At 37.1% G+C, this 72,089-nt stretch overlaps 1 protein-coding gene across 2 annotated transcripts; it reads right to left on the bottom strand.

Annotated features, from left to right (window-relative positions):
• Positions 1–31,154: 31,154 nt before the first annotated feature.
• On the bottom strand, positions 31,155–55,274 carry VSTM2A (V-set and transmembrane domain containing 2A). 2 transcript variants are annotated; one of them, XM_065669316.1, is made up of 5 exons: positions 55,196–55,274; positions 52,819–52,985; positions 51,922–51,972; positions 48,247–48,583; positions 31,155–31,243 (listed from the first exon to the last, which is right to left on the bottom strand). In XM_065669316.1, exons 1-5 carry the CDS (start codon positions 55,272–55,274, stop codon positions 31,155–31,157), a joined length of 723 nt encoding a protein of 240 aa, XP_065525388.1. The 2 variants fall into 2 exon arrangements, with proteins under 2 accessions (XP_065525388.1, XP_065525389.1); XM_065669317.1 differs by lacking the exon at positions 31,155–31,243 and adding an exon at positions 31,289–31,365.
• Positions 55,275–72,089: the final 16,815 nt, after the last annotated feature.

Below are 72,089 nucleotides of genomic sequence, written 5' to 3'. Positions count from 1 at the left end.
ATTTATTCCCCTTCTCCGCCTTTTTCTTTCTTCTTCTGTCTTAAAAAAACCTTCTTGCAATCCCACTTTAGAGGGAAGAAGCATGAAGGTTTTTCTTTCTTTTTTCCCTGGAGTGCACAAAAGCCAGTAGTTTGCAGCCAGTTGGACTGCATTTTATTACACAGTTATCCTGAGAGCCTTAAGTGCCCACTGGGGACCTAAGAGCACTTAATGAAAGAATCATGTTGGTATGTGCTGTGGCAGCAAAAAGGAATAAAAGATGCTTTGGATGCTGTGAAGTTAAATTGATCTTCACAGTTACAAGTGATAGCAACTGGTAAGGTCAGTGAAAATTTTACCTTATTTAGAGGTGATGTGCTGAAGGCATATATAAGTATGGAATTTAGCACTATGTCTTTGGCCCAAGGCAATTAATCATCCTCCCTCACTATGCAAACTATTGACACAAGCCTAAATCTGATCTGGAGTAATGGAGACTCCAGCACACACATTGTTACAGAGACAAGTCTTTTCACCTTTCTATACATTTACTTCTCAGTCAGTATCCTCTTAAAGTTGCATATTCTTCTGAGAATAACTTCTTTTAAAGTTACATCCAAAGCATACTAAAATTTCCCAGGTAAGCATATGTGAATATCAGTCAAAATCCATATTCATTTTAAATAAGAATGAAGAGCTTTATGGACTTCATCAAAACTCACCAGTGAAACATAGAAAGTGCAAGTATTTCATAAATATTTTTACAAGGAAATCAGTACCATAGCTTGTAATTTATATTGTAGAAAACCCCAAGTAACACTCTTAGGGAACTAATGTTTGACCCCTATTTTGGTTATAACTGGCATCTTGAATACTTGTAATTTTTCATAGACTACCTTACAGGATGGGAACCAAAGCATGGAGATAAATGCTAAAATAGTTTTGTTGCTTATTTAATAGCTAAAAGGTTTGTGAGCAAAGAAATACAATTAAGAAAGCCTGTGCCATAAAAAAATGTGTGTGAAAGAAATTTTATTAACTTCATGCAAAAAAATACATTTGAAAGATAAGAAGCATTCTTAATTTTCAGTTGATTCTTCATTATTAGCCATACTTGATAAAATATTTTACAGCTAAACTTTATGCATATATTGAAGTCCTCATTCAGAAAACAACTCAGGCTTTGCTGATTTGATGTTGTTGGTACCCTGTAGTAAATTCTGTGTCCCCAAACCTGAAAGATATTTAAATTCTTAATGCCTGTTCATCTCATTGAGGGCCATTCTGTTCCTACAGTATGTTTTCAGTATTCTTACAGAAAGCAATACAAGTAAAGTAAAATTGCACTTCCTTACATCTTTATTTATAAGAAGTATATGCAAATCTTTATGTCCAGTTTAGTAAGTCCGGAGATGGTTTGTGCAGCCCACAGCTGCTCATTAGCAGTTGGATTGCTTCATTTGTTAACGTATTTAGGGTAAAACTAAAAGTATAGGTAAACAGGCACATTTGGTATTTTTGCTCTTCATCATTCTGCATAAACATGCATTCTACTCTAAACAAGTGCATTTGCATTTTATGCATTTGAAGAGCCTATCTGCCTGTATGTCGAAATGTCATGTACTGCATAATTTTAACATTGTGTAATCTGCTTGAAAAACTAAATGACTACATTAATATTTTAAGCTTTGCATTATGATTTTCAAATCTTTATTTAAAAGTAGTCTACTGAACCTTCATTTTATTGTAGTAGAGCATATGATACATAAACTGCAGAAAGAATGCTTACAAAACCCTCTCATTTTTTAACAGGCACAACTTTCTTCTTCTGCCCTTTACACAGCTCTGTAAATTCTGTAAAGCAGTGGTTTCAACTAGGAAATTGAGTAAAACAAAGTTAATTTTTAATCTGATATAAAATGAACAGTTTATTTTCTAACATGGATATGCATTCTAGTGGAAAGTACCCCTAATAAGCATCATGTTTTAATCATATATAAGTTTCTTAGTATTTATATTGATGGAGTTTCTTACTGGTTACATTGATTACATTGAATCTAACTAGGTTTGGGGTTTTTTTGAATTTGTTGTCATGATCATTTAAAAAGTTCCATATTTTATGTTTCAATATGTAAGTAAATCATTAACATATTTATGTTTCAGAAGTTTAAGTTTCAGAACTTAACACAAAGCTTCAAAAATGTAAAAAAATTAATTTTTTAATGTTAATGATGGTTTTAATAATGGGCTAGTCTGAACACTTAAGAATAATTGCAATAGTCTGCAGCATTGTTTAAGATTCTGAAGAGAATTAAAGGGTTGAATATATATATATGTTACACTGCAAATACCAAATATTGGTACTTAGTTCTGTGTTTTATTCACACACGTAACATCCCTCTTATCTACAAAGAAACATTTTCTTTCTTTTTTTTTTTCTTTATTCAGTATTGTGACTACAGTTCTGTTTAGTACTTTTTGACTAAGTAGATGAACTATATAGTAGAAAACCAAAATGGCCCTATTTACACATTTCCATTATTCTATTAGACAGAAAGGATTTACAAGTCAAAGAGCGTAGTAAAGGATTTTGATAATGTTTTAGATTATATAATTTGATAAAGAAATAAAAATCCTTTGTTTATATGAAATAGTACAAGTGTCAGCATTTACTTTGACTTTTCAGAAAGGGTTAGCTCAGAACTGATACAGAAATCAAGAAAACATTTTATCTCTTCGGATAGGTCTTATGACATGTTAGCTGAAGGAAATGGCGATTCACTTCATCACAAGAGTGATTAAATGTATGTATAATGTTTTCCAGACAGATGTTTTACAGACACAGTAAATTAAAACTGAGCTTCTGGTTTGTGTATGACAAATTATGTGAAGATAATTGGAATAATTCAATTTTGATGCACCTGTGTTTAGGAAGTGGCCTAAATTAATGAAGCGATCTAAGGTAAGATCATTTTGTACTATTTAAGTAGTGGAAAAAAGAAAGCCTGATATAAATTAAGCAATGTATTGTTTAAAGAATATTGTTAAATCACGTACTAGGACTATTGTTTAAGAAGAATCCTTAATAAATGATGTTTAGAGGGATAAGATAGAAAAAATAATCAAGACCACTAGCAGGAAGACTGTACTTAAGCTTTAACTATCTTTTTTTTTCAGTTGCTTCCCAAACCTGCACTTAATTCATGTGCTGAGTCTTCTTTCTATGTCTCGTTTGGCTCTCTGTAGTACATCCTCTGAAATATCTCAGCCTTGTCTGTCTCAAGGTTCACGTAGTCCTTTTTTCTGATTAACTTCTGTTCTCACTGATGAAAGACAAATCCTTGGCAGTCATTGGTACAAATGATCAGTAAAGAGAATTTCTGTCACATGGCAAGTGTCTATGATTCTATGATTTTGATGTATTCTCTTGGTATCTATGTGCTCAAAAGTGAAAATACAGATCCTCCCCTTTCTTTGAGGGAAAATTGTTTCAAAATATATTAGTATACATCAGAATATTTTGCTTAATTATATTGCATTATAATATTTGCATTAAACTGTATGTTTGCCAGAGATACTTCTGGTGACTGTTAAAGGAACTGGGTCTTTATCTCTTTTATCCTATTCTCCTTTATAGTTCCTCACTTCTTTTGCCCCAGGTAAATGGCTAGACTATAACACATACCAATTGTTCATTTCAAAATATTCTGCAGAAATCCCCTTCCAGAAACCTCTTTTACATAGGGTTTGGATGAAACCATTTTTTATCTGAGGGAACATTTCATGAATGCAGTGTAGTTACCATATTCAGAAATTCCTGTGAGGATTAAAAAAGAAAATAGATTCTCAATTCTGGTTATAGCCCCTTGGCTCCACTGAGATTCTGTAAATGACTTTATCCAACCATAAATAACCAGAGGAACATTTTCCTGCAGGCACATCTGTGCCACTGATGAGCCGTTAGTTTTTCCCTTCAGGCTTTTGTGCTGGTAGGATGCGTGTTAAGAGTAATGCAACTGACCTTCATCACTCCAGATGAATCCTGTACTGGCATTGTTCTCATTAAGGACCCAGTGTCATTAACGTGGCCATGTACCAGATTGTCAGATGAGGAATATCTGCTCTCTAAAGCTCATCATCATTTGCACTGAGTAGAAACTGTGTAGTTCAACTGTAGCTTAATTCTGAATCCTTATATATGTAAGAGTTTCTGGCCCAGCCTGTAAAGTGTAGTTAATTTAATACTTATTTGTTCAGGACACTCCCAGTAAGAAAATTTGCTGCTTCAATATTACTCCATGAATACTTCAACGTTACCAGTCACATTTATTAGCAGAGACTGCTGCTTAACGGGGAGGATCAGTTCTTTTAACGAAGAAATCTTCAGATGAAAATGGCAATTAGGTCTTTGTTTGCCTTGTAGGATATTGATTCTACCCACTTGCTTTTCTAAAAGCTTTCTGTCTTTCCATCACTGTGATGCAGAGCAGTGTGCTGAACCACTGTGCCGAACCACTGTGCCAAGTGGCTCATAGACGATTTCACTGTTACTCCTTATTCCTCTACAGTACTGAAACAGAACTTTCCCAGACAAATGAAACCATGTATCAGCATGATTGATTTGAAGCTTTGAATAGTAATTCTTTTGAAATGTTTTTTGGTTGTTTTGGGGGGTTTTTTTGTTTGTTGTGTTTGTTTTTTTTTTTTATTTTGTTAACCAAGAAGTCCTCCTGATGGAATTCTAGGCTAATCTGAAGTATTCTGCTGTTAAATTTTACAGAGCAGTCTTAATGCAGTTCTGATCAACCTGATCTATTGAAGATATCCATGCTCATTGCAGAGAGATGGACTAGTTGACCTTTGAAGGTCCCTTCCAACCTAGACTATTCTCTGTCCATCCTTCCTGAACCTTGTCAGCTGTACATCTTGCTGTGGTATTCCCATTTCTAAAAATCAGCCATTTCTGGAGTTTATGTTGGGTAATTTAAGTGAGATCAGAAGCTGGGCACTTAAGCCATCTTCCCTTGGCTCAAAGAGATCTTTTCAGGAACAAAGCATGCAGTGAATAGTTTGGTTTTGTAAGCTGGATTCCATAGTATTGCCTTGTCTATGAGTCATCTGCCCATTGGCTATTGGAGGAGTGTTGCCAAGACTTCTTCTGCCTGAACTGAGGTTTTTTCATCCAGGTTGTTGCTGTAGACTCTTTGTTAGATTATAACCAGGTTAGGTTATAATCTTAACTACCTACTCAGCAATAGTGTAGTAATATATATATATATATTTTTTTTTTCCCCCAAAGAAGGAAGATCCTGAAGTTCAAAATGTTATCTTTAGGAGTAAATGACTTAAGAACTCAAGCTCTGAATCTATATGATTTTTTACAGTTTTCTTGGGGAAAAGGGCTAGTCAGCCTCATAACATTCTGCAAATCCATTACTGTTTGAAGAAGAACAAAATATAAAAAAATGGATGAGTTAACGTAGCTGTGAGAATCTGTTCTGCACTGGGGTGAGGGAAGTGTGTGAGAATGAAAGTGAGATGGTGTAGCATTCTTTCTGCTTCTCAATAGGAAAGGTCTGACAATAAATGTCTTAATAAAATAACTGTTTTAATAAGGCAAAGCAAAAAGAGGACTATAGATAGCAGGTGCTGGGACAGTGGGTAAATCTTACATCCCTCTAAATGCTGCGAACCCCGCTTTCATGCAACATTTAATGGACTCCACAAGGGGGTTTTGCATGGCATGCTGTGCAGATCTTGCCTGTGCTATCCTTTTTTTTTTTTGGTAATTCAAGCAGTTATATAGATCGCTACATAATTATATGGACCACTAACTCATCAATGTAAAATGGTTTGTCAGTCAGGATCACTGCAGAGATACTTTGATAAGAGCTAGTACTGTCAAGAGCAAACTAAGAGCACTGAAAAAAAGTGTGTAATTCAATAGAAGCTGGTGCAATTGCTGCTTCTGAAACACAAGCATTCATGTCAAACGTCTGCAGTACATAGGAAAAGAGTGTTTTACAGATTACTGAAGATTTTATGCATGAGGACAAAAGGAGTTATGAATTCTCTATGTTCTAATAACTAAGAGGTTGTTAAAGTAGGGTGTGATTTTAGTTCTTTTAGAGACATCAATAAAACTCCCACTGATTTATGTAAGTAAAATTTTTGCAGAAAATAAAATAAATAATACCTCCAACAAAACATATTTCCTAAGTTTTAATTTCATTCTTAAGCTTAAATGCTCCTAGTATTTCTCAATAAAATCAGATTACAGATGGATTCTTTGCTAATTCCTGTTCCATTAGCAAATATACAAAAGAAAGCAGGCAGACACTTAATTTCACACTGTGGTTGTGGTTTTAATATTTATTGCATAAGCAACAGCAAATTATTTCACATTAGCTGGGAACAGCTCTTGCTCATAGTATGTGATAAGGCTTAAGGTTTCATGACTGCAGTGTATGCTGCACACTGGGGAACTTGCACAATGACTTTCCGTTTCTTGGGATTGTGTGGCCATGTATAAACTGGACAGTGGGAACAATATAACACACATTCAGATGACAGGAACTACTTAAAAGGGAAGAGGTACATTGACAATACGCAGTTGTTTGCTGACCCAGACTATCATCTAACTGGTATTAGTATTTTCTAACTGAAGATTGTTTCAAACAGTGCTGCTGAAACCACACATGAGGTTTTTTTATCTTTTTTTTTTTTTTTTAATTAGGGTACTTGGGTTGAGGTAGCATAAAAACCTTAATTTCTGAGCCAAAACCCCCACTCCCCCCCCCCTTTTTTTTCCTGTAACTTAATAGATACCCATGTTTGTGTTTTATGATGTTTTGCTCCACAACTGATTCTGCTGACTTTGGAGAAGCCGTCGTGAGAATTGTGCTCCTTCTCAATATCATCAACAGTATATTGATACTATAGGCTGTACTTGCTTCTTGACTGATGTCTGTGAGTTCACTATCATAATTTACACATGGACTCATCTGTGCTGTTTCCTTCTTGTACACATGGAGATATATATTGTACACAAGCCCACCTGTGATAATTGACATTATGGGAATCTTCCATCCATAGAGGTGTATCATAGTTTTTCTATGCTGTGCAGTATGAAGATTTTTTTTAATTTTTTTTTTTTGGGGGGGGGAGGGGGAAATGCATGGCATTACATCTTCCATCTTCCCCCCACAGCTCTAAAAACTGAACTGATTTTACCATGTTATCATACAATGATCTTGAAAGCCTGCAAACTCTTTTTTACTGCCAGATCATATATGTTAGTCAGAACATGGAATTATTAGATAGGCTAGTTGTGGGAAAATAATAAAGCAGTCAAAGAAGCTTTAGAGGACATTTTAGATCTTTCCACCTTATGTAAATATGTTGAACTCTTGAGACAAATGCAATATATTAATTAAAATTTGGGTTGATGTAATAGGTGAAGCAGTTACTACTTATATGCATTTAAACAGCAGCTTCTGGAATTGCAGAACTAGCATAAACATGTGGGGTCTTTCCAACTTGCATATAGTAATGACTATTGATTGTTACAGAACTGAATGGGAAAGCAACCTATGATGAAGTTTTAGAACGGTAACGAGGGGTGTAGACTGGTAACGAGTGGTGTCCCTCAAGGATCAGTGTTGGGATCGGTCTTGTTTAACATCTTCATTGCTCACATGGACAGTGGGATTGAGTGCGCCCTCAGCAAGTTTGCCGATGACACCAAGCTGTGTGGTCCGGTTGATACACTGGAGGGAAGGGATGCCATCCAGAGGGACCTTGACACGCTTGTGAGGTGGGCTGATGCCAACCTTATGAAGTTCAACCACGACAAGTGCAAGGTCCTCCACCTGGGTCGGAGCAATCCCAGGCACAGCTACAGACTGGGCAAAGAAGAGATTCAGAGCGGCCCTGCAGAGAAGGACTTGGGGGTGCTGGTCAACAAGAAAATGAACGTGAGCTGGCTTCAGTGTGAGCTCGCAGCCCAGAAAGCCAACCGTATCCTGGGCTGCATCAAAAGCAGCGTGACCAACAGGTCGAAAGACGTGATCCTGCCCCTCTGCTCTTGTGAGGCCTCACCTGGAGTATTGTGTGCAGTTCTGGTGTCCTCAACATAAAAAGGACATGGAACTGCTGGAACAAGTCCAGAGGAAGGCCACAAGGATGATCAGGGGACTGGAGCACCTCCTGTATGAAGACAGGCTGAGGAAGTTGGGGCTGTTCAGCCTAGAGAAGAGAAGGCTGCTCGTGGGTACCTGAAGGGGGCCTATAGGGATGCTGGGGAGGGACTCTTCGTCAGGGACTGTAGTGACAGGACAAGGGGTAACGGGTTAAAACTTAAACAGGGGAAGTTTAAATTGGATATAAGGAGGAAATTCTTTCCTGTTAGGGTGGTGAGACACTGGAATCGGTTGCCCAGGGAGGTTGTGAGTGCTCCATCCCTGGCGGTGTTCAAGGCCAGGTTGGATGAAGCCTTGTGTGGGATGGTTTAGTGTGAGGTGTCCCTGTCCATGGCAGGGGGGTTGGAACTAGATGATCTTGAGGTCCTTTCCAACCCTAACTATTCTATGATTCTATGATTCTATGAAGGGTCCTGATTTGCACTGCAATTTACCCCATACTTGTGCAGAAGCAGTTCACTAGTTACCATATGAAAGCAGGCTCTGTTAAACATTACAGGGCCTTTTTCATTGGGTTAGTGCTTGTAATTCATACTCTGGCAGCTATTACTAAACATTTATGTTGTTATTCTTAAAGGGAACCATGTAAGAGTAGAAAGAAAACCTATTAAAATTAATTATTATTAGTTTTAGTACTATTTACATTACTAAATTAATTATTAGTAACTAATATTAATTATTATTACTATTTTAATTATTAATATTGCAGCTGATAGTGGAACATCAACATGGAGTTTTCTTCCTAGAAAAACAGGCAAAATTGTCAACCACAAAAGAAATTAGTCCTTCTGTTCTACAGAACTAAGTGGACCAGTTACGTATGTTGATGGACACAAGGGAAGAATAGGACCAAAGAAGTAAATACTCACTTAGCTACTTACCAGTGACAGAATGCTGATAATGTCCAAGAAAGCTTTTAGTGGACTGTGGGTAAGATGGTGCTGCCTGCAAAACTTGTGAGATACCAGTAGCTGCATTCAGATGGGGAATAAATTGGGAATCTCTTCTATAAAATATTACAAATTCTTCCAAAAGAAGAGAGTTGCTAGAATAAGAATCAGTTTGGGCAACCTAACTGTTGAGGAGGAGATCCCTTTCTTGAGAATTTGTACTCCAATGCAAAAGGTTAATTGTAGAAGTGAGAAGTGGATATTTAAAAGTACAGGGAGCATCCTACAAATAGATTATCAGTAAAGTGCCAGTCCTTCTTGTCTCTAGAATTAAGAATGTTGCCACATTTAATAGAATGTGGCAGAACTTTATTCATAGTCAAATCTTCTGCAGCACAAGAAGAGGAAATGTTATGTGTGGGTGAAACTGATTTATTAGCAGAAGAGCAATTTTAATATATGGATATATAAATTACATGGAAAAAATATATAAATTACATTAAAAATATGAAAAGACTTTGTGATTCTAGGTCTAAATTTTTTCTTTGTTTATAGTTATTTAAGTGTCTTTAAATGTCTAAGATCATGAAGAACTTGGGGAAGAGGAAAATGCGATCTGTGGAATTGTTCTATATCCTGTTTTGCTTAAAGGTGAATACACACCAGGTATTCACTGCAACATAATGGAAATATTATAGTCAGATACTACTTTTGAGTTACTAGAGTGACTGCTCTTGATTTTGCTTATGATATCAACAGTAGAAGAATGGACTTATGATACGGAGTTGGAACCATACTCAAAAGACCAGCTAGCATCTTGTAAACCCCTGCACAGCTGAAACATATATGGGACAGTTCTGATGTGAACCTTGTGATTTTTTCATTATTTATAATTTATAAATTGTGCCCAGTTATACATGTCTTTCATACTTTTTTTTAAATCCATCTGTGGATTATCCTTTTAAGTGAAGATTCATAAAAAGCAGTTCACATTTTAACTGATGCAGAATGAAACTATCACTTAGCAGTTCTCTCAATGTGGTGAGAGTTCGTTTTCTATTATGAATAGATAACTTTGCTAATATAACTGGGAGATGATTTATATTATATATTTCTTAATTCTTAATGTCTTGGACCTTTTAGGCTTCTTCAGTTTCTTCTTTCCAGTCAGATCCTCAAAACTGAGATGATGTGCAAGGAGACACAATGCTTGTAAAAATAAAATTTGATACATGTACCTTGGAAATAAGATGCATGATGTTTTAGACTGTAGATCACAGCTTTCCAAAACACTAGGGCAGCTTAGCAGAGCAATGATGATATGATCACTAGCTATTTGATCCTTTTTTTTTTTTTTAAGAAGATATGATTTAGTTAAAAAAAAAATACTAATCTAAGGGAAATTTTCTAAATTAAAATTAGACTAAATTATCACAGAAATGCCATTCAGTCTTCATAAATAAACAGCTTCTGTGTTATCTAAAACTGTTTTAAAATACTAAAATTCACCACACCTTAGCTGTCCAACAAAACTTTGATTTTATGAACTTCATAGTTTTCACTGTTCTGCTCAAATGGATAGCGTAGGTATATTAAAATTATAAAATAGTTATATGGTTTTTCAGCTTGGATGCAAATTGATACTTTTTTTCCACTTTGAAAGTTTTAATATTTTCTAGAACTTGATTTCTATGTTTAAATTCCATGCTAATAGCAAACAACCAAATTACTGCCTTCGATAATATTTTTTTACCATCTGCTACCTGTAAGAAGTGACAATCATCCCCAGAGACTCATGTAAGAGGGTCAATACATTCAAATAATTTAAAATTCTTTAGTGCATCTTACTCTCAGCCAGGTTCTCAAATGGTAGCTCAATTGCATCTCCCAAGCCCTTCTCCAAAATGATACTGACAGATGCTATAGCTTATGGAAGGTGCCGTTCTTACGGAAGTGTGATCTGGTTGAGCATTTCTCTAGACAATGCTCACTATATCAAATTGTAGCACTCAGTTGAGCATTTTGCTTCTTCTATTACAATAGAATGAATACTCTTAAGTTAAATGTGTCTATAGATCCTGAACTGATTATTACTAGTTAAAGCCATAAATTTAAAGTTCAGCTATCAGCTAAGCAATTCTCTTGCCTGTCCTGTTTATGCTTCTGTTCAGGAAATACCACACTGATTTTTATAGCCCACTTGGACTTCATTTCCACAGAAAGTAGAAGGCAGTAAAAGAAGAATTAGTGGCATCCTACTACTATAATATCTCTAGTCAGTTGCTTCAAATAAATAATTATTGCATTTTACCTATGGTTCATGGTACTTCCTTTTTCATAAAACAGCACAGAAGAGCTCTTTAGTTTCAGGAGGAGGCAGGAAGCTTTTGTGAATACACAGTCGATTTTTTGTCTTAAGTACCTATTTGTTGGGTAAAAATCCTGAAATGCTAGCTAATTATCAAAAGGCAGAAAGAGGAGCATACCAGCTAATTGCTGCAGTAAGACTTGTTGAACTTCAAGAACCCCAGGGAAAAAATGAGTATCGTTCTTGCTGTGCTTGATTGTAATCGTTCAGATTTCGCTGAAAAATACCAATTTAACTAGTCGAGTTAAACTTAAAATATGCAAATGCAAAAGGGTAGAACTATTTTGTCTTTGAGCATTATGTAAATGAGAGAAAAAGTCAGATGTGAAAAGGATGATTGGAAAGAATGTGCTCTAGATCTAGCAGCAGAACATGCAAGATGCAGAGCATTACTAAGGGTTAGAACATGTAGCATAAGATGAATAATAGAACTTTAGTAACATAAAAAGTCAAATTGCTGTATTTGCATCATGACAGAAAAGATATATATTTCGACATTAAAAAGAAGAATCTTGTATGATGTGGAAGATTGTAAATGCCTGCAATTCAGCAGAACTTCCTCATGGTCACTGATTCGTTATGTGTTGTCATAGGTAAAAAGAATTCCACTCATTTATGTCACATGTCAAAAATTACTGAAAGTTATAACAAATTGACTTGGCTTTGGATGAGTACTGTTTAACTCTTTTTAATTAAAATGGACACTTGACAGAGTAAACTTTGCCTATTTGTGCAAGTCAGAGTTCTTCAGTATAGTTATTATATGATACGTAACTTCCATAAACATTAGAACTACATTGGTCTAAGAATGTTAGCAAAGGTGAAACAGCCTGGTCTTATCACTAATTAATCTTCTTACTTAATAAATAACACTGGTGATGGAATTAGATCATAACAAAGCACTCACAACATGGAAGCAGCAAGAGAATGATGATCCTTCTCTCTCATCCTTATACCGTCTATGAAAGACTAATTAAATTTCAGTCTATAGTTTATGGAATTGCAAGAGTGGTGGGAATATACATAAGACAGAAAAAAAAAAAAAAAAGATCTGAAGAGAATAACAATTCTATCCTGAATTCAAAGCTATTTCTCTTGAGAAAGGTCTTCTGAATATAATCTGGCTTCTCAATGAGAATTTTCTGCATATTATTTTTATCTGTTTCATTTTCTATAATGTGATATCCAGTAACAAAAAAGAGGAAAAGGTAGCACTAGAAAATAAAACAAATATTCTAATAGCATTTAAAATTTTGCTAGGCATGCTGGTAGTCGGTAAAGGTCAGTGAATAACCTATTTGGAGAGTGAGACATAATGGCATGCTTCTTGAAAACGTTTTTCTTAAAGGGAATGTAAAAGCTCTGGAAAATTCTGCTGAGATAGGCTGTCAAAGATTAATTTTACTGTATTTAACTGCTGTCTTGGTAGATGGAAGAAAATTCTTAAGTCACTCGAATCAAATTAGCTGTGTGCTTACTTGATTCTCCTCTCTCACCAACCTCTTTTGCTATTCCTCTTTTTTCTAAAAGCATATGTTAACAATTATAAATTAGATGAAATGTTGGAATTTATGGCCCATGGAGTTCAAAGATGAGGTGTAACAGACAGATGGACAGTGTCACCTGACGCTGTAGGTACAGGCGGGTTCTTTCGAGGATCCTTGGCAGAATATTACTGGAGGTCAGGAGCAGGGGATACCAGTCACACACAGAGAAATGTTGCTGGGTTAAGAGTACAAGTCTATTCTACTTGGGAAAGGACTGGAGGGGAAACCATATTTCTACTACACGAGGTTGTGTAAAGCAGATATCTGCAGAAACTCTCTTCTTTCGGGTATTGAATAGCAGAGTAAATGCAAAATGCAGGAGTTGAATTATTGGATTTTGATAGAATTCTCAAAGTCAATGCTGCTATTTTACTTTCAGAGATGAAAGCGAATGGCATGGCATTTCAAATGTCATCAAGTTTGTAAGTTAATGAAAATCAAGCACAGGGTTAGGAAATGCCAAAACAACAACAAACCCCACCCACCCCTGCTCCCCTTTATTTGCACATGGAAAAGTAATGGTGATTAATTGACCAGCCCAATAGAAGATGATGTAGTGGGTCTTCCACTTCAGGGTTCAGTACATGCTATAAATTGGTAGGGACTTGTGTAAAGTCAAAAGGGTAAATGACTGATGAGGTGAAGTTTTATACTACTAGTAAAGCTAGGAAAATACACACTTTATACCACTGGTGGTTATAAATTTCTTGTCAATTTTTTCTTTTTTTTTTTTTTTTTTCTATGGATAAGAGTCCAGGAGGCAGGAGATAATAATTTGCTGAGGTCTCTAAAAGATTAAGAAAGGTCTTCCTTTAATTTTTGCCCTGACATTGAAAGGTTCCACAGAAACTTAAGCATATTTTCAAGAGTTTCAGGAGTTGAATCAATGCCAGCTTACAGCAATAAAATAGGTCATAAAAGTCACCTCCTTTAGATTCTTAAGACTTTTGTCAAAGCACCTTTTTATTGCCACTGGCAGTGACAGGAAGAGCTCAGTAGTATTGGAATAATCATGACACAAGTTCCTTGCAGAACAGATACCTCTCTAAATTCTATTCCATCTTCTCATTTTTGTGGGAAGCAGTCCCTCAACCTTCCCCAAAAGCGCTCCCAAAAATCTGGCTACAGCTCATCAGCTCATGTCTGTGAGCCACCTGTATGTACATCTGTGTAGAAAATATTGGTCATAAGGGTCATCATTACCAATTGTTCTTCTGTTTTCCATTTCCAAGGACTTCATTTTGAACTGTCTACTCTTTCTGTTTACATTGCATGCAAATATTTTGCTTGGTAATATTGAAGTGAACAGTGAATACAGCTGCCACATGATTAGAGTTGTTCCACATGGTGGCTGGAATCTTTTCAATTTAGTAATCTTAACTGGTTATTTGAGTGAGGGTTTTTCATCAGGCTACCTAATTAGAGTTACCAATTAACATTAGTAATGCCCTCCAGGGTCCTTTTAGTCCTGTTTTGTCTCTGACCTTGGCCATGTCAAGGTTTAAGCCCAGCTGGTAACTCGGAACCATGCAGCTGCTCGCTCAATCTCCCCCACTTTTGAGGTACCTTCTGGGCTTAAACCAAGACAGGCCACTATCAGTGTATTTGCATTTTAAACTACTGTGCCTGAAGCTGGGCAGGTTACAGAGGAGATGATTGCTAGATTCTGGGCAGTTTTAAGCAGTATTACACTGTACTGAGTTGCATTACCTCATACTGTTATGTACCATGGATAGATTTGCCATTGTCTGTAGACATTTAGGCAGCTGGTGGGTTGATAGCTGTTTGGGTTCTCAGGATACATATGGATGAAATGGACCTTACTTTCTTTAGAATGAAGAGAAGGAAGTGATGAAATGGCTGTGAAAACCCTGCCAGAAAACTATCTTCAGCAAGCCTTTTGATGCTTTTGCAGCCTTTCTAGTTTTGAAGCTGTAGTTTTGAATGTCTTTTTTGGTGTCCTAGCACTTTTTTGACCATATGTTTAAGGAATATGCAGTTAAGAGGAAAAATTCCTATTGTTACCCTAAGTATTTTACCTTTTATGGTGATTTGATATCTTCCTGTATTTTGTCTCACAGTCTTTTGTGTATGGAGCAATGGAGGGGGGGACCAAAATCAAACGGTATGCTAAAGCTTGAAACATCCTCATTGTAATTATAGAAGGAGTCGCATTCTGCATCTAAAAAAAATGCTATCACAGAAAAACAGGTCAACATGTTGCTTGTTGCAGGAAGTTGAGAGGCAAGGAAAAAATGTCTGTGCATGTAAGAGAAAGAAAGGGAGATAGATTAAGAAGCTGACAGAGTCAGCAGAGAAAGAAGCCAAGAAAAACAGATGCCAGATCTAAATACCAGTTCTGTAAGGACTGGATAATTCTTTCAGCAACCATACATTGACTGCTTACAATAATTGACAGGGTACAATGCTGTTGTCTGCTTGGGGAAGAGTTTTTGCATAGTCAGATTGAAATTATTCAGAGAGGTCAAAAATGGCTGTGAAATCAGCTCTCTATTTATTATTCATACAGATACTATAATGATCCAGATGTCTGCCCTTCAGCAAATCACTGAGCAGCTCTTTGGGCTATAAACATAGCTTTCAAAACACATTTGACAATTTAGATTACACATTGCTGTCTGATACTCTGTAATGTATGTATGTGTCCAAATATATTTTTAAATGTATTTGCAATAGTATTATCATCATCTTTTTGACAACTTATGCTGCAATGATAAAAAATACAAAAGATTGTAAAAATATGAGTTAGGATAATCACTGTTGTGTCACTAAATCCTATAGAGTTTACAATTGATTGAAAAAGCTATCACTGGTATGACGTGGTGCTGGTTGATGCCCATAGCTGTCAAAGTAATCTCTAACATTTGACTTCTTTATTAACTTTTATAAAAGCCTAGCATGTAGGATGAGGGACCTGAAGAGGCACCAAGTTCTCTGCTCCAATACAGACTGAATTGTAAAATAAACTTTCTGATAATTGTTTAATCTGCTTCTAAAAGACTGTAATGAAAGAGACTATAAATATAGATATATAAAAATAAATCATCAGTATTATGAATAGGAAACAGTATTAATAAATAAAGACAAATAAAGAAATTATATATGGCTAATGATAAACTGCAAGATAGTCAAATTGGATACTAAAATCAAATTTACCACCCTGGAAAGCAACCAGAGACAGTTTATAATCTTATTCAATCAAAAGCTTTGTGTTACTTCATCTCAGCAAGGTACAGCAAAAATATTGTATAGAGGATAACTTCCATGTGAGAAATTAACTTGAGAGATTGGCAGATTTCCAGAGTTATACAAAACAAGTCTTAAAATGAAGGAATTAGTATTGCTTCCTTGTGCATAAAAATGGAAGATTATGACTGCGTCTACATGAGCTGTTTAGCTGGATTTCTGTTGCTCAGCAAACTCTCAGTTCACCTTGTATGCACATGAAAAATTTTCTAGAATCCATTCCAGACTAAAACCTAGTCAGAATAGCCAGCTTGATCTATAGGACTAGCAAGAAATTAAGTGTTGACCAAGGATGTATCCTATAAACAAGTCATGTGCAGCAGAATGGTTGCTGTTGGGAGACAATACTGGAGATAAAACTATTTAAAAACAGATAAAACTCACTTTATTTTTCAGACTTTATCTGTAGAATTTTTCAGGGGTCAGCAAATCTTTAAAATACTTCTCTGCTTCTTGCTGTCTTTGTAGAGACTGGCAAGTTTCTCCTCTCAGTTATCCATCTACAACTGATTCTAAATAATGCAGGGGACAGGATTAAAAGGGGGAAAAGAGAATGTGAAGAAAAACTGTTCACAAATGAAAGCTGGAATCTGACTGGAAAAGTATTGCAAGTTTTTAGTTTACCCGTAGGAAAAAAAAAAAAAAAGTGGATGATATCAGCAAAACTGTAAAACCCAATGCATATAGGACTGAATCTCTGAGAAGGTGAGAGTGGCAGGAATAGGAAGGGTAGAAAGTTTTGTCAGAAGAGACAGGCAGAAGAAAATATGATTGATATAGAGTTTTTGGATAATACATCAAAAATGCTATTGATAAATAAATAAATCTTCCTTATGAAACTGGTAGGAATAGAACGAAAGGTTGCAGTTCATTAAAAAAGTCTTAAGTAATTATTTAACCTATATGAAGTAATAGAGTCACATAGCTTTGTAGACTCATTCACAGTTTCACTTAGGAGACATCAGTAGGTGATGGCAGTTAGAAAACTTAATACAGTTTTAAAACCTGCTGTGGCTCAAGTCAAAGGCCTAGCTGTGTACTTTATTAACTGCATAACATCCAGAAGCGAATGGCTTGGAGAAAGAAAAAGCAGAACAAGGTTATAATATGATACTTCTGCCTAATGCTGATTTCAACCTCCAGCTATTTTCACTTTAGAAATCTGACTCTGTGGTTCTATTTCTCTTCCGTAAACTTTTTCAGTCTCCCAATCAACCTATATGAACTTCTAAGGTCTGTGCCAGTTTATAAAGGCAAGGCCTTTTATACCTCTGTCTTGAAATGTGTTTGTACTGGTTTAATTGGTCACTTCCTGTTTCCTACTACAAAAGAGAGTTAACAATTTTCATCCATCTTTATGCCATTTGTAATTTTATTTTCTTCTATCATACCTCTTGTCAGTTTTCTCTTTTCCACAAGGAAAAGTGACAAGTGCCTTTATATAGTTCAGTATACAGAAATCATATGTAGATGCACTTTCTAATGAGGTAAAAATATATTTAGAAAGTGAAAAATTTTTCTAGTATGTGGGAGAAGTACAATTAATTCCATGGTGTGATTACCGGTTTTGCATTCACTAAAATAACTGGAGAAAGATGTGACATGTTCATAGAGATTTAGCCAGATCAATATACTTACATTGATTTTATTGGTAGTATGTAGTTTTATGTGATAATTTTTGTTCATTTTATCATGCAGAATTGAGCAAGTGATGAAGAGTGCTTTCTTTTTATCTCTCTCTTCCTTTCTGCATTATATAGTTTAACTAGTGCCACAGAATTGAGTGAAGTACAGAGGTAGTTGATTGTTGAGTTAATCAACTTTCTCATCAGATAAACTGGAATATTTTGGATTTAATTTTTCTTCCCTTCCAAACCATTGGTAATAGGGTTGTTGTTATCAGATTTTTTTCTTATCTTCTGCTTTTTCTCCCTTTACTGCAGAACTACCAATCTTTTTTTTTCTTCACCCTTGTCTGTATGAGGCTGTTTCAGAGATTTCTCCCATGTTATTTAACACAGTCATTATCACTGCTCAGAATGACTCTGAAGAATAGTTGAACCTCATGTTATAGCAGTATGGGGGGGCAATTCACAATGCCTGTCATTTGCCACTACAAAATCAATTTCAAAACAGATTCTAAGAGTAGGATTTGACACTGGAAAAACTCCTACCAGCTAAAAAAGTCTCTTATCATCTTTGAAGTCTTTTGCCGAACCAAGGAAAAAAATGTGGCCTAAGTATATAGTGATTCAAAGACCTAAGAATTTCTTTCCAAGACTAAATTCTAAATCTAGCCAGTTCCCTATTTCTTCTAAATGCCCTTTCTTGGCTATTGATATTCTGGGAGGCTAGTAGCTATTACATTTGGTCACTATGTTATTCAAAGACTCATATCTTTTTGTCATATCTTTTCACATAAGGAATAATGAAGGCATTGGTTTATAAAATACTCCAACCTATAGCTAGCTTTAGAGCTCCCTGCTCTCCAGATCTTAGTCCTTGAGAGGTTTCTAGGCAGCTTTAGTATTTCTACTCTCTCATTTTTAAAAGGCAGTGTTCTAAGGAAAAAATAGACCTTAAGGATAAATAGTCCTTAATTTCTCTCTCTATCCTGACACTATCTCTACGTCCTCTCACACCAGCTCCCCATGCTAAACAGCCTTACTCATTTCCATTCGGGGACAAGCATTTCCGGTCAAGAGACACATTAAAACTTCGTCTTCCCTTTTTCATTTCTTTCTTCCCACAACAGACATAAAGAACTGTAATGAAATATAAATGCATGAATAAATAAACTTGCAGAAAAATCATGCTGAAGGAAAGCAGTGCAAAGAAGGAAATCAAAAAGAACCATCATCCTTATCAGCAGTCAGTGATCCCTCTTCCTTTTTCTCCCCAGCATTGTCTGACTTTTCTTAAATATGTTTTGCCAGAGGCACCATACGTGTGGCTAACGGGTTCTGCTTTGGACAGCGGTGGATCTGTTGTAGAGCCATCTGGAATTGGCTGTGTCCAGCACATGGTAATCCCTGCCCTCTTTACACAGATGCCACTGCTGTGGTCCCCAAACTGCTAAAACCTTGTCCTTTACACCCGGTCTAAAAGCAAGGGAAGCAATGTCTCCTTATGTAATAAGAAGATGCTCTTTATGGAAGAGAGTTTAGGAAAAAAACATGCCCTAGGAGTGTAGCGTCCTATGTTGCCCTTACTATTAGCAGCAGTAGTAATCCCAGTTCTCCCACTTCACTTTTCCTCCCTCTCTCACAGTTTATGTGTATTTTCAAAACTAAATGGCACTTGTTTGTTCTTAGTTTTAGTGAGTGTGATGTTGGCAATGTTTTAAATAATCTGATCTTTAACAACACAGACGGTTTTAGTAAATTCTATTTAGGACTTTTCAAGCTGGACAACCAAAAGTAGATTATGATTTAAAGCTTTACTTTGTTTTCTTCTTGATGTCAGTCCTCTGTAATCTTGGCAAACAAATTCTATTACTGCATTGACTTTACATGCAATTTCAACAGAAGGTAGGTTCTTTGTACCAGTGCAGCACAGGAGAGCACCTGAGTTTGGATTGGGCAAGCTTCACTCATTCAGTTACTTTTTTAAAAAGTGAGTATGTCTTACAGCTTGTGAATACTTAGAATTCCATCCTGGTACTTTGGTGATAAAAGTAAACAGGATGTGGCTGATACAGGAAGCAGCTATTTTTAGGTAAAAAAATCCTGAAGTGGGATTTAATTTTAAGTCTTCTCTGCATTTTTATTTCTGAAGCTGCTTGCAAGGCTTGAATGATACATGATTAATAACTGAGCATATCATATTTATACATTCCTTTACAATAGATGGATGCAAAGAAATTAGAAAATGGAGGGGGTTGGGGAGGAAAAGGATTAGCAGCCTGGGATACAAAGGCAAAAATAGGCTTCCATGGTAGATCCTGCAAGAAAGACATGAGCTGGTAGTGATGATAACTTTTCTGCCAATCTACCTGTGTTTAATCTTTATGTATTAATTTATACATTCCTCCATTTTCACACTTCGCCCATTTTCTCTTGTGCAAGTGAACCAGTGGCAGAATTGTTGTAACTGCTTTACAGATTAAGGCTAGACTTATTTCTGCTAATATATGTACTGCCTAGTTAAGGCTAGAAATCAGTTTTAAAGTTCATACAAGCTATGCTTCACCTACACAGGATATGTGCAGTTAGCGGTATGGCCTGATGTTTTTGGCTGAGTTGACAGATGTTGGCATGCGACAATTATTTGCTTGTACTTCCAAACAGAGCAAAATAATATTATCAATCTTATAAATTTTAAAATCAAAAGTCTCAGTTACACTGCCTTAAAGTGCTAGTGTTAATGCTCTACCTGTGATACACTGAAGTAACCACCCCATCCACCTTTCTGCCAACTAAGAATATCTGGCAGTAACTTTTTTTTTTTTTTTTAAGTTCATAAACATCAAAATCTTCCTTTTGGTACTTCAAAAATACAACAGAGAAGGTTAAGAAGAAAAATCTTGCTTTCTACAGTTCTTTTCAAAAGATACCTCTTGGGGTATAGGAATTTTAGTGTCAAAAACTTGAAAATCTTGAAACAAGACTTTATTGTTGGGGAAGTTAAAAGGGCATACTACAGTTTTACAGTCTTAGCCTTGGTTATGGTCTTATACATGTTCCCAGTCAGAAAAATCTCTGAAACCTCTGCATTGTTCATTTCTGCAGCATGTAGTGGAGTTCACCTAATTCGGCATTTAGTGTTCAGTAGCCAAATTTATATGCTTCTCAGAGATAAGGAAATCTCATGGAATAATGTGTTTGTGGAATAATATGCCTAAAGGTTATTTTATTACCCACCACCAGTAAATGTTTGTTACCTTCGGTGTTGAAACATGAAGATTTGTATTCATAGTATTACAGAATCATTTCATCTGGAAAAGACCTTTAAGATCATCAAGTCCAAATGTAAACCTAACACTGCCAAGCCCACTATTAAACCATGTCTGTAAGCACCACAGCTACATATCTTTCAAATATTTCAGGGATAGTGACTCATCCAATTCCCTGGGCAGCCTGTTCCAATGTTTGATAACCCTTTCAGTGGAGAAATTTTCCCTAGCATCCAATTTAAACCTCCCCTGGCACAGCTTGGGGCCGTTTCCTCTTGTCCTATCACTTGTTACTTAGGAGAAGAGACCAACACCCACCTCACTGCAACCTCTTGTCAGGCAGTTGTAGAGAGCTCCCCCGGAGCAAGGTCTCCCTGAGCCTGCTTTTCTCCAGACTAAACCATCCCAGTTCCCTCAGCTGTTCCTCATCAGACATGCTCCAGACTCTTCACCAAGTTCGTTGCCCTTCTCTGGACCCTCACAGGCACTTCAGTGTCTTTCTTGTATTGAAGGACCTAAAACTTAACACGGTATTCATGGTATGGCCTCACTAGTGCTGTGTAGAGGGGGGGGGAAGATCACTTCCCTAGTTCTTCTGGCCACAACACCCCCCCCCAACCCAAGCCTTAAAAAAAAGCTCTTCTACCGGCTCTGTAGATTTTATTATTATTTTTACAAGCATCCAGTTTCACTTGGAATTTTGCTGCCTTAAGTCCAGATCCATTTTGAACTAGAGCTCTATCTCACTGCCACATTCTGATATTGGTGCTATCAGTGATAACGAGTCCACACTCACATGCAGCATTCCTCAGCAGCAAACAGCAGAAACCTGTGTCATGCCATTTTATTTTCAAAGTTTCTTATTTCTTTTGTTTCATATATGTCAAAATGTACTTTCTGCTTGTTTACCCATTAACCACTACAACGGTGTTTTATCAGTCCTCTCACACTGAGCCCTAGTCTTTCTCTGGAATCACTATAGTTAGTACAGAAACAAACCATTCCAGTGTTAGGTTCAGATTTTTTAAGACCTTGACTATGTAATGAATCTTCAAAATATATATCCATGTGAACTTAAGTGTCACTGGAAGAGCCCTCTATAGTGGATGGAACCTGGACAGAGCACATGAGTTGCTGGCGTGTTTATCCTGCCTCCCAGTGTTGTGTTCTTCCACCCGCATAGCTTCACCTACACTACATGCTTTGTATGCTGGTTCATCAACAGATCTTGCGCCAACTTCTTGGATGACATTCCTTTCAAATGCCCCTGATGGCTGGGGTTTGTTTTGGGTTTTTTCTGGATGACCAGAGATAGCTGTGTCTGTTTTAAAACATTTCTGCCACTTTACCTTGTTTGTTACCATGCTACAGCTAGGAAGTCAGAGCCCTCAAAGCTGACCTTGTGAAACAGATTGTGCAAGTGCTTCTCATTCACTTCAGTAATGTTGCATGGCTTAGTAGCTTAAATTGATGAAACAGAATAAAGAACCAATACAGAAGTCCACAATAAAATGAGGGCAGATATTTCAAGCAGAGCCTCCATTGCGGCATATGTGATGGCAAATCTCTCTGAACGTTGTTTCAAATATGACTTGTATAAAACAAACTTATCTTGCAGAATGACACAAGTCTTTCTTTTCCTAAGGAAATGTTTAGCCTAATTTAATTTGTCCAGTGAAAATATTTGAGGGGCCACATACTTCAATGCAACTGCCTGTGGTTTTTTATGTGCTACATATTTCTGAGGGCTACCAAAAGCCTAGTCAGATGGAAGAATGAAAAGTGGCTAAAAAAAAAAAAAAAAAATCACTGCATGTATATATTTCCAGGATAGAATTGATGCTACTGCTGGCAACTATGATCAGTAGGAGAAGTGTGAAGAAAACAGAAGTCATCCATCTGCTTCATCCATCTGCTGAGAAAAAAAGACTGTGTTACCATTAGCAAGTCTGTCTCTGTAAGTGTGTGTTCTGTGTACATCTTCATGACAAATATCTTAGATATATATATTGACTTTACAGTTAACCATACTAAATAGCATTTAATTTACCAAATTACAAGCAGCTCTAAGGTTATTATTTTTTTGAAACAAATTAATAACAGAGCATAAATTCACAGATATCTCCTTAAAGTTCAAGATGATAAACTAGTGAATCTTTAAAAAAATGTCCAATCAAAGAGACTGGTTTAGTATTAGATATACATGATAATTTATGTTTCATATTGTTTTGAGTGAGGATTTTGGCACAATGTGCCGCTTTGTCTTCTCATTATCTGCTTATAATCTATTTAAATCTTAACATACCTTTCAAAAATGAAGACAATAAAGCTGGGCTGTAAACTTCAGAGAGACAGTGTTCTCCAAGTCCATCTGTGGAGGTTATTGCTGAGGAGAGCAGTTTTCTTGAACTTCCACATTAGAAGTCTCAATCACAAACAGTAAGGGAGACTCCTGAGGAATTTTGTTCAATATTGTTTATTTTTCAACATTCTGTATTTTATTTATCCCATGGGTTAGGAGACTTAGAAAGTAAAAACTTTTCTAATTACACAAATCCGAACTAGAAGCAGGAGCGGACTAAATCTAGCAGCTTCTTCTGTGATGTGTGATGAGATCTCCAGTACATACCAGACATTCAGAATTTCTAGAATCCAGACAATGCTAGATACCCTGCCTGTGTGCACAGTGCCACAGTGCAAATTCAATAGGTCCTGTGCTTTGCACAGGATTGTCAGCAGTGCTGCATACATAATTTTTGCTGCTGCATGTGTGTAATAAGCAATTTCAGAATTTATTCCTTTGCTAGGTCCAAGAAGTATACTGGAAAGGTGGAAGACAAAGATCACATCACCATCACCAGAATCACTACAACAGCTTCCTCCTGGCCACCTACTTCCCAACATTTTGCATACCTGATTAGAATGTACTATAGGCCAGGCCATTTCTGTTTGTTTTTTTTTTTTTTTTCCAATTAATGCAAGTAGATTGTGACAAGTACAAAGCTTTATAATGCTATTGGGTCACTTTCTAAGCCTCTTCTGTTACTGTGAATGCTGAGAACTTATTTTTTTTTTTTAACCAACCAACCAAAAAACCCTAAAGAAAACCAACAATCTCAATATTTATTAAACTATGTAAATATCTCATTTTTTTTAAGGAACCGCAGCTAAGTGATGTAATGAAATTTTTCTATGAAAAAAAAACTAGTAACCCCCCCCCCTTTTTTTTTTTAGTTATAGAAAGTCAGTGTTGTGTAGTATATGTTCACCTCCTGAGTGCCTTCATCACTGATAAGTGAGTATAGGGCAGCAATAATGAAGAGAGACAGCTGGCAGTCTCTTGTATTTGCCAGTGCGCAACTGCAAAAGACATAAACATTCCCTGTACAAAGCCCTAATTACAAGACCTTCTTTCAGATTAGTCAAAAGAGTCATAGTTTTGGAAGGAAAAAACCTTCTATTTTGCTAGAGAAACTGAATTTAGTTTCATTGAGTACTTCACCTTCTTGCAGAGTTGAGCTACCCACATTATTTTTAACAGCAGTGATTGGGTTCAGTAGTTCCTGTAAAGACCATAAAATCATAGAATGGTTTGAATTGGAAGAAACCTTAATGATTATCTGATTCCAACTCCCCTATCACAGGCAGGGACAACTTCCATTAGACCAGGCTGCTCCAAGCTCCATCCAAACTGGCTTTGTTTTTGATCCTCCTTTCAGCCAACAGTTTGTCAGCATCACTTTTTGTGTTTGAAAAGTAGCCCCCTAGTTCTTTCTTATTCAACCCAACTTCATTTCTCTTCTCAAAAAAAGAGAATTATGCTGTCACTTCTTCTGTCATAGTTGCCTGTTGTAGGGAAAACAGAAAGAATCACACCTTCCATTTTCTGTCTTTTGATGTGGTCTTTTTTGTCAGTGCTCAACCCCACTGAGGTGATGCCACATAAGGATAAAATGAATAAATCTTGTGCCCAATTCACCAAAGAAAAAAACATTGAGATGGTTTAGTAAGTACGTTGACATTTATTTTCAATGAAGTGCGAATTCTTTCTTTTCTGTTACGGTGAATAAGCAAAATTTTTGAAACCTGAACCAGTGTTGGTTAACATCCAAAAAACTATAGTACAGAAAATTTGTCACCTATTTTTTTTAAGAAGTATAGTTGCCATGATTTGAAAGGTCTGTTAAGTCAGTTAATATTGAAAACAATCAGCATCAATTAACATACTCTTCTTACAAAAGAAAACATTATCTCCTTCTTTCTCAATTTGATGTACAAGGACTTAATGTATATCTGTATCTTTGCTCAACAATCTAAACCCCACATAGTTTAAAAGGGCATAGTTATACAAGTGTTTTCCATAAGAAATAGTTGAGACTTTAGATTTAGATGAAATTTTTTTTTAAGCATCTAGTTGTCAAACCCAGTCTTCTCTTGTTTTTCAGATTCATAGTATATAAAAAGAGGAAAGAAATTAATAGTCTATTATGTACATTTTGGCTTCCTTATAAGCTGCATAGTCTCATATACACATAAGATCTCTTCCTGTGCTGTAATGTTATGATAAAGGAGCATTTTGCTAAGTTTAAATTTCATTTGCTCCTATTTGAAGGCTTTCTGTACTGTCAGCACAATATATTTGGAATTCAAATCTAGAATATTTATAGCAGTATGGATAAGAGTGGATTACAATAAAACTTTAAAAGAAAATTCCACAAAAAAAGACCTTTTTTTTTTTTAAATTAAAATGCTTGTCATATTTTGGAACTTTTGAGAGATTGCTAGTTTTTTGTATTCTTCCAGACTTGTTTATAACTCTAATAGTTGCCATTCCTAGTAACATTTATAACTGTATGGGAAAATGTTCTTTGTTGCAAGTATTTATCATTTCAAAACTCAAACCAATCTGTCACTGGTAGTTAAATGAAAAATTAATGTATTTGTGAACCTTACAGAAGAATCCTGTCCTTATCTGTAGCATAACAACTGAGAACACTCTTAGAGCTGCGAAGTCAAGATGAAACACAAAACACTTTCTCTGCTGCTCCTTCCCATAAACTTGTGAGCACAGATATTTTTTTAGCTGGTAGGGCACTGTAAAAATTTAGATTGTTGTTAAGTGAAGATTATATCTTTTCCCCTAGCTTCTTCCATAACAAAGATGACATTATCTTGTCCTCTGTCACCTTGTTAAAAGTGAGTAGTAAGAAATACAGGATTATTTTTTCAGATTGAATCACTGACAAAAGAAAAATAGCACAAAAAGGAGAAAATGAAGTAACACTGCAATAACACTTGAGTCAAGAAAGCATCATTCTGTTTCTTTGCAAGTAACTCTACTAATAATTGTGATTCATTATTACAGATAAATCTAACTTTTCTTTGCTGTTGTCTTCCTGAATTGTCTAGATGAAAAACACTAGGAAAACTATGTATAATCTTTCAACTATGTGAATGCATGTGTAAACTTTATGACTGTGAAATCAAATACATCAATACTTAGGAAGCTCAGAACAAAAGACTGAAGTTATTTATGGTGACTTGTATTAAGCAATTTGCTATGTGCTTAGCATTGTTTATCTAAGCTAATCATGGAAGATTAACCTTTAAAAATTTATATTGCAAAGTATGTTGATCCTATTCTTCGTTCTTAATGCTTTTAGCTTTGTAAACAGTATTTGACATTTACCAATAATAATGTCACGGACAAATGTTCCCCCCATCCTGCAATAATAAAGGTTTGAATTGTTTTCTCTTTCTTTTTTTCAGGAAGGAGTTGAAGATTGGCAGTTGTGCAGTCTTTTATTTCTTTAATGGTGAATTAAATTATGACATGACTACAGATCATTAGAAGTTAATTTGTTAATACTGAAAAATATTAGGCAAGCATTCAGATTTTTGCATTGGTCACTGTTTTCTCATTTTATTTGAATAAAGGAAAAATACTTTAAAGAATGAATATGAGAAAAAGTGGTTCTAGGGCATGTTCTGATCCTAAATCACAGGGGTACTGAATTATGTGCATTGGTATGAATCTCCAAGCAGTCTTAATGCTTTTGCTGTGATGCCATATATGTTTATACCTGCTTCTGATCTTTGCCTTCAGGTAGTGCTGTAATATAAATATTCAATATTGCAAATGACAAAGAAATAACAATAATTCATGATAGAGTCAGTGTTTATCAGTCCAATTTTCTAGTATCTTTTTTTAACAGGAGTTCTGAGGAACAGTCAGTTTTAAATCACTCTGCCAAGCTTTTTTTAATCTGTGGTCTGAGCACCCCTCCTGCTCCATAAATTTCTTTGAAGAAAAGAAAAAGGCAATTAAGAAAGGAAAGTTCAAACACGTTATGCAGCAACTTTCATGCATGAGGTTACAGAGATTAAAACAATATTGGTAACCTTTGAAAGGAGAATTTATGGGACAGGCTCTGTAGCAGTGATAATCCTTGACAGTAATACAAAACTGCTACAGATCTTTATTTCATATAATAGAAAAGCTTTCATTGACATTTGATGGAATATGTTTCCTTTAGCATCAAAAGACATAATACCTCAAAGTGTGTGAATTTTATATAGATGGCATATAACTTGAAATACAGAAGTGTTTCATACTCACCCATGTTTACTCTTTTATTAAAATCAAAAACTATTGTAACCATCTGAAGAAAGTCATATATGCTATGATGCTTTGGGGACACCAAGTGAGAAGTATGAGTCATGTAAATTACCACCTCAAACTAGACTATTTTTGCAGTAAGATTAAGGACATTGGGTTTTGAGATGTATGTTTCCCCTTCAGACACCTAACTCAGAAGAGCTTTCAAGGATATAATTAAGCCTTTTTTTTTTTTTTTTCCTCAGTTACAGTTACTGTTAAACCCAAAGTAGAAGTGGGCCAGGGCAGAACACTGGAGTGTTTTGACTCATATACAAATATTATTCACAACTAAATTCTTCGGATAAAGGAGACTATTGCAGCTTAACTTGCCATTTCGAGAATTTCTTGGAGCTTCAGGCAGATTCCTGATTTGAAAAACATATGTTAAGATACAGCATAGAATTTAGAAATTTAATAACTGCTTCTGTTAGGAGATGCTGCTGCTGCATCCACACAGGTTGGCAGAAACTAAAACTAGGCTTCAGGTCTGCAACCAGAAGGGCTGGACCAGCCTCCTATGAAGAACTTAGGTTTATTATTTTGTGGAGGGGGGAGGGATGAATCCCCTTAGCATCTCATGCACGATTTAAAGGCTTTTATAAAGTCCAACAGATTTCTTCCATCCATTTTCTGCTGACTGTTGAAGAACAATGGCAGATCAAAATATGTCACTTGCCTTGCTAATGTCTTTTGAGTTGTTGTATCACACTAGTCAGAGTGGTCTAAAATTCCACTTTTAATTTCAGCTGGTTCTTTAATCTTACCTCCTACTACATAGTGATTTATAGCTAAGCAGCTAAAAGCATAAAACAAAACACAGTATTAGTTTAAGGTAGGAAACAGAGGCTAACTTTAACAATGCGAGATTAAACTGCTTCTGAAAAATGCTGTATGTCACTGCAGGTTGTCTATAAACTATGTGCATACACGGAATATTCATACAAGATATATGTATACAGTAAACATATGAAAGACGTGTGATGTTAAGTATTTGATCTGGTTAAGACCAATGGAAACTGAGGTTTCCAAACCCAACACAAGAGATTTTCACAGCATCCAGTCATAGGTATCTGTTTCACGGGGAAAGTGTAGCCTTTCTTCCAGAGCTCTGAAAGTTTGGTTCCATATGTATGTTCAGAAAAGGAGGCTTCAAAAAGCTCTGGCTCCTTTTTCATTTACTTCCTCTTGGATCCACAATACTGGTTTTGATTCAGAACAACTTAATAGGGCTGTTTCTATTTTCCTTGTCAGTAGTCTGATACACTGTTATTACTATAAGCAAAACATTCCAATGCACAGTATTACTAGTAGGTCGTTAATTTTATGTTGAAACAGAATAACTTTTTTCCTATTTCTCCTGACAGTTATTCCTGATTTTGTATTAGACCAAACTTCTACTATCTTTATTGCTGCTTAAACTTTTCTGAAACCAAAGAATGACTATTTCCAGTCAAGCTTATAGTACATAATAAATGGGAAATAAGATCTGCATAAATATGTTATCCTCTTCCAAAGCATTAATGTGTTACCCTTTGATTCATTGACACTATTTGTTCTTTCTCCTTTGAAATTAATGGGGAAGACTTTAGACTTACAGGCATTTTGAAATAAAATGTTGGCTTGTAGGCCATGGACTAGTGAGATACTAAACATACTTCCTTCTACATTACTTACAAAAGGAGGAGAAATCACACTGCTGACCACACTGCAGCTACTTAATGCTTCTGTAAATAGATCATAATAAGCATGTGGTATACATGATTGTCTGAGCTGATAAATGAAAGGGTGTGGATTGTTCAGCATCAGTGGAAGGAGGGGAACATGAAAAAAATCTTCCGGATTGCAGCTGCAAATGGTAGCAATTTTTCCTTCCTGCGTTAATGAATATAATTCATGTAATGCATAATACTTCATTCAACAGCAAAATTCTCACGTCCAGTTCACAGACATAAGGTATTTTAATTAAGAATATCAATGAGTAATGACAATCCACTTCCAGAAAAAGCAAAGAAAGATGCTTCTTTGGCCATGTAGAAGGAGCTGTGATGCAAATATAATGAATCAGTGTAATAAATTCACTTTCTTAGAACTCTTGACCAAAAGAATATCCTTTAAGCCATGTTCTTATTTATTTGTCTGTTTTCCCCTTGTAACCTTCTTTACATGCAGTATTTGACTGCAAACCTGCATTTTACAGTCTCTAGTGATCAAATCACTTCATCCTCCACAAACGTCACAAATTAAAAGAGCTTTCATCTTTTAAATTCCAACACAACATACACAAAGCTAAAATAATTCATTGTCTAGAGACCATAATAAATTTTAATGTGCATTTACAGAGTAAACAGAGGGCTGAAAGGGGCCAAACCAGTGGAAGTGGAGGTATGTCTTACAAATCCCACACAGTACTGAAACACAAACTAAAAAGTGATGTTTTGTCAAAAAAAAAAGTAAATAAAGACTCCTATTGGTGGCATGACATACAGATATTATGAAAAACTGGCTTGCATGAGGACCAAAGTATGTCTACTCTGAAGTTATATCACACAGACTGTAAGCAATTTACAGAATTTAAGTTAGATTTGCATATACAGGAGTTGCAAAATTAGAGAAAACACACTGAAATATAGAACACACACCAAAAAAAACCAAAAAGATGTATATATATATATAAACCTCCGCGCAATCATCAGGGGTTGGCCTAAGTCAATAGTTGCCACCAGTGAACAAGAAACAAATAAAAAAAGATAGGAAAAAACCCTCACAGGGTAAAAATAATAATAACAATTGAAACAAAAAAGAATCTAAAGAAAAATAGCCTAATTTCTTTTCCAGAAACAACGTCCTCTAGTCTGCTTAGCTGCTTTGTAGATATTTTTTTTTTCTCCTCCTTATTCCTCATGAAAAAAAAATAAAAACAAAAAACCAAAAGGCTCTTTGATAAAGTTTGTGGGGTGTTTTATTGGTGTCGATGTTTAAACCACAATGTTGTTTCATTGTTTGGCCTGTATTTGCTTCCAGGCTTGAACGGTTCTTTCAGTGTAGGAAACCAAATGTCATCCATAGTTAATTTTGTAATACTGATAACTCGCAGGCCAACCCCTGAGAAGTCAAGGATGAGGCTTCTCCTTGCCGAAAGAAAAGGAAACTAAGTCTTGCTGTTACAAAATGCTTGATTACATCACACCAGTTCTCTTCAAATGAAAGATCAGTGATACGCCAAAGAAAATAAGATATATCAAGAAAACATGTGGTATCCTCTTCTTTTTATAATATTTATTTATTTATTTTATTTATTTAGTAATTTTGTTTGTACTTCCTGAAGAAGGTGCTCCTTGTGTAGAGATTTAGAGTACATTGGGTGCAGAGTGGTGGTTGGAGGTTAGGGTCAACTTTGCTGTCCGCTCCGTGGATTTTACAGGCGATTTGCTCTTTGCTTTAAGAAGAGAAAGTGATATTGGAAAAAGTCAGCACTTTTAGATTAAAGCAAAGCACCCTTCACAAAGCCACAAACAAGAAGCAGGACAGAAAGTCCATGGCTTGTAGCTATCCTCGCACCTGCGGAAGAAGTTATAAGATATTCGCTCATCTTGCAGATTTCCAATGCTCCTTATAAGGCTGTTTTAAACACATACATTTATATATTTAATTAGCTCGCCAGGTTGGCTCTGGTGCCCATGAATGTCTTGGCATGCACTGCAAATAACAACACATACAAAGTATTTCAGTCCCAGGGAGGTTTTTTTTTTTTGTTTTGTTTTGCTTTTGTTTCTTGTCTTTTAAAACATTACCCAGAAAAACCATATATACCAAGAGGAACAAACCCAAATACCTTCCACTTCAGAGTGTTCTTTACAAAATCATTTCCAGCATCACATCAGCTGCTAACAAAAATGTCATCTACTGGCTAGAGTGTTTTCATGTAAAACAGAGGAGATACTGGCAAATGGCTGTGCTATTTACAAGGGGGAAACAGATTGCTAAAAAATTTGGACTATTGTTGAGAAATTATGTTTTCATAGATACCTTTTTCTTTTTAAAAAGCTATGAAAACAGTGGTACATATCATCATTTCTAAACCCATGACTTTATATTTTAAGTATGTTGTCAAAATAAAAACATTTAGAACTAGATTAATTAAACTCAAATGTTTGCACACCAAGGATATAGCTATTTAGATGTCTTACATACCAAGTCTCAGCACCTGATAACTCCCTATATCAAAAAGAATTACATTCAGAATTTATACATACTGCTTGAGATGAAAACCATAATTTAATTTAGTTACAGTATGAATAAAATTTCAAATTATAACAGGTTAATGTATGATGAATAGATTTTATAACTGCGTTGTATACTTGAAAAGAATGAATGTTATTGATGGGTACAGGCATCAATTCTATAACAAAGTAATAACAGTGTTATAAGCAGCCCATAATAATGTTGGACTCTTAACAACTGGTTATGTTTTAAAAAATCTGTTAAACATGTATAAGCTGGTTTTGTAAAGAATTTTATATTAAACTGAATGCAGGATTCCATTGCAACCCCAATAAGCACATTTATCTTCTCATCAATATACACAATGAAAACAAAAATAACTCAATGAAAATGCTCATTTTTTTAAAGTTTTCAGATGTTTTGTGCAACATTTGTACAACATTTCTCTGTATCCGCTAACAATGTTTGTAAGTGCAGCAAGAAGTATTTCTGTTCCTGTGTTCCTGTCTTTGGTAATTTTTTCCCTTTAAAAATGGGGATTAAACTAAATCCCAGATCTCTGAACACTGCTTCATTTTGCAAATACATGGTTTGAGACATTGCATACATAGTAGTTGCCATGAAAGACTCTTAGTCTTCTGTCACATACATAAGAGCTTCTAAGCAACAGTGATATTTCAATTATCCATCTGTGAACTGAATTTCTAAATGAATATTAACATTTAAATGGAAAAATGTCTCAAAGGAATTGCTAAGATTTTCAAAGAAGTCCAAGGGATCTGTGAACTTCGTTACTACTGAACGTAAGCAGGAGTGGGAAACCTACTTTTCTCTTGCCCATCTGACAGTGTTACCCTACCTGCCCTACACTGCAGTAGTTTGCTGGGCTTCTCAAAACACTTGTTCTGCATTAGGTCATAAGCAAACTTGTTGCAACTTCTTGCTGTGGGTTATTCTCATACAGATAATGTTTATAATCTTGCCCCAAGGGTTGAGTTCAATTTCTGTGTTTGGTTTTACTGCAGCATAGTTTTGTTCTGTTTTACGCAAGATGTAACATTTGTCACTTGTCACAATTTTAAAAAGGCTTTTCTTTCCCTAAGTTAGCAGAACTTAGAATCCTTGTTAGTGTTAGATAATTTAATGATGTATTGAATTATTTTCACTTGGTTTATTTAATTTAATTTTTTTTTTTTTTTTTTTTTTTATTGAACTAGAGAAGTACACTGCTCAAGACAATTCCAAAGAGGTCTTTGGAGACCCATTTCCTCTGTACAAAATATGTACAACGCAAATAAGGATAAACACTCAGTAGAGTCTCGTGGATATTTTTATAAGAGTTTTTTTAACTGTTAATGGCATTATAATTTGAGAATTTGAAAGCTGCAATGTGTGGAAGAGAAACAGTATGATACAAAATAGGTTTGACAAGTTATTTTGCAGTGGGAAAAGCAGCACCGTAATATTTGCAGGCAAAGAATTCTTTGTTATTTATTTTGGTTTGCCTTTTTTTTTTTCAGTATGTATATCTGTAGATTTCCAAATTAGGGGCCATCTATTGCATAAACATAAAGCCTTTTTATTTATAATGTTCAGGTTCTGTATAAATCATGACTTTCCTCCAATTCAGGGCACATGTCATAATTGCATGTTCTACAGTGACATGTACGATGAAGTGCACTCTCATCTTTTCAGTGATTCATTACGAAATACAGTTGAATTTTAAATATATTTAGGTTTCTTTTTTTCTGGAGATATGTAAAAGAATTGTATTTTTTCTTTCATGAACCCAAGTATTTCTTCAGGTTTTGTATGGGTGAAAGCTGCAAATGAAGAATAGCATAGCAAAGTAAAAAAAAAAAAGCCTTTTTAGGGCTTTTTCCCCTTTTTCTATTCTGTCATATCTGCTCATATTCTATTATTTTGATTCTCATCTTGATAAAGGATAAACGACCAGAAACAGGCAGAATTTTCCATTTTGACTGTAAATCTAAAAGTTATAGGGTGTTTAAATGAAAGATTTATTTTCACTATTTTTAGACTCAAGTGTGAAGCAAAGTACAAATCAGAATCCAAATGTCTCAAAACCACAAAGTATCCACATTCAGACATTTCACGCATATGTGGTTTTGGTGTATATTTCTGACCAGAACTTAAACAGTATCACTGTAACAGTGAGCACAGTAATATAAGTAAAAATCTGTTGATCTGGCTGTGGCTTTGCTAAATCAATTACTCATTTCCCTACCATTTTTAACATTATCTTTTAACTAACATAATGAGAGTTAAAAGAAATTTTACTGGATTAAACTATGTTACCCTCAAAGACAGTAACCTGGACAAACGATGGTAGTATGTATACATATATTGTTTTTATATATGGGTCAAGGATTTTCATATTTTGACCTGTCAGCACTGGCATCCAGTTAAATGCTTCCTGTGAGATATAAATGCCCATGTGTTGTCTTCTTTTGTTTCCTGCCACTGACATATATCCAAAAACGCAAATGTTCATGAAATACTCAACCTTCTCCTGCAAACAAATACTGTGTTGTCAAACACATGATCACAAGAAAAGTTTTGTGCAGCAGCATGAAAGGGTAGTTAATGATATTAAACTCTTTGAAACTGTGACTTATTCAAATACATGTTTTACTTAAATGCTAGGAAAACATAGATAAAACAATAGTAATAAATAATTGTGATCTCAGTATTTAAGATGATCATAGAATCATAGAATGGTTTGGATTGGAAGAGACCTTAAAGATCATTTCGTTCCAACCCCCCTGACATGCGCAGGGACACCTTCCACTAGACCAGGCTGCTCAAAGCCCCATCCAGCCTGGCCTTGAACACTGCCAGGGATGGGGCAGCCACAGCTTCTCTGGGCAACCTGTGCCAGTACCTTACCACCCTCATAGTGAAGATTTTTTTCCTAATATCTAATCTAAATCTCCCCTCTTTCAGTTTAAATTCATTTCTCCTTGTGCTGTCACTACACACGCTTATAAAAAGTCCCTCCCCAGAATTATTTTAGGCCCTGTTTTAGGTATTGGAAGACTGTCATCTAATAAAATAATCTGTCTCACAGATGTTGAACCAGATTTCATGGCTCATAGCGTCTGCACCAAATAGCTAAACATCTATTTTGTTCTGTTAATGAGATTAATTTTAGAGCATCAAAGTACAAAATAGAGCAAGAAGCTATTAGCAAAACCTAACTGATAAAAAAGCTACTCTCTGCATGCTTCTGAGCCTCAATACTTGTCTGAAAACTGCATTAATCCTTACAGTTATGTTTACAATAAGTAGTGTATATTCATATAAATAACATAACAAATCTGTGAATTCAACAACATTGCTTTAATATTTTAATAAACATTTAAGTTTAGTGAGAGTATCCATGAGCTTCCTCTAATTAGTAAGCTACTGATCACAATGGAAGACTAATGCCTAGTAAAGTCCTGGTTTTATGCTGACCAGTATAGCAGAAATACAGCCAGTCACACAAAAGACTATCCTATATTCTCTGTATGTATCACATGATGTCAAAATATCCCTGCATATATATGGGGGGGTATACATTCTGCTTCTGCTGAATATGAGTTGATTTCGCTGTAAAACTGGTTTCTAAAATCACAGGGGTGTTGAAAACTTGGAAATTTTATTTTTCAGGAATTTGTGCTGATATTTTCCATATTTAATACATGTTTTGCTATTTTGCAACACTTGGATTTGCTTTTAGTGTTAGATTTGAACCAGCCTCTGTTTCAGCCACAGCAGAAATCACATGAAATCATAATTTTGTATTATTTCCATGTAAAGTAAGTAAAAATTAATGAAATACCTGCCTTAATTTCACTGGGGATATTAATGAACCATAAGATTTATTGGAGGACATTTGCAGTTTTATATCCATAAAAACAGATGAAACCAAACATGGTTTACATCAAAACAAAGCTTCATCTGAATATGTCTTTCATGGGTCTTTCTTAAATAAACAGATTCTTCCTCTCTGGTCTACCAAGTGCTATCATTTTTATTCCTCTAAATGAAGAAATCAGCGTTTCCTATAGCTCTTCTATATTGCTGGAATATATACACACACTCAGGAAGAAAATTGCCCTTCCACAAAGATAAGATCCCCTTTTACCTCCTCAGGGGAATGACTTGTGTAATTTAAGGTTCTATCACCTGTATTTGATTTCGGGGAACTGAACGACAAAAGACTAGCAGTAAGTAGCATATTAGGAGTAAGCCTCCTAAGGTAAGCAGTTTTGCTTAGACTTCCACTTTTTTTCATTGGCTGTATGGTACTCAGCCTAAAATATTGTGAATTGTCTTTGGCAAACATACAACACAGGGCAAAGAAATTCATCTTACACCCCAGAAGAAAAGTTCTGGCTTTCGTATTGTTTTTGTTGTTGTTGGTGGTGGTGGTGTTGTTGTTTTGTTTGTTTTTTTCTTTCTGAGTTTGATTTTATTTTTGGTTGGTTGGTTTTGTGGGGGTTTTTGGGGGGGGGGTTTGTTGTTTTGTGCTTTTTTTTTTGTGGGTTTTCTGCTTTGGGTTTTTGGGTTTTGGTTTTGGGGTGGGGGTTTTGGGGTTTTGTTTTGGTTGGTTTTGTTTGGGATTTTTTTTACATTTTGGAAGAAAACTGCTCCATCCAAATTGATGGAAATTTAGAATAAGCTGTGTATTGAATTTCCCTGAAGTCTACTTATACTTTGCATCAAGCATGCAGCTCTGGTCATCTGCTGCGTGTTACTTTTTTGCAGTGATGTCCAGAAGAACAGAGGTGGAAGAGGGATGGGATCCCAGATGGATGGTTATCCCCTAGCTTTCACTAGGTAAGGTGCCCAGTTGAACTGAGGTGCTCAGTCCTGTCATGGTGCAAAAGAAAGTGGCAACTTTCCAAACCTGAGTAGAGGAGAGACTTCTGCCAGAGTTTTGAGCTACTGAGTTCAGAGTTCCTGAAGCTCTTCCTGGGCTAACCCAAGTCACAGCCTTTAACTTGCTGTATTCTATATCTAAAGCCACTTTCTAATGCAAACTTGAGATGGAAATACTTGGGAAAGCAAAAACCTGAGGAGAGTTCAAATACAGGTAGCATGTAGTAAAATGATACTTGGCTTCATTCGATGATGCAGGACAAGACATAGTAAATCTATACAAGGATAATACGGTATGAAGGGAGAAAGAAGAGTGAGACTTTGGTTTTCTACAATTTCACAATGTCAAGATGGACAAAAGTAGAATTATGGGTACACTGGTGTGAACAAACATGGGATTTTACATTCAGGCCACTTTCTATATCATCGCTTACATCAACACATGCCTAGGGAAACATTTAAATCTTATTCTTCCTCTGCAGCATATCTGAGAGTCATGGGTTTCTTCAAACAGTGCTCTTGTCCATCTCTTAATTCATTAACCACTTGACTAAAACCAGACGTCTTAATTGAGACATCATGCATTATGAAGGAGCTAAAATGATCTCTACCGTCATTCTCAAAGATGAAAATTAAATCATCAAAATGTTTGGACCCTGTCATCCTTTAACCTTGAACAGGCAGGAATGGTAAATGTGAAGTGCATCAACATTTATAGATTTTCATACTCTTCTGGTTAAAATAGTCAAAAATCACTGCATAGTTTGAATACAGTTTTTCAGGAAGATGAACTTGATAGTGTAGTTGGCTTACTACACCTCTATGGAATTTTTGCACTCTCCCATGATGTTATTTATCCTGTAATTCACAATTTTGACTGTTATCAATGCATTTCCTTCTACTTTCATCTGTAGCTTTGTTTAAGTTGTGTTAGTAAGTAGTTCAGAGCTAAGTAACATTTTACATACTAGCTTGATCAGGAAATCTTGTTACAGTTTTGCCTTGGCTTCATGAGTGTTACTCATTTTCTGCGCAGTGATTCTAAGTTTTGTTCAAATGTTTATGCTTCTTGGAAACTTATTTAAGCTGTTTTGGACTGAGAGTGAGCTATCTGGACAGACTATCCCCCCCAGAAAAAATCAGCTTCTGAAATTCTAATGTACCTAGCATTTTCACGTGATGCTCTCATAAACAAGTTTAGAGTAGCAAAGTAGCAGCAAGTTAGGTACCTATTTGGTGAGATTAAGTATAGTTGAATTGTCTCTGCAGGTGATATATGTGAGCATATCAGGGTTAAAATGATTTTTGAACCTAAGGTACACAGAGTCCAGCTTTAGATATACCCAGAAGCATATTCCTCCCTCTTCTGAGGGAGCACAAACTTCTATTTTGTGCTCAGCTACCTCAAATTTCATGTGTTTAGCCAAGGATATAGTGAGTTCTTGATGTCTCTGTATTGTTTAGTGGCTGTACAACTATGACTACTTCCATAATTATGCATTTATTATATTGTGGAAGCTTTTTTGTCTTAATACTCAAACTTCCCTGACAGACTTTCTTTTCTTAGAATGACATTCTGCCTACCTGGGTCTCCCAGTTACAAATGTTCAGGCATCAGACATTTGTAGCAAATATCCTAATTCTCCTCCTCCCTCTAGTTGATGTTTGAGCCTGCAAAGTTTTGAAGTTTTTTGTTTGTTTATTTGTCGGTTTGTTTGTGTGTGGTTGGTTGGTTGGGTTTTTTTACACTGAGTTTCTCTTTACGTGTATAAGTAATGCATTGACTTCAGCTGATTCTATTTCAGTGAGAGAGTACTTTTTTGGGAAAAGGGTTGCTAAGACAGATGTTTGCAAATAGTCTATGAAACACCAGTGTTAGCTATTTAAATAAAAATAGTGTGAGAAGCGGCACAATATCCAGCGGCCGTTGCAACAGCTAAGAGCTGAGGGGGGTGGAGGAAAGCTCAAGCAAATGCAGACCCTAAATTGGTTAATTGGTATTGAGAACCAGTAGCAGTACGCTTTATGACTGGTCTTATCATCATTAGGCACATTTCTCTCCCTATTTCTACAAACCACAGATAAAATGTCTTAGATTTTTTTTAATGTGTGGCAGGAAAATATAGAAACCGGTGCATTTCTATTTATCTGTGTGAAATGTCTGATTCCAAAGCAAATGTATTTTTTTGTGACTGTCCTGTGATAATCCATCCTCATCTATTTACTTTCATAAAGTTGTACCCATCTGAATTATGGTAGAAACTTGGGCTGTTAACAAAAATTCTTGAATTGACTCCTTTGTTAGTAATGTGCTTCTGCCATTGGAACTAAGTATGGCTCCAGTGCAAACTGATCAGCATTCTTGCAATATGTATAAATGTGTTCATATTTGATATATGCCACATTGTAATTAAAATTAACAGAGCCATTTCTGAAAGATGGCATAAAGTTGCAACAAGAGTTTTATTTGAAGAAAAATAGAACCTAACTTGTCTTCTTCTTCCTGTGCTTTTGGCATCCTGTTCATCTTTTCATCTATCAGAAAAAAATTTTAAGTGGGATGATACTTTATATTACTCTATCATCTTCAACAGCACTGTCATACCAATAAAAACATATACAAAGAGGGGTATTATAATATAAAAAGAAGGAAAACTGTAATTTTTTGTAAATATTTCAGCATGAGATGTTCAATCCCCTTCTCTCTTTTCACATCTTACACTGCTTAGGCTTATGTTTGACATACGGTCAACTCGATCTCCTATCTTTATCATTTATATAAAATGTATTTTCATGGAACTCAGCTAAGCTCCCATTTGTCTGTACCCATTTGAATGGATAAGTATGTTTTCTTCCATCTTATTCCTAGACGGTAAGTGTTTTGAGTCAGAGACCATTCTTCTGATCCTCTGTTTGCCCAGTGGATAATGCAGTTGTTATAGAGACTAGAACAATGCATCTGACTAACGGAACATACCTCTGTCTAAGGGCTATGAATCACGAGCTCTTAATGCTTGAGCTGGAGCAGTTTTAAATGATAGTGCTTCCATCTCTCTACCACCCCCTCTTATGAAAATGAACCCCCCAATAGCAGGAGTGGTCAGCAAACCCCATGCCGTTTTTTCATCAATATAACAACCCGATGGTTTAGTTTATTAGCTGTCATAGAGGCTTATTTTATAGAAGCTTATGTCATAGAGGTTTAATTTAATGCTCAACCAGGAACCTATTTCCTTCTGCCATCTAGGTCTGGGGCAATAACTTCTGACTGGGGCAAGACAGGGAATTTGGGTGGGCAGCATTTTAAACTATTAGAGCTAAAGCAAATTTCACAAGTCAGAGCCTTCATCCTTGCTACACACACAAAAAAAATAAAATACAATGTTATCACCCCTACAGCCACAGTGTACTAGTTTTAAAATGGTGGACTGTGAGAAGGAAGCTTTAAGTATTTGTGCCAAATCCTGTATTAATTCTATTTCCTTCATATGCTATATGATTCAATTTTTCTACTTTGATTTCAGATCTTTTTACCTTTCTCATCATAATTCTGAGATGTGTGATCAATCATCATCATGTAATGTCATTAACCGTTGTTCAAAGACTATTCAAGTATAAGATGGTCGCTGATCAGTACATATTGTATGCATGTGAATAATTCAAGAGTACAAAATAGGTAATCGACCTGTTATTTTGGCAGAGTTTCAGACATGCACAATGCAATGTAGCCATATTCTCAAACAGTATTATTCTACTAAACGGCTTTGAATTATCTGAATATCTAGCTCTCTGTAAGACCTACTGCTAGTTCTTGGCTTCATAACAGATTTATTATTGCTCCCTGACAAAATATCTTGGCTTTTTAACTCTTTTTTCACTTGCACAGAATAAACTGGAGATGAATACACCATCTTCTGTAACCATGTCGAAGTCACTGTTACAGTTATCATAGCCCTACAGCTGTGGTTTGGTGGCCAAAAGCCTCTGTCAGTGTCACAGGCAACAGCAGTATCTGAGGGAATAACAACAGTAGAAATAGGACTGGCATCAAAAGTAGCATCCAGATTTGCTATCTGTATTTTTGTTGCTGTTGGTGAACAGTTCTGGTGTTGTGAAGAGTGCTGGTGAACACATAAATCATATGCATGATGCGCTAGGAATACTGGCTGTAGCAGCTAACTTTCACATTTTTATTGTCCTCAGCACATTAGGCAGCTTGTTCCAGCACAGCAGCATTTGTTAGTAGGTGAGGGGATGAATTTCATTGAGTTAGATCAGACTGGATCACACAGGCAGGACAGTAAGTTGCACTGTCAAAAAGTTCGATGCAACTTCCTTACAATGAGGTAAAATGAAAGGTTTGAAGCAGTCTTTTCTTCACAAGGCAACCAGGAAGATCATCTGCTGCTCTACAAATGACATCTGGCTTTATCATCAGCAAAGCAAGATTAATTGCTTATTACTGTGGCTGTAAAGAAGGTAATGTGTTTGGAATATCTTTGAAGCTCATGAATTACTTAATCAAATGGAAAATCCATGTCCAGAGAATAAGAAAATACTAAGACTGTTGAGCCTTCTAGCTAGTCCAGCCTAAGATTTCAAAGATAAAGACTAGAAAGAAGTTGATCAAAGTTAAAGGAAAAGCACACAAAAACCCTGAAGCAACAAAATCTACAACCAAGAATGCCCCTGAATCTGAATGAGCTGAAAATAGAAGTTTTCAGGTATTTTCCTCGTTTTCATTCTGCTCCCAGATAGCTGCACTGTCAGAAACTTCTTCAGGGAGTACAAGCTGGGTAAAGCTTAGATTCTTCTTCTAATTCACCTTCTGAGCAGAGGAGAATCAATCATCACTCTCATGCTTGAGCCAAATTTGTTTGCTGTTGTAAATGAATGCCATTCTTTTGGCTTCAGCAGAGTTGTTTCCATTCCAATAAGCAGATAATTCTACTCATTGAGTGATGCAAAAGATTTTCATAATGAAGCTAAAGCACCATAGACAGGAAACTTCCTGCTTCACATCTCAGAAACATGTGAAAATGTCCTCTGGTTTGCTCTATATGTGTCAATTAACAAATGGGTTGTGTTTTGAAACAAGGAAATCCCATCAGTTATTACAAAAGCAGGCCCTGTCACGTATGCTACAACCTCCAATTAACCAGGGCAAGCTACCTCATGGTGTAGCAGTGAAAAACAATTTGAGTGAGCTGACAAACAACTCATAAACAGCTTTTTTTCCTTCTCCCATTTTTCTTTCCTTCCTTTCTTTTCCTCTCTTTCTTTACTAACTGTGTGGCCCATCTGCAGTCTTTCCAGTGGTTAATTACCTAAGAAAGTTATATTGGGCATAAAGAACAGAATGACTATGAATCAGCTAACTCAGGAATCTCCTGTGGGGTCCCATACCAGATCTTTATATACCGCTTTTGTTCTAAAGGCAAGGTGAGTCTGAAAGGTTCATATTTTAGCTGTTTTTAAACAGCAAAAACAAACAAAAAGACATAATTAAGTACATGTGCAGCAGTAGCAGATGGACAGTAAAATATACTGATAAGGTTACTAAAAGAAAGAAAGATCTCAATATACATGTGTGCAGATAAGCAACAATGTAGATGGAGAAAAGGTAAAATAAGTTTCTTAAACTTTGTGCATTTAGTTCCTGCTGTGCCTGTCCTCACTGTTTCTGGATTGGTTTCATAGGACGCAAATATGTAGTGTAGTATCCAAAGACAGTTTTCCATGTTTTCATGCACATAACCTGTACTGTATCTGAAAAAGCAACTGCTCAAGAGCAGTCCAGGCTATGTTTGAATTCTGAAAATGGAAATCTGCCATGGAGTCCCCTTTCTTGTAGTAGGCTGTTTCTAATTTGCCATTACTTGCTTTCTCAAATTACCCCTACTTGTGATTAGCTAAGGGGTTATTTAACATTTCTTTCCAAACACCATCACTTTTACAGGAATACGATTTACAGGGGAGATGTATGTTTAAGGACAGAATCCATGATTATTTCAACAAATCTGAGAAGACTGTGATTTTCTTCTATGATTCAGTATTCATGCTTCACCATGGGCATAATTAAGGATGAAAATAATACCTCTGATTTCAGAGAAGATGTTTCAAACTAAGCATACCCAGTCTAGCATGGGCATGTGGGATTGAGATGTTAAAACTTGTAGAACAATAAAATTGAATACATATTATTTGGCGAGCACATTCTGTTCTTAGTTCCTCAAGCTGTGTTTTTGTAAGAGGAAAGGAAAATAAGAGAAAGGTGACAGTGGTGTAGTATCAGTGGTTAGCAATGGCAATGAAGGATGGTTACAAAAAGTAGATACCATTTTGCTTGTGATGGGAGTTAGAACTGCAGATCCAGCAAAAACAGTTCAGCTTTACTAAACACTAGGAACGGGATGTTAAATACTTGTATGTGTTTGGTTCTATTGGTAAGTACACACGTATAAGAAACTAAGATGTGGGCTTTTTGAAAGAAACATAGGGCAGTAGTGAGTTCATTCTGTGTTGGAAATCCTGGCCTAAAAAAATGTGTTTAGCTGCTGTTAAGACCTGGCTTTGTCAACAAAGTTACTTGGAGCACATTAGCACTTCTCAGAAGATGCTTACTGTTTCAAGGTCAACAACTAACTGGTTGATAGGGCTACACCAGTTACCATGGGAAGAATTCATTCCATTATTTCAGAGAAGCTAAAACAGTGAAGTGGTTTTGTAGGAGGAAGACAGAACCAAAGTGTAAATTTCAAGTAAAAACAGAGATTACAGTGTATACAGGTGCAACATGGGATAGACCTTGCATCACCTTTTGATAGAATTTCTGAGGATGGCTGAATAAGGTTCAGAACAAGAAGAACAAAAGCATCATTTGTTTTTTGCTTTAATGTAGTCCTAAGGAAACAGACTTGACTGTCGTTCAACAATCACAGTAATGGTTGGTGGCTCCCAGCCACATGGTTTCAGAAACAGCAGCCACCAAAGATAAAAGTCTCTCATAGTGAAGAAAGAAGTAATGCTGGCTGTTGACATAGTGCAGGCTACAGCAGACTTTTGTCCCTCCACTTTAAGAGGAAAAGTAACATAAAAGAGCAATTAAAAAAAAAAAAAAGACCAAACAAAAAACCCCAAATCGAAATCAAACAAATCACAGAAGTTGTTTTATATTCCATATGATTCCAAACTGGACATAAAATTTGTGCTTACAGTAAATTGATAAAATATTCCTGGACTCTGTAGATAATTAATAATAGAAGCTGGAAGGAATGTCATTGGTTTATCAGGATCACCAGACTGAAGAAATATGTTTTCATCTGCTTCTTTTATTTTCACACCTGATATTCAGCTTCTCAGCATGATTTATGATGCCAAGAATCCTGGTTGTTCTGTCTTAGGTAATGGCCACCTTCTCATTTATGCTCCTTTTCAAGGCACTCGCTGCAACTTTGCTACCATCACAAGAACAGTTTTGGCACGTAGTTGCATTAATAGTTGAATTTGTTGCATTGGGCAAGAACAAAAAGTTGCTGGAAATCTGCAGTCTGTGTGTAGGCAGTCAGAAAATTAACCTAATGTCACTTCTTCATTTGGAACTAATTCCTCTAGAGTTCTCTGAGCCTGATCTTGAGTCTGAAAATCAACTAATGACTTTGAGTGCTTTAACAGAGCATTGGCTGAACAGGATGAGCTTGGGGGATATACACATTCTCAGCACACCAAATTCTGCAGCCTTTGTGTTGCTATAAAGGTTGAGTGACTTGAATGCAGGTAGCAAAGTTTGTCTAGATTTATATCCATGAAACAGTGAGATTTGTTACAGCCTGTAGATTATTTAGCTTCCTTTTACTGGAATTCTTGGACCTCAGTTAATTGTAACATTGCTTGAGAGTTACAAGGCTCTGTGAGAACTCTGCACTTTCCCCTTTGGACTAAGATACATTGCTATGAATTATGCAGGGAAAAAGGTCTGTCACTCCACCTACATAGGACATTTTCTGGATATATGTAGATTAGCCTGTCAAATTACTCAGATTCCTCTTAAGATGTGATGGCTTACTTCATCTGCTGCAGCCCATGAATATAAAATGAAAGGGTCAAGCTGTGTTAGCTTTGACTTTTTCTTTCCTGACTTTTTTGACTTTGAGGTATACATTCAGTGCTTCTCAGTATATTATCTGAAGATTATCTGTGGGAGATATTCTCTTTAGCTCTTTCTTCCCATGCTGAATTAAGCTAACTATAATATCTCACATAGCATTTTTCAGAGCAGCACAAAATGCGTTATGGACATCACATCACGTCGTCAGCCCTGGCTATGTAGCTCCCTCATAGTTATCGCAGGTATTCTTACTTTTATGTAAAAGAGAATGGCAGAAATATCTGTTCAGTTGGGAAATGCTGATATTTTTAAATGGCAGTGGCTGTAAACTTCTTTTCTAAACAATCTATTAAATATCTATCATTAAGAAGGAAGTGAAATTCTGCAGTGTGCTTGAGGATTGAAGGATTTAAGCAGAGTGCAACCTGCAACAATAAATTTGGGGGACAAAATATTCATATAGTAAGAGTCAATCTTATATTAGTAGCCGAGTTCTTAAAAAATAGCTGAATACAGATAACCAAAAAATTTTGCAGTATCATGTTTCTCTTTGCTGTAAATGTATTTTGCAGTAGTCTGTGAGCGTGGAAGTAAAATTTATTGCTTGCCAATAACTATACACTAGCTCTCTAATATTGGAGAATATTTGATACAATTACCTATGGTTAATAGTACTTCTCTCTTCAAACAGTATTGCTGAAATCAGTGTATTACTCAACACAAACAAACACATCACAATCACCCCATATGTCTTTCAAATAGAAAAGTGGTTAACAGTAATAAATTTGTGTTCAACCATGTTTCTGCGTTCTAGGCTGGATGGATACATTGCTTACATGAAATGAAATCACACAGCAATCTTGTGCACATGTATATACTTAGGACGATTTTGAAGAAGGGAAGAGTTTCTCATTTCACAGTATAAGGAGACTGTGTTGATTCATGGTATCATAAAATGAAAGACCATTATAGGCTATGACACCTCCTCTCTGCTTTTCTGACATCTCACAACTGATATCTTTCCTTTCTTAGCTGAAGTTGCTCCTTGAAGTTGCTCCTTAAAGTTGCATACAGCTAAAAATCCTCACTGCCTTGTGCTCCTGTGTGTATTTATATTGGTGTAGAGTAAGTATAAAATGGAGTGAAAATCCATATCCCACCATAGCTGGAAAATTAAGACCAGATTTTCTCAAGCAAAGGAAAGTGAATCCTGGTTCTCAAGAGTTAAACTGATGCTCATCAAAATACCACCAATAATTACTGTATAGCAAGTGACCATTAAATTGAAATTAAGCTGAATATAGATTTGTGGTACACACTTTTTTTCCTCAGTAGATGAGCTTCACCTCTGTTGAATGCAGCATTAATCTGTGCTTCACAGTAAAAGAAATTAATTAAGTCTATTTTAATCTGCTTAATTTTAAAATTATTTATGATTTGGCTTCTCTGTACTTCATCTGCAGTAATCTTTGCTCAAGGAAAAAAATTACAGATTAAGTTTTTCTATACTGTTTTTTTTTCTTTTACAGGGACCTTTCCATGTAATAACCTACTACCTCTCAAGTAACAAATGCCCAGCAATCAGTCAAGATATTGTTTGGAATAAAGACATAAACAATATTACAGATTCAGTTATATATCCAAAGTGATTTAGTGGATTAGCTGCTGTGTGCACACTTTGGCTGCAGTATAGTCTATAGCCACATATTTAATAAACTTGTGACTATTTTAATTAATTTCACATAGAACTGAAGAGAAACCAGAATTTTTACTTTACGGACAAGTGTGCTGCTTTGAAATGTATGAGTCCAATGGAAAATAAGCAATATATATATTTCTCTGAAAGGAAAGTCGTAGTAGAATGATGATTTTAAATCAATTGAAATACTTTTCTTCTAACAGCTTCAACATTTTTGAAAGAGCTAAAAAATGAAAGTGGCTTAGTTTCAGGGAAACAGAACTGAATGTAATTTATAAATAAATTTGAAAACTGTATGCAGAGGTAAAATAGTGGTGGCATGTGCATCATCTTTTCTAGTAGCAATAAGAATTTTTATATGAATAATCATAGTGCTCCGATCTGTAATGAAATGTATTTTCTCTATCAAAATGTTTTTCTAATAGTATGCCTGCAAGGTTAAAGTGATTTTACAATAGGTGTGCTGTGAAATTTGTTGTATTCCCAGTTTTGGTTTTGATGAGATGGCATTTGCTAGTAGAAAAATGATGCATCAGAACAAATTAGGTTAGTTTCCATTATATACATTCAGCTTGGTTCTGATCTGCCTTATATTGGGCCTTCAGCGTAAGCAGAAGTGATCTAGAAACCCTTAAGCCTGCACAGTTTGTTTTCCAGAGGATTTTTGAGTATTTACAGCGTCTTAGTTTTTTATCTTGTGCATCTCTCTATTGCAGTCATAGAGTGGTCAACATCTGCACCTCCTGTATATTCACGTACCTTCACATAACTGTGAATTTCATTGTACCAATGTAGAAAATTCAGACTTATATTGCCTGCAGGTTATTTATACAGTGTTGTACAAAATCTCTCAAACAAAATGAGTAGTATGCTAGTCTCTACGTGACAGATAATTGAGGCACTGACATTTTGATATGTGATTCAAAGCTAATGGTCAGGGAGCTGAAGATGAGAAGGGCACTTTCTCTGATGAACCTATGATCTTTCTAAAGTCTATACAAGGGAGAAACAATCTGGTATATCTAAGGTCTGCTTAGATTTAGAAGTCAAGTTCCTTATGGAAGTAGGATTGTTACTAGAAGTAGATTAATTTTGTCAGATGTTAGAGATATAAATGTTAGGTGACTGGTGTAAATTAACTTACAAAGAAAGAATTCTGAACGGGAGTTTTATTTAATTTGTCATGCATAGCCATCTTAAAATGAGATGAGTCATTCACTGACATGCCCCTCTGTTTCTAAACACACTACAGGGAAAGCTAAGCTTTGATTAAAAAGCTAAACTTAGGTGGATAAAGCCAGTAGAGATAAAATCCACGTAAGGCTTTTTGCTTCTTCTGCCCAGAAGCTTATTCTTCAGGTTTTAGGAAGTAAGGAGATAGCAGGAAAAATAGAGCCAAAAAGAAGGAGGAATAAATGACCACCACACTCTTCTAGTCACAATTCCTGGTTACCTTGTTGAGTTAGCCTCCTTCTACATGCCGGAAAGCAATCAAATGAAAGCTCAAAATGCTTTACCATACCTGATTGTGGACTTTGTTTGGGAATTTTGGCTGCTGCTTCAGGGCTGGAGGTGGCACGCACACGCTGATTGGCAGAGTTATGGATGCTACTTGGAACAGCTGCTGAGATGTTTTTACGAGGTTTCATGTCTTGCAACCACATTGGAGATGCCTCAAAGGCTTGCATTCGCCGAGAGTGGCTGTTAGCATTGACTTTGAGAAATGCTTGGGCCTTGTATTCCTGAAGGTCTCCATAGTTGGCATCGGTCACCCTGCACTCGTACAGGCCTTCATCCTTTTTCCTCACTTTTGAAATCTGAAGCTTGTGGGAGATGTCATTCCCTTGTACTTTCACTGTCTGCAAATTTGCCAGGAGAACAGACAAACAAACAAACAAACAAACATGTTGTCAGGTGTTGTTCTCTGAAAAGACTCTACCGATGTAGTGCCAAATTAATCAGTGGTGTGATTGTGCTTACTGCAGGGAAGTTGCATCAGGGACGAGCATGATTATTTGTATCTATGAGGAGGTGTGACATCCTCTTTCTAAAACTGTTTAGATGATTTGCTCTGAAAGGCTAATTGGCATCAGACAAACAACCCAAACTACCATGTTCATTCCAATTAATTACTTAAGATCATGAAGACTCTTCATGAGCTTTCTTACATAAATGTAATATCTGTGCACTTCATCGGTTAAACCTTTCCAATCAGTTCACTTTATTAAATATTTCAGCTTTTGGACTTGTGCATTAACAATTTTGTTGGAAATGTTGGCCAGTATTTAAACTTCTTTAATAACAATTTCTTGGATTAGCTTGTAGTCTCCACTACAATGAAACTGATCTTTGGCATTCAGTTTGTCTCACTCAGGCATGTACCTTTGGTATTTTTTGTTTATTAACTATTACAAGACATCTTGTGCAACGTAGTTCGTTTTGTCTCATTTATAGAGGTGCGTGTTTATTAGAAGTCACATATTTCTGCAGCACATATTCAAGTAGCACATATTCAAGATCATTTTAAAAGTTGTCAGCTAAAATAATTCCTGATCTATTTTTAATTGCTTTTAATATTTGAGGGTAACATAACTTATTTTTGTCTCACATAATTAAAATACACGAGAAAATTATGCATCCAGAAATGCATGATAGCTATTAAGATGCATTACGGAAGGTAACACATACTCCTTTCTGTATGTTCATCACTTCAGATAATTTATATTTAATTAATTCTCTATTACTCTCTATCTGGATTAATATCTCTTGCCCCACAGGAAGCCAGTTAAAAGGGATTTACTGGGACAGAAAACTTCAGCTTTGAAGAACTCCTGAACCTGGCTTACATCCACCATTACATGTTTATGGATGCAAATGTGGCTTTGTGTTGTATCACTGACAGGCAATGAGGAAACATCAGAGTGATGAGTATATGGCAGACCATGAAAATGGAGAACTGCTCAACTGAAACTAGGCAAGTGTTATTGGTGATTATACAACATATTGCTTCTGCTAGCTTGGTATGCTGCAGCCATCAGTGTTGGCAAAGCACATATTCTGCCTGCTTGATAAATTGAAGAGCAATACTTGTGAAGATATTATTGCTTTAGGGTACTGGATGGACTTTACAGCCTGTTGTGTTTTATCCAGCTCAAAATTTATACTTGGCAAACTGAGTTGGAAGTATGGATTGCATACTTTCAGGCATAACGTATGCAATATTAATTACATGGAAAGTGCTGGATAGTTATTTAAACCATATTCAATAATAATATATCTCTACTGAACAGCTCATATTCAGCAAAAGGATTAAAGAAAGTTCATATGAATAGAAAGAGGATCTTTAGGTCATATCCCACGTTAATTTGCTCCACTGCAATATCTGCTAAATTAACAGTGTTGCATAACACCAATGAAAAACAGAATTTGTTTTAGGAATTTAGAAATTTGCGGTCAGCATGTATGCATGTTTTCAATTTATGCCTGATTATCACTCTAAAACCAGTAGAAGCAGTGTGCTTCAGCACAGCTTAAAACCACATTTAGTATATTTTACCATTTCTGTAAAGAATTTATGAAGTGCACTTAAATTTTGCTGCCCTCTTCATGAAGATACTTGTCCATAGTACTAATGGAGACTCTGTGTTTGCCTTCAAGGAGCAAAAAAAGGAAGGCTACATTTGTAACAAGTGTATTTAGATTGTCAACCTAATGTTGACTTTTTTTTAATTGTAAAAATAAAATCTTTTATGCAAGCTTATAAAAACACTGGCTAAATACCCCAGCATGAATTACTACCATACATAATGAGAGATTTTTGAGTTGAAGGATGGGACAAGCTTTACAACTTGTACTGAGTCACAGACCTCATGTATTACTATTGTAATTTTGAACGGCCAGTATTGATAAGGAATTAATTGGCTTACAGTATTACATCTAGTGGAATAGTATCCAAAGACCACATGCGGGCCTCATTTGTAACATAGTCTACTAATGGAACTGAAGATACAGTTGACAACACAAATTGTTTCTAGTGTATGGTGAAATCTAAGGAAATCTAAGTATGGCTAGATTATGTATCATTTTGAATATAATGCATTTGAATTCTCTCTTATAAATGCCCTTCAGCTATACCTAGCTGCACTTCAACCCAATGTAATTACTTGGTTAATTATTTGCAGGCATTGAAAAACAGCAAAGGATTTAACATAAATATTTCACCTCTGTCACTGGTTTAAGCTTTACTTCTTCGGCTGTAGCTAAAAGGCACTTCTGAAGGGATTGTGTCTGAGAAAGAGGAAACTCCTTTGGGTTGATAAAGGAATACCCATGCTACATTATCTGCCAATTATCTGTGTCTTTCCACTGCAGTAAGCACCACACCAAGACCTCACCACCATATATTACTCTAGGATGCAGTGGGAAGAGGGTCTGAACACTTCTGAGGTCAGGGGCTGGCTATGGCTGTGCCTGGCACACGGTACAGGTCTGCTGAGTAAGGCATCCTTTCCCTGGACAAAGGTTGGAGCAATGTTGCTCCTAATTTTGTTGAGACAGCTTTCTAGCTTATTTTTCAAACATCATATTGGTAACTATGCTGTCAGAACCCCACTTCCCTAGGAAACAGTTTCAGTGGCCAAGAGTGGAGACCTCCCAATGGGGAGGTCTTGTCCAAAGATTTTATGAGCTTTTTTCTGCCAGGCAATATGAACCTGGGAAAGCACTCGGACACTCCACTGAATGGAAGCACAGCTTCACGACCAAATTTCAGCCTTAAACCCAGCTTCGGCACGCTTAAGGCGGGCTCAGCAGTCACCCGGGGTAAATGAAAACAGGAAGTATGAGGACGGGTGCAGGCTGGCTGCTTCATGGGGTGGAAGCAGAGCTTGCCGAAGGTCTGCCTGGACCTCGCTTCATGCACGGAGTCCCCGGGCGCGAAGGCTTCGTGGGGCAGGATTGGCACCCTCTGCCGGGGCCGGCGTGGAAGGAGCCAAGGGAGGAGCCACCCTCCCGCTTCAGCATCCGGTGAGAGTGGGGAGGGGATGACAGGAGGGGAGGGAGGACGGAACCACCCTCGCTGTACCCCGCCGTGCCTGCTCCGGGGCGGCCGCCGGCAGCGCCCGGGGTGGGCTGTGTCTCCGGCAAGGCAGGGCAGGCCAGGCGGGCGGGGGTGCCCGCGCCGTGCGCCGCCACTTACGCTGATCTTGGTGCCGTCGCTGTCCAGGTCCCGCTCGGGCAGGAGCTCCACCTGCAGGGAGAGCAGCGCGCCGTCGGTGGCCAGCCCCCAGCCCGGGGACCACGCCGACCCGCGCCCCCCGCCCCGCCGCGGAGCCCGGGGAGCGGTGGGCGCGCCGCGTGTGCCCCCTGCGGGCCGCGCCGGGGAGAGCCGCGGGCAGCTGGGCACCCAAGGGAGCAGCAAGGGGGGCACAGCCCTACGGACCGACCCGCCTAGCGCCCGGTTTCCGTGGGGCGGCTGAGCGCCGAGACCCTGGCAGAAGGGGAAGGGAGGAGCTGCTCTGGGTGGCGGTGTAAGCGCACATGCCCCCCTTTGCCCGTTTGGAAGGCTGAAATTGTGCTGTTTTATGTCTTTTATTTTTATCTTCTTCTTTGGGGCATTGGTTCCCCCCTCCGCTCCCAAGTGTGTGCCTTCCTGTGGCAGCTGCATGCAGAGTTAAGGCTGCCAACTTGGATGCACCAGCTGTAGATTGGAGGGCACGTGTAGGATCTTGCCATTTGGGAGATGAAAAAAAATCCCATAAGGAGCAGTCTCTGAACAGCTGCTTTCCGAAGGGAAAATGAAACAGAGGAAAAAAAAAATAAAAAATTAGACTTTGGAAATCCATGAGGTTTTGTGAACATCCCTAGCAGCATCCCGAGAGTGACAGGCATCAAAGACATGGTCCCTTGAGGTGGGTATTTTTCTCTGAAGGTTTTTGTGCTGCTAGTTCATGGTCAAAATTAAGTCCCTGGGGAGATACAGAACCTCCCTCTGCTTCCTCCTTCTCTCCCCCCTTCTCTCTTTCCCTCTCCACCCTTTCTCCTATGGCATTCATTCCCTGGGTGGTTTGGGAATCCCACAGCAGAAAATCAGTACCTGAGTGCCTGTCACCTCAGCTCCAGCCTCTTGGTCCTCAGCTGCCCGCAGAAACCACCACTGAATTTCAAGGTACACTGAAGCAGAGCCACTTTGGAAAGCACAAGACATCTCCACATTCTGCCCTTCAGTGGCAGTGACATTTCGGGGAAACTCAGTGAATTTTGCTGCAAAACAAATGCATGACATGTTGGGATCTCCTGACACCACTCATTGTTTATTCTCTGCTTTTTGTATTGCTTTTTTTCCTCCTTCTTTTTTTTTTTTTTTTTTTTTTTTAATTTCAGAGTAATTTATCTCTTTTCTCATTGCCCCTCTTTTCTGATTTTCCAGTTCCTCCACACATTGTTCATTCTTCCCCCCCCCCCCCCGAGTTTCTCTCATAAACAGCTTTGCCTTTCCTCCCTTATGCACAAATCTGCCTTCTTTACAGTCTAAGCTCTGCTTGTGGGAAATGCTGTAGACCGCCCTGGTTGCTCCCATAGGCTAGTAAAGTTTCATGTAATTAGGTCCAAATACCCTTGGGCAGAATGCAGTATTTCACTGGACTCGCTGAGGGATTTTGTGCAAGACCAATTTGGGAGAGGAAAAAGGAGATCAGACTGATTTATTGTATTTCATAGGGCTGAGCTGGAGACGTGCAAACTGTTAAACCTTCCACAGCCGGCTGGCAGAGCTTATGGAATGGGCACTCTTCTGAGGCACAGGTCACAACCACTCATCAAAATGCCGATTTCAAAGGCTTTACCTGAGTTAGTTACTCTTTCTGAGAGCCTCTGCCTACATAATCAAACCAAGGAGCAATACGTCTTGTGTTTTTCAGCCCTGGTAGACACTTCCCAGAGCTAACCTTCACCTTTGTATCCCAGTTCTTTGACAAACAGGATCTACCCATTTCAGTGTAGCACTGCTAGGTTTAAACACTAATCCTGAGGGACACAGTTCAGGACACCAGCCTCATCTTTTCCTATAACTCACTTTAAAAATGTGCAGCATAATGAAACATGATAGTCAAGTGAGGGGGGCTACAGACAAACAACACAATAAATAAAACCTGTGTTTCAAGAAAAAATTTGGAAAGACCTTGCAATGTTGCTTTCTGTTATGCATCATTACAGACTGACTAGAATGTATTATGATGGGAAGGAAATATTGCTCATTGTCTCCTCCCCTCTTTCTCGCTCTTTATCTAGTCTTCCTAGCTAACCTGGAACTGGTGGGATAATTTAGTAGCCTGTGTTACTTCTTTCTCCTTTTAGATTTGTGCTTGGCAACAGATACTTAGCAAAGCTGCTAGCTTTGTGGTTTACGGTGCCCCTTTTTCTGCCCACCTCCCTCACCCCTCTTCCTCCACCGCCGCCCACCCAGTCAGCAGTTGCTAGTCACCGGGTTAAACTGAGAACTCTGCATTTTGTGTATTCGCGGCTTGTAAGTTTGTTTGGTCGGGGTTGTTTTCGCTAGTTTGTCCGTCCCCTCCCCTCCTGGTCAGTGCGTGCGAGCGGTGTGGGGTCAAGGAGGGGGATGCTGCTGGCATCCTCCCGCGATCGCACCGCCGAGCGTGGCTGCGGGAGCTGCCGGCAGGGAACGGCGGGAGCAGGGGTCTCCCCCGCGCGATCTGTCCGTGGTGCTGACAGCGTCGCAGCAGCCTCCAGATCCCGAGCAACCGGCTCCTGCAGCGCCGGGGCTGCTTGAAATGCAAGGCGCGCCTTTAGGCGAGGAGGGAGGAAGCAAGGAGACGGGGGTGGGGGGTAAGGGCTTTAAAGAAGGCGATTTTGTCTTTTTCTTCCTTCTTTTTTCTATCCCCCCCCCTTTTTTTTTTTTTTTTTTTTTTTTTTTTTGGAAGTGGGGGAAACACAGATAGTCACAGACTCGAAATGAAGGTTTGACTCTAAGGATTGCAGGATGATAGGAGAGGAAAGGGGAGGCAGCTCTAAAGGAGGATCAATGTTTTGAGAGAAACAGTAGATTTACCCACTTGATACTTGGTCTGAATGCAATAATTATGCACGCACGGCTAGGTGTTTATTTTATGCTTACATGCACATACATAGACGTACACTACCCAAACACATGTATGACCATTCATCAATAGCCCTTTACTCTTCTGCGAGGTGTCCCTTATTTCCCTCTTTGCAATCAAGTAACGGAAGCCTGTTTTATTCCCACTTTGGGGAAACTTCTCACTTCTGTTCCTATTTAAAGACAATTTTTAACCGAAGTGTAAACCTGATGCTTGGTATCTTCATCTCCTATCCACTGTGTGCTTTTTTCCTCCTTTTAGTCTCCTTTTCCTTTTACCCTCCTCCCCCTAATCCTGTTCTCAGTCTGTTTTAGCGTTGAAAAACATACACACGGATTTGACAATAAGTGATCTTACCTTGGGTAGAAAGTCCTTGTTGAATATACATAACTGAAAAGAAAATGAATCCAACATAAGCTAGAAAGATCCCCATCATTCCAAGACGAAGAAGAAGTCACATCAGGGTAATAAAAGCCAAAGGTGTCCTCAAAAAAGGGAGAATTGATATATGAGTGTGTGTATGTATCTCTAAATACGTGAACAGAGAGATGTTACAAAAAGGCTCTGTATTGTAGCCCTAGCTGCGACACTGGCAGCATTCTGCTACTCAGTGGAGTCTTTTTCTTTGGGAAGAGGGAGTATTGCAATACAGTGTGGTTCAGATGAGCTGTCTCAGGCGCTGTGTTGCTTGAAGTCCAGACTCAGACTAAAAAAAAAAAAAAAAAAAAAAAAAAACGAACAAAAAACAAACAAACCGTTGAAAAGTGGGTATCAGCTGCCTTCTGTGCCTTTTTTCAGCTACCTGGCAGCTTCGGCCAACGTCAGCTCTTGCTGCTCAGGATGGCGTGATGACTGCCCTCCCTACACACAGATACAGCTCGAGAAGAGGGGAGTGGGGGAGAGAAGGGGGGAGGGGGGAAGAGAGAGAAGTCTCCAGTGCTTGTACTGCTTCAACTTTTCCCTCTAATGGCTGCGATAATGCCTTTAACCCTTCCCTCTCTCTCTGTTCTATACACCTCTATACCTGCTCTGACTTCTACTGGCTGCGATGCTGGGGTAAACCTGAGCTTTTTTGCTTTTTCTTTTTTTTTTTTTTTTTTTCCTTTTTGCATAGTGCACAGCTTCTGATTGTAAAGAGAGCAGGGAGCCTTTCTTGCACTGATGCAATCTTCGGTCTTATATTCGAAAACATTCAGTGGCTAGGAGGGCAAGGCAGTGTTTTGATTTTTTTGGTGAGTTAAGCTGTTCCTGTTTTCTCCTTTTTCTCTCCCTCTTACAGGGTCTGAGAGAGGAAAATAGTTACTCAATAATCCTATTGCGCTTACTATTGCCTGCGTCAAATAACTATGCTTCTAGCATCTTACATTAAAATGTTGTTAATTTTGTCTGCAAAGGCAGGTACATGAGAGGATACTTAGAATATGTTTAAGATACATGCATTTATATGGATTTATTTGGAAAAGTATCTAGCTAGATATAAATGGATGTCGGTATCCTACAGATTACTCACAGTAATATATATATATTTATGTGCACCAGAGAACGTATTTACAGCATATTAAAGAATGCTTCGTCCTGCAGTGAATGTTTCCTTCTCTCTTCCTTGTTTTCTTCCTACATATGTATTAATAATGTTCAGACAAGAGACTAACCTTGACTGTATTAAGTGTTCAAAACACCTGAAAAAACATCTGCACTGAGGGAAGTTCTCTGACTAAAATCATTGTGCTGCTTATAGTAAGAAGCCATCTAGAAAGTGCTTGTTGCACTAAGCAAGCACCAAATACCTTCACAAAGCTGAGACAAAGGCTAAATAGAATCTGAAAGGAGCACCTGATAATCACTTAGGCTGCCAAATAGCTGAACTTAACTGCTAATCACAGACTAAAAAAACATTTAGGACATACCAAGTTAAAGAGAATTTTAACTTCATGGGCAATATGCTTTTCAGTTAGATGAATAGCTGGACAGGTTCTGTCATTATTGGCAATGGGAGTGCAGCAGTTCCACAATGGCACAAGATGCAACTTTTGCCTTACTGCACCATACAAATTACCACATGCATACAAAACATTTGACATATCTGCAGAAATCTTTTTCTCAGAACTGATGCCATCTGACTGGAGAACACAATCCTTTTGTCTACATTTTAGCATTTATTTGTTTTAAAATTGCATGAGTTCCCATCTTTCTTTATGAAAATAGGGGAGGCGTTTTTCCATGGTAATGATCTATTCCACTGATGTCATATCTTAAGCATAGCAATAATTCTGTGTGAAAAATGAGTGCAGTAAATAAAATATAATTTAAATTATTAAAATGATCCCCCAAATAACAAAACAATTGCCTGCGTGAAAGATTTTCTATTACTACAGAGTTTTAATTACTTTAAAGGAGGTCATGATGGTTATATTCAAAACCAAAGAAAACCTGTGAAACAAAAGTGTAAGTCTTTAAAAGTGGTGGACCTAAATTATCTGAAGTACCCAAAGACTGTGATTGATTCAGTGATTAGATACACCCTGTGGGGGTCTTTACAGGTTCAGATGGTGAATGTTTCAATAATTTCTATAAAAGAAATCAGATCCTTTTCAGATGGGCAGCCAAAATCCTAAGTCACTCCTGAAAATGAAGGCTGATTATAGGATTCACTTCAAACCCATGTACGTCATCAGTAATCAGCTGAAATTACAAATTAGAGACTTATTATCAGCAGCCAAGTTAAATGTAAATTAGATAGGAGGAAAAAGGATCTAAGCAGCATCACCTGGTTTAGAAGAAAAGCAGGAAACAAAAATAGATCACTTTTTATCATTTTTGCCTATTCCAATTAAAAACACGATAGGTAAGTTAATTTTATCAATTTATAATTTAGAAAAAAAGAATAATTCTCCCAAATACCTTGTAGTCAATGGAACTATTGAAATCTTAAATTATTATCACAGGGAGGCACAAAATGTATGTGGTTATTAAAATATGAGAACAGAGGATGTATTAGGAAATTGATTTAATTGAAAGAATCTTAAAACTTGGTTGCATGTTTATTGTCTTAACTGTATTCATGTGCTGCAACAAGCCATATGATTCTGTTAAATACTGCAAACAGAAAACAGATAATCCACCTCCTGCTACCAATGTTAGATTTCATCCTGATGGATGTGGCTTCTCCACAATTAACCATGCTGTATGAATGTGGTCAGCGAATGTGTCTAGTTAGCTTGTGTGAAATCTCTGCCTTTTGTGCTGTAGGTAGAATTTTCATGTAGCCTAACTTGAGAAGTATCAGTTGTGCTTTACAGCATGAATTTTATGGTTTATATGAGGTTTTTACTGTCTCTTTTCCCCCTTTCAGCAATTCTAAAAGATGAGTCATCACTGGATACTCTCCTAGGTCATAGCCAGAACATGCATGCAGAGGAGAATGTCTTTTCAAACATACCAGAGAAATATCATAATGGAAGACCCATTTATGCTGTCTTGGAGCTGAACTGTGTAGTTCATCCTATGTCTTATTACTACTTCAGTACATGTTCCAGATCAAGTGTTCTTTTAAAGCCATAACCATCCATGCATATTCATTACTCTGCCCAGTTTAAAGACCCCAGATCTATGCATATGTTTTAACTATTATGGTAAAAAGTGATTCTGGAGATGATGAGTCCAAGCTCAGTAAAGGTTAGAAATGAAAATTCTTATGTTGTCAGTCAGCAATAAGGTTGGTGTGCTTTGAACCTATGGAGACATGCACTAGTATGGGCTTCCTTGCCCTGAAGAAAGCTAGTCATCTGATGACTAGCTTGAGGTTGTTCAGTCTGGAGAACAGAAGGCTCAGGGGGAACCTTACCACTCTCTACAACCACCTGAAAGGAGGTTGTAGTGAGAAGGGGGTTGGTCTCCTCTCCAAAGTAAGACACAATAGAACAAGAGGTAACAGTCTCAAGCTGCACCAGGGAAGGTTTAGATTGGATATTGGGAGCAATTTCTTTACAGAGAGGGTAATCAGGTATTGGAATGGGCTGCTCAGGGAAGGGGTGGAATCACCATCCCTGGAAGCGTTCAGAAACCATGCAGATGAGGCCCTTAGTGACATAGTTTAGTAGTGGTTTTGGCAATTCTGGGGTAATAGTCGGACTTGATGATCTTAAAGGTCTTTTCAACCTAGTTTGTTCTATGACCCTACGACATACCTCTCTGAATAAGACCACGGCTGACTGTTGCTACCCAACAAGCTCAGCTAAAAATGAAAAAACAAAAAACGTTCTTTTTAATTTTTTTTATAATATTTTGTTTGATTTTTGTATATTTTCAGCTTTTTTTTAATTGTTACTGTTATTCAAAGATTTGTTTACTATTTTCAAGGGGAATTTTGCATTTTCTGATGTATAAAAGTTAAAGAAGGAACTTGGTTTTCATTACTGAGAACCGTTGTTTGGCTTTGTTAATCCAAGCGTTCATAAGCACCTCTTCCAACATATTAGTGTTGCCTTTTTGCAACAGTATCACTGTAGCATTGCCATAAGTAATTAAAATATATAGGAAGTCTATGAACAAGCTTGATTTGTAAGGGGGAAAACAATCCAACTAACCAACCAAACAACCAGCCCATCACTTTTCAGTGTTTCTGTGCTTGTGAGTTTATCAGAGCTAGTAGAAGCATAACCCAAGAGTAATTATTTTGGTAGTAATTCTGAAAAAAAAACCAAACCAAACTTGTGGAGGGTTAACTTTCAAACCTGAGAGGATCAGTGGGACTTCTTACACAATTACATATTTATTCAGTCTAAGGAAACAATGCATGCACAGAATTACCAATATCCAGACCAGTGAGAGCCTTGGCAATGCTCAGAGAATTTATAATCTTTGAAGAACAGAGAAAGGTTAAACAAATGTTCTCTGGGGATAAAACCTTCTCATATCTGTGTCGAAGGAGGTGATTCTGCCTCTCTACTCTGCTCTCGTGAGACCTCACTTGGAGTATTGTGTACTGTTCTGGTGTCGTCAACATAAAAAGGACATGGAGCTGTTGGAACGAGTCCAGAGAAGGCCACGAGGATGATCAGGGGACTGGAGCACCTCCCATATGGAGATAGGATGAGAAAGTTGGGGCTATTCAGCCTGGAGAAGAGAAGGCTGCGTGGAGACCTCATAGCAGCCTTCCAGCATCTGAAGGGGCCTATAGGGATGCTGGGAAGGGATTCTTCATTAGGGACTGTAGTGATAGGACAAGGGGTAATGGGTTAAAACTTAAACAGGGGAAATTTAGATTGGATATAAGGAAGGAGTTCTTTACTGAGAGGGTGGTGAGACACTGGAATGGGTTGCCCAGGGAAGCTGTGAATGCTCCATCCCTGGTGGTGTTCAAGGCCAGGTTGGACAGAGTCTTGGGTGAGATGGTTTAGTGTGAGGTGTCCCTGCCTATGGCATGGGGGTTGGAACTAGATGATCTTAAGGTCCTTTGCATCCCTAACTATTCTATGGTTCTGTGTAACCAGGGGCTCCCAGATATGGTAATGCAAGTGATAGCTATTTCACAATGAAAGTAACACCATAGCCTTAATCATGACAGAGAATAAAGGTATGACCTTTCAAAACTAGTTAGTATTTGGGACACTGCCAGTCTGAAGAATACTTGCCAAATGATGCTTCTTGTTACTTAGGTGGAATTGCTTGTTCTGATTATAGTTCTGCATATACACAAGCCATATACTCTGTGCTCATAGTTTGTAAATGTGTAATTTTGAGAAACTAAGCACTTGGGCTGTGATATTTCTGTGCCACTTATGTCTTACAGAGTTTGAAATGGTGGTTAGGTTTATGGGTTTTTCCCCACTTTTATTCACACAAATATCAACTATCTATGAAACTAGGAAGAGGAGGGCATTATAAGAAAGGTTAGAAATAAGTACTGTTTTACCTTTAAGATCTTTTATTTGGCATACCTTCGCATTCTGACTCTTCAGATCGACACGTTATTTTATAGAGTTGTCAAATATGTTTGCAAATAAATGTTATAGCATTTGTGTTTGGTCATTGTACCTTTGCCACTCGTGAAAATTCCTGCGTATCTGGCCATATTCAAAGATCTGAAAATATATGGGTTGCATGCACTCAGTAACATCTCACATCTCTTAGAAGCCTGTGTTCGCTCATCGTGCCTAAATTCCTCATAGCCTTGAATGCTGACTAAGTGCATATATGCCATTTCACAGAATGAACAGACCTGCAAAGGCACTAGCTGCACAAAATCCCTGCAACTAGCATCTGGAGAAAAAGGAGAAAGGCAAGAGAAAAGAAAGATGTGACAAGGAGCTGAAGCACCAATGAAGGGGTTGAAAGTTAGAAAATGTAATAATTAAGTTTCTCAATTTTTTCAATTTTTTTTTTCATTTGCATGCAACTATGAGGAAGCATCACTTCAGGTGAACTCCTCTTTTTTTTTAACTTCAGGTCATAGTTCACTCAGTGTACAAAATTGTCCTGGTTTGAGAATGGCTTCCTGCTCAAGCCCAGGAAGTAAAGGATGCCATTATATGTAGTACTTCTGCCTTATTTCTTATAATTATTGGAAGAGAAAGGATGCCTTCCCCTCAAGGCAGCTAGGATCTGGCTTGGAAAAGTAGAGTCTGTTTCTAACTGCCGTTGCTCCTGAGCGATGCTACACAGTCCCTTACATCACGTATTTTACAGATGGTCAGTAGCAGTGTGCTTCCCATTTCTGAATGCCCACCTCAAGATCCTGAGGGTTGAGATGATGAAGCACCGAGCAGTCACAGTTGCAATTTAAGTGAATGGGGGCTGTGACTGAAGGTGCAAATTATTGCAAAACATGACAAAGTCCCATGATCTGGGTCCTGTGTAGCTCGGCGTTGACTGTTGCCTGTGTGCCTCTGCTGCCTCTCTGTAAAGTGGGATATATTATCCTGTCACTTCAGAGGGGTTTTGTTAAGATAAATTAACTTTCATGAAGCTCACAGAGCTTTGTGTGATGAACGCCATAGGGAAGCCCATAAGGAAATGAATAATCCTGTCTTCAGCTCACAGTTTGAGTGGTGTGCATGGGTGGAGTCCCAGAGACATATACTGAACAATGAAAATAACCAAAATATCAAAGACCTGTTCATTACTTGAGCTCCATTCTTCACATACCGTGAATAAGGTGGGGGGAGGCTTTAGAAAAAATACCCACATCATGATGTATTTAAAGACAACACGATGTTGCATATGAAGGGAGGCAAAGTTAATTCTTGCTTTCCTATCCCTTGAGTACTTGAATTTCCAACTTTAACAATGCTCTTTCAATACAGCTTTTTACATATAATGCATTTTGTGCATTTCTGTACAGTGCATAATGACGTATAGCATTTTATAGTGCTCTCTCTACCATTGTCTCTCTCCACCATTAGGTATCTGGGAGAAAAACTCTCCCTTAACAACCTTAAAATGGGACTTTGGGCACCAATCCAAATGCTTTTTCCTGGTTTTCTCTTTGTTTCTATTAGAGAAAAAGCAGGGGCGAAAAGCAAATAAAAAAAAAAATCCCTTTTAAGCACAGTCTGTACCCTGGTTTTATGGAAAAAATGTGAAGCTCAACATCCTATGCAGAAAGCCTTGATGCTGCGTTACTCTTCTTACAAAACTCTTCCTTTTTTTTTTTTTTTTTCTGTCCTTTTTATTTTTCTCCCCTGTTGGTTAATACCCAGAATAATGTAGAAATATCTTTAGAGTATGATAAATTCATATTTCTGGCTTAAGTAAGCTTTGGAAAACTTTAGTTCCTAAATTGCTTAGGATCACATCAGAGCTTATTAGCAAGACAAACAAACAGAAAAATAAGATGCAGAACTTCTATTGTAGGATTTTATACTGCCTGAACTACGGATATTTGGCTGCAGGTCTTCAAAATTCAAGCTTCACTGAAATTTCAGTTTGATTTCCTTCTTTTTTTTTTTTTTTTTTTTTTTTATCTTTACATCTGGGGGTGTTGCTCCAGAAGACAGTAATAGTTGAGGGAGGTTCATGGAAGAAACGTACACTGGAGGGCAAAACAGTGGCTGGGCTGTTTTGTTCATGCTATTCAGTGAACAGTTAGTAAGGGGTGTGCTCACCAGGTTCAAAAGAATGGGGAGGACTAGAGACAGCTATCAGGCTGATCAGATAAAGGACTTAATTCTTTTATTTGAATCATACTAAAGCAAATCACACTCTGTCCATGAAAGAATTCCTTCTTTTTTTTTCTTTTTTTTTTTTTTTGTAGAGGTGACCCCAAAATTTACTTAATTCCTTAAGATCTGTCAGTTTGATGAAGGAAAAAAAAAAAAAAAAGTGTTATCATAGTGCCCACAGAGAATATTTAATTTTCTTAGTGAAATAACAAAGGAACACTTCATGGAGAATTTTTCTTTTTCACTTCTTTAGTTCCTTTTTTTTTTCCCTGCCTTCACTGGCTTGGGCATATTGGGTGCACCTGCACGCCGAAATAGCAGAAAGAAAGCAGAAGTGGTGTAATGTGCTGGATTGATTCTTTTTTAGTTTGAAGTTTTACAATGAATCACGAAGGTACAGAGTACCCTTAGGGAAAACCTGTTTTCTTCCAACACAAGTTCCTTATTTAGCACTCTTTTTTGTTTTATTGGTTTTTTGGGTTTTTTGGGGGGGGGTTGTTTTTTTTGTTTTGTTTTGTTTTTATGTGTGGCATGGTAGGTGTTACCTGTTTACTTGTTTTTGGAACAAAAGCTACTTATTCAAATAAGTCTTTATGAGCAGCATTGCTCTGTGGTCATTTTCATTAGCTTGTAATTTCTAGCTGTCAGTTAAGCTTTATGGATATGCACAAGTTGTACAAGTTTAACTGTGTTATAGGCTTATGAATTTCTTCTACCATAGCAGTTGCATTTCAGAAAAATTCCAGTCCATATCAAAACGAAATTACTCTCTATTAAGTTTTCTATGGATTTTTGGTTTGTGTTTTTAATCTATGCTATGCCTAGCCCTCTTGTGGACAGTTCTTTAGGGAAAGAGACAGTGAGGAGCAGCCAAGGACAGAAACAGTTTACAACTTTCCCCAGCAAGCTGGGAAACTGGAAACTGTGACAGTGCAACGTACAGACAAGACAGACTCTGGAAAGCACCATTTGATCATTGCCTGTCTGTGGTCAGTTAGGACAAGATCACTAGACACTGATAATTATTCATCCAGAAACACATGAGGCACTTATAAAACTTTTTATCCGCAGACTTTGGTTCCTTTCAGCTATTATCCAAAACACTTTATGCTTTAAAAAAAATAATATTTTAATTTTAAAAACAATCAAAACAAAAAGAGAAAAAGAAAGAAAAGCATCCCTCACAAAACCACACAGTGAAATACACCTAGTTTTAAAAGGGAGAGCTCTGATTTCATAAAACTGTAATCTTTCATTATGATCATTATGAGAGCAAATATAAGAGTTTCAAAATAGAGCAGGCTGTTTGTGTCAGCACTGGATGTTACATATCCCTTTGAGTAAGCCAGTGACAATGTAAAAAGCCTACTGTAATGCCCTTTCAACACATTGGAAAGCTTCATAGAAGAGATGTTGAAAAACACTGAGCTTCAGCTGCCTGCATACAAAATTATTTGATATTCAGTATTAAATCCACTTTCCTAATTTTAACTACAGGTATTTCTTTTGTTCTAATTTTTATGTACTTCAGTGGCACAGATACCATAGCATTTTCAGCCTGTAAAAAGAACTGTTTTCTTGGGATAGAAAAAGCAAGACTGTCAGCATTTCTCCTTGGGCATTATTTTACTGCATTTGCTTATATACGAGACAGTAGTTTTCAAACAAACAGGCTCAATAACTCTGAGGGTATCTTCACAATTCAGGACCAAGCAGTCAAGGGGGACTGGAAGCTTCTGAGGTGACTGCAGACTGGGAAAGTTTTAATTACAAATGTAGCTGGTAAACAGAAGCTCATCAGAGCCTAGTTTTCATCTGAGCTTTGTTAGAAAGAAAGTGTACATCTTTGAAATATCTTAGAAACAATCTGATTTTGTTTTTTCTACAGCATTTTTTTACATTTTATTGTCTTCCTTATCCAGTGAATCAGTAAGAATAGGTTCCTCTGTTTTTGCACACAACCACACTCTGTAAAGGAAATTATATCCTTGGAATGAAAGGTGAGCGAGGATGACATAATTTGCTCCATAGTACCCACCATAGTACAGTAAATCTGTCATACTAGGTAACATTCATGGAACAGCAGTCCACAATCCAGAGGAAAGTGCATTTTTAAGTAATTATTTATCAGATACTCACTTTCTGCAATATCCAAAATGAGATTTAAAATGGAAAAAAACTGGAATTTTAATTGTTTGAGCCTACTAAGGAGCACGGTTTAGTGGTGGTCTTGGCAGTGTTAAGTTAACGATTGGACTCAATGACCTTGAAGGTCTTTTCCAATCTAAACGATTCTATGATTCTGTGATTCTACTTTAAAGGCACAGATTCTTTAACAAGTAAATAAACTTCTGATTGGCCAAGTACAAGTATTCATCATCTTCTGTACAGGAAAAGCCTCAAGGACTACTCATGATTCTGCATTTTGAAAACACAATTAATAATTAGAAGCTTAAAGACAGAAGTGGATCCATGTTGAAGTGTCAATATGCCTGTGATTAAATGTTAGGATTTGTTGATTGGAAATGATTGATAAGTTGCTTTGTTGTTCAAGATGATTTATCAGCAAGATTCAATTTAAGCATTTATTATTATTTTTTTATTTGATAAGGGTTTTTGAGGTTTGGGTTTGTTTTTTTAGGACTATAATTTGGAATATTGTTATACTAAATAAGCCATGAAATAAAGCAAAGTGAACTTTTATTGGGCCAAACTATTAAAACAGTTTCTTGTCTTGTATATTCTCATTTTCAGTTTAATACAAAGCTAATTTAAATCAATGTGAGTCTTTTGTTCAACTTGAGTAGCTTATGATTCATAGTTTCTCTAGCTGATAAAGGATAGAATTGACCATACAAAAAACCCCATCTGTCTTACTCACTTGGACATTGCCAATGTGCTTCTCAGAATTGAACTCTTCTAAATTATTCACAGAACAAAACACTCATATAAAAATAGCATTTCTGAGTTGGTTAGTCAGTATACCAACATTTGACACTTGTGAGGTCAGGAGGTCTCATGTTTTTGGACTATGGTGAAAAAATTTTCAGGATGTATTAGGGCTTGATCAAAACTCTGATCCAATTAAACGGGAACAAACTTTTCAGTATCTTTTTAGTCACTGCCTGTTTTTCTTCACTTATTCTTAAGCATTCCTGTTATTTTGTGTTAATGCAGTGTTAGGTATCTAAGAAATGCCATTTAGAGATAAGTAGCTTTTCCAGTGCTTCTTTCCTGGCCCTGATTACTAGTTTGTCATCTTGACAGGGTATGAAAAAATGACCTGAAATAAAACATTTGAATCTCTGTAGTTTATTTTGCTTTTCTGTTCTTTACATTCTTCTCTTTTTTTTTTTTTTTTTAATTTTATTCTGAATAATGGTGGAAGTTCTACGATACAGGAAATACAAAAAGCCACACACCAACCCTAACACTGCAGAGCAAGAATGTAAGTGCCCTTCTTTGAAACACTTGTAAAGGATATAATTCAGAAGTCGGGAGGGGAGACTTGTGAAAGGAGACTGAATTTTGACACAGCATGCTGTACAACCAAACAAGAGAGTGCCGCCTTTCATTGTTTAATATTCCTAGCAGTAAGGTGGTACCACTCAGGATATTGAAAAGTAACACATAGTGGGGCATATAATTAAATGAAGCCTGAAGAATAATTATGCAAGTACAGCTCAGCATAAGGAGGAACGAGGGTTAGGTTTTCTTAATATCATATTTTGACATTATGTACAAAACTGAAATGTGACACTATTGTGTCTGTTGGAAGGAACCTGCATATATAGGCATTTTGAAGAAAAAGACTATTTTTATCTTCTGTGAATTAGTACCATTCCATATTTTATTTAAGTAAAATAAAGTTTTATTTATTAAAGGCTTGATACAATTTCAGAAAAATCTGAGAATTTCCATTGATCTAAATGGAAGCTGGCTCCATCCTTCTGTTGAAATATTTATATTTTAATCTGTAGTCATACAAATAAAATGTCATAATTACTCAGAAATCTGCAATGCATACCAGTTAAAGCCAAGTTTCTGAGCTGTTCAGAAGAAGATATTGTAAACTGAGGATTTCAGCATAAGCCTGTTTATGAGGGACAGCTCTAGGGTTGCCACAACAGCAGCTTTTTGCTGCCACTGCAGAAGTTTACAAGAATGTTTAATTAATACATCATTTGGAAGAGTGAAAAGATATCTGTCCAAGATAATTCTCTAATTCTGGGACTTAGCTTGAGTGGCAGTGTTTTTTTCTCTGACATACTGTGGTGTATTTTAAAAGGAGAACCAGAATGTATTTGAACTTCATTCTTGTTTCTGCCATTGCACTATAGGTACCAGGGTTATGAAAGTAACATCTCTAAGCCATGCTTTGCTGGTGCTGTTTGGATCTTTAACACTGCTGCACAATAGGAGAGCAATCTTGCTGACTGTGCTAAAGGTGTCTACTACTATTATTAAGTTCCCTAGATTATCCCAGGTGTTGGCATGGGGTTGGCAGATGCATAACAGAACTTAGAGTGATCCTACACCTGTTTGAGAGGGCAGCTAGAGACAGGTCTAAGCATTTTAAGGTGCCATTTAGGCACCAGGTGATTGTGCTTAGGCAACCAACCCACTCATAAGGTTTCCATAGTTTCCTATATTCTTCCATAAAATAAGAGTCCAAGAGAAAGGTGTTGACATTTATCTATACTCATAACCACTTAATAGCCTAATGGGATGAAAAAAATCATAGCATGGAATAAGTATATAGCAAACTATGAAAAATCAAAGGAACCCCTGATGGAAAATAATGTTTTCTGAGAACGCTGTTGACTCTCTGGTTAAATCCATGACATTAAGCTTTAGTAGCAGAAGAAAGTTTTGGGAAAATGATTCTTCTGATACTGAGATCAAGAGATTCTGCTTTCTGTCTCTCAGATGAATATATATATGTTAGGAAGATTTTGTTAAGGTTTTCGTAGAAACATTCCTCACTTTAAACTGTAAAGGCTATACCGCTTCATGCCAGGAGAGATGTCAGGTTATTGGTATTTAATTTTGAATTCATGTGGTGTCTTGCACTTTGAATAGTCTTATTCTATAATTTCAGATCAGTATTCTCTAAATAGATAGAAAAACAATTCTGTGTAAAAAAAAACAAAAAAACAAACCAGCAACCTAAGGCTTTGATTTTACATCTCTGTACAGGCTTCTTCAGCATTTGGAAACTTTGAATATGTAACTATTTTGTATTTAATAGTTTTCAGAGGTATCCACTAGAGGTAAATGCAGTTCAGTGGTGGCTGGTTTGTATTATTACAAGGTAATGCTAAGAAAACCTGAATTGGCACAGTACGTAAAGGAGAGAGAAATAAAATGTCTTCTGCATCTAGGTATAGTGCACACCCGTTTGATAGAGGATAACTTAAAATATTATTAAAAAGTTCATTTATAATTTTGCTTGGAAGACAAAAACAGGGATAAGGTGACCAGAGAACAAAATCACTTTGATCTCTACGAGTAAAAATTTGTGTCACTTATTGTGGAAAAGAAGTTGGCTGACCTGCTGTTCATGTCTGACAACCTGACCCATAAACACTAGGCAGAAGCTACCTGCCAAGAATGCTCAATTTACATTGCCTGCCACATCTTTACAGCTGGAACAGAAGATGCCTGAAAGCTGCTGCTTTTTTTTTTTTTTTTTTTTCTTTTTTCCTTAATAGCAAGTGAAAAGTCTGACTTCTCCTGAATCTGAAGTAGGACAGTGAGTCATTCTAGTTCCTTATACTGTAAAGTTAGAGGCATTGCAGAGGACACTGTTCTGTACTATAAAACCAAAGAGAGCGTTTCAGGTGTAATTCTCTCCAGTGCTGGTGTAAGTACTGCGATGGCAGTTACTGCATAATGCACAGTGCTGCTACACAAGTTGACCCTTGGGAGCATTTAGTAAATTGTAACAGTCTGTGGAAGCACAAAGTAAAGAAAGATGGACTTTTCGTCTGAACACACTGGTCTGATTCCTGCAGGTACCTCTAAGAGTGATGAGGAGGTTAAAAGTTGCCTAGCAGCAGCAACAATTCTTGCACTTAGTACCAAAGGATGGTTCCATCCTTGGCCTTGAAAAGTGCGAATTGGTGCTTGCAGAGCAACGCTTCCCCCAGAAGCCCACAGGAAGGACGCTGGGACAGAGAGCAGGGTGACTTTCACACCTGCCTACTGGGGGCTTTTCTGAAATTGTGCAGATTTCTCCACATGTCACTGTTCCAAGGCTCGCACTGGCTCCACCCATTAATTGTGTGTCTGTCTCTATTCCAAAAAGTAGAACTTTTTTTAAATTAATAAAATAAAACTGCCAACCAACAAATAAAATAAAGAGCCAGACTCCCCACTGGGGTGATATTTTCGTACACTGATACATGAAGTATTGGGGAACAGCAACATATACTATGAAATTCTTACTCTGAATGAGCTATCTAGGTGTTAAAATGCAGTTTTAAAAGCTTTTGACCAAAAGCTTGATGGTTAAATTCCATTAGGCATGCATTTGGAGGAGCTCAGCTCTGATCCTTGTTCTGCAATTGACTTTCTCTGCTTCATTGGGAATGCTGAATATAATTAGAAGCCTTTTATCCAAGTTTAAGTTAAGGATGATAACTCTTTCTAAGGAGCTCTGGAATTCACACATGAAAGCTGATGTATTGGTCCTAAGCTAAACTTGTCAGTGACCACTTGCTGAAACTGCCCACTTGCTGTAGCACAGTGTCATTAGTTCGTGTGCCCAGTTCCTCTGAGGACAATGTAATGCCCGGTCCTGACTGAGCTTTCCTGGCATGGTACTGCCTTTCCTAGAAGTGCCATATATCAGAGGAACAACGTGAAAAGGCTGTAAGCCAAATCCTCAGCCCTATTAGCTTCAGTGAGTTCTAGTTTGTATCTTGTAGAGTCAGTGTTAAAAAAAGAGACAGGCAATTACAGGCATGATTTCAGAAATATTTTTAATAAAGCTTTTCCTCCTCCATACTTTGGAAGGATGATGAACAGGATGATGAACAGGAAAACGTATTCCCCCAAAAAGCAAAACTAGCTTTTTCAGGTATTAAGTATGTCATGGTTTGGATCTCTTAGAATCTGGAGTACAAGTGTGACTTTTTCTTCAGCTGCCTTTCTATAATTAATTATAAAAATATGTCAAAACTTTTCACAAAACAAATTCTTTGAAAATGTGGCTTTTTAACTTATTTATTTATTCTTAGAGCAACAGCCAAGTAAGGCCTCTTTAAAGGTAAGCAGCAGGAGCAAGCCTAGACAGCAAATGCAGCACATAGTCTTTTCTTATTAATTTCCTTCCTTCCTTCTTTCCCTCCTTCCTCCTTTTCCTCTCTGCCCCACTTTCCACTGCAAATAAAGGACTGAAGAAAGGAAGAAAAGGCTTACACAGCAACATTTGCATCCATGCCTTTAGTTAGTCACACTTTTCTAGCTTGAGGTAGTATGCATTATTGAAGAGTGTCCAGTGCTCTCAGGTAAATATGTGCCACTGAAATAAATAACTCCCTACTATACTCGTCTATACTCCTGGGCAGCATTTATAACTATCCGCATACAGCACAGTTTTCATTTTCGGTCCTTACTTTCGTGTTTCAGGAAATGCACTTTTAGCTAATGTCTCAGACATACAGGGGTCAATCACAAGGAAGTAAAAAAATTATACTTATTTTTGAACCAACACAGTAGCATTGCGACAGACCAATATTGAAATGTGGCTGCATGCTTCCAGCCTTCTAAGTCCATGCTCAGGCTAAGGATCTGTACAGCAGCTGCTGAGGTTGTCTAACCTCAGGTGTCCAGCTTAAAATATTGGGTTCATGTTGCAGAAAAGTTACAGAGTTAATTAACTGATATAAATTAATTTAGGAAGAACTTCCTTTTATTGCAACCTGACAGAAGGAATCTGCAACAATATTTAGTAAATTACAACTTGAGCAATTCCCCATTAACTGCATAATTTCTCTCATACATTTTGCTTCCCTAAGTTGTCCCACTAAACATTTTACTGCTTATAAGTTAGGATAATTAGAGTGGGCTGAACAGTATCTGAGATTTAAAAAGAAAGCTTTGGAGGGTGATATATAGTTGCTCCTTCTTTTTATGACTACCTGATAAAAGGTCAGACATTTAAAATTTCCTTGAATTGTGGTTCATTTAACTGTTATCTACCTGTATGGTTTTGGTGTATGGCTACTAGTCCTATATACTGTCAAGATTTAATTATTTCAAGTACATAATGTCCTTTGACTATACATGAACATGTGTTCATGTCAGTTAGGAGCTGTAAAATTCATTATTCAAGTTTTATTCCTGTATAAGGTTCATATTAGAGAAACCGCTACCTGTAACTGGAGATGGACATGAGTTGGGGTGCCAGATGGGTCTAAACATTGAGAAACCTTGCCTGATATGCTAATGTTTTTGGCTACACACAGAATTCAATATCTTGATTTGGGTTAAAACACTCATCCTTTAATATGCAGGGTTCAGCATAATCTGTCTTCTGAACTCAAGAGTTTCAAATGCACAGCACCACCCTGCAAGGAGAGTGTCCCAAACAAAAACGTAGGTTATTTTGGATAAATATATAAATAGATTGTTGTAGTCTGTAAGATATTGTGCAGGAAAAGAAAAACCAACAGAAGTTCAGAAATTAATTAGACAGCTTTATTTCATGAATGCTTATTGGTGACTACTAAATGCATTAGCCTGGATGCAATTTCTGGCTAAAAAAAAGAAAAAAAGTTATAGTAAAAAGTGTGTATGTGGGGAAACCATAAGCTTCTTGTTGCTGTAAGGCAGCAAGTGATTTCAGTCCATATTTCATCTATTTCTTACACTCTTTCTTTAAGCAACTGCAACTAACCATTGTCAGACATGATACCGAGTAACCTTTGGTCTGTTCCAGCATAGCTCACATTGTGTTCTTAATGACAGACACATCTCAGTACTCTTTTATACCACAAGACCTTGCTTCAATCTCTGAGAGGGTGGACAGGGCTGTGGGAATGAAGTGCTTTGGAGCATGAGGGAGGCTCCTTCCTCAGTGC

The sequence above is a fragment of the Lathamus discolor genome, chromosome 2, assembly GCF_037157495.1.
Source record: "Lathamus discolor isolate bLatDis1 chromosome 2, bLatDis1.hap1, whole genome shotgun sequence".
Classification (NCBI taxonomy): domain Eukaryota; kingdom Metazoa; phylum Chordata; class Aves; order Psittaciformes; family Psittacidae; genus Lathamus; species Lathamus discolor.
This window is presented reverse-complemented; position numbering and strand designations above follow the sequence as displayed.

What these genes read in the sequence shown, in the direction of transcription:
- VSTM2A (XM_065669316.1), bottom strand. Translation starts at nt 55,274, where the DNA reads ATGATGGGGATCTTTCTAGCTTATGTTGGATTCATTTTCTTTTCAGTT. An exon ending in ACAAGGACTTTCTACCCAAG is followed by an intron (nt 52,986 to 55,195) that starts GTAAGATCACTT and finishes TTTGTTTTGCAG; the next exon opens with CAAAATTCACTGAGTTTCCC. An exon ending in CTGAGGTGACAGGCACTCAG is followed by an intron (nt 51,973 to 52,818) that starts GTACTGATTTTC and finishes CTCTCCCTGCAG; the next exon opens with GTGGAGCTCCTGCCCGAGCG.